General features: G+C 35.1%; 5 protein-coding genes and 1 long non-coding RNA gene across 7 annotated transcripts; 4 read left to right on the forward strand and 2 right to left on the reverse strand.

The window, feature by feature from the left end:
* The first annotated feature begins 691 nt into the window (after positions 1 to 691).
* Positions 692 to 2,831, forward strand: LOC139873040 (cytochrome b561 and DOMON domain-containing protein At5g35735-like). Its single transcript, XM_071860974.1, has 3 exons — positions 692 to 1,366; positions 2,083 to 2,337; positions 2,440 to 2,831. Exons 1-3 carry the CDS (start codon positions 755 to 757, stop codon positions 2,728 to 2,730), a joined length of 1,158 nt encoding a protein of 385 aa, XP_071717075.1. The 5' UTR covers positions 692 to 754; the 3' UTR covers positions 2,731 to 2,831.
* Positions 2,832 to 3,048: 217 nt separating this feature from the next.
* Positions 3,049 to 5,767, reverse strand: LOC139871218 (putative MO25-like protein At5g47540). Its single transcript, XM_071858954.1, has 11 exons — positions 5,648 to 5,767; positions 5,120 to 5,281; positions 4,825 to 4,943; positions 4,538 to 4,612; positions 4,324 to 4,417; positions 4,052 to 4,111; positions 3,910 to 3,975; positions 3,569 to 3,667; positions 3,430 to 3,474; positions 3,227 to 3,329; positions 3,049 to 3,155 (listed from the first exon to the last, which is right to left on the reverse strand). Exons 1-11 carry the CDS (start codon positions 5,765 to 5,767, stop codon positions 3,049 to 3,051), a joined length of 1,050 nt encoding a protein of 349 aa, XP_071715055.1.
* Positions 5,768 to 8,772: 3,005 nt separating this feature from the next.
* LOC139871898 (threonine--tRNA ligase, chloroplastic/mitochondrial 2) lies at positions 8,773 to 13,041 on the forward strand. The gene is made up of 8 exons (XM_071859651.1): positions 8,773 to 9,094; positions 9,598 to 9,744; positions 9,869 to 10,016; positions 10,109 to 10,362; positions 10,634 to 11,011; positions 11,459 to 11,767; positions 12,267 to 12,467; positions 12,554 to 13,041. The coding sequence occupies exons 1-8, from the start codon at positions 8,786 to 8,788 to the stop codon at positions 12,812 to 12,814; spliced, it is 2,007 nt and encodes a 668-aa protein (XP_071715752.1). The 5' UTR covers positions 8,773 to 8,785; the 3' UTR covers positions 12,815 to 13,041.
* A 16,431-nt stretch (positions 13,042 to 29,472) lies between these two features.
* Positions 29,473 to 30,036, forward strand: LOC139873336 (uncharacterized). The gene has a single exon (XM_071861260.1). The coding sequence runs from the start codon at positions 29,626 to 29,628 to the stop codon at positions 29,911 to 29,913; it is 288 nt and encodes a 95-aa protein (XP_071717361.1). The 5' UTR covers positions 29,473 to 29,625; the 3' UTR covers positions 29,914 to 30,036.
* A 3,440-nt stretch (positions 30,037 to 33,476) lies between these two features.
* LOC139869946 (fasciclin-like arabinogalactan protein 7) lies at positions 33,477 to 34,245 on the forward strand. The gene is given in 4 exon segments (XM_071857794.1): positions 33,477 to 33,564; positions 33,567 to 33,810; positions 33,812 to 33,883; positions 33,885 to 34,245. Coding segments are annotated over 4 exon segments (765 nt in total).
* Positions 34,246 to 35,173: 928 nt separating this feature from the next.
* On the reverse strand, positions 35,174 to 36,349 carry LOC139872687 (uncharacterized). 2 transcript variants are annotated; one of them, XR_011767134.1, is made up of 4 exons: positions 36,190 to 36,349; positions 36,008 to 36,114; positions 35,797 to 35,908; positions 35,174 to 35,541 (listed from the first exon to the last, which is right to left on the reverse strand). It is a non-coding gene; the product is annotated as an uncharacterized lncRNA (long non-coding RNA). The 2 variants fall into 2 exon arrangements; XR_011767133.1 differs by having other exon boundaries at positions 36,008 to 36,349.
* Between the last annotated feature and the right edge of the window lie 35,740 nt (positions 36,350 to 72,089).

The raw sequence follows: 72,089 nt of genomic DNA on the forward strand, positions 1-72,089 counted from the left end.
TCTATAAGTTTCAAAACCGAATAAACCGAACCGAATAAACCGAAAAATTGAAAACCAAACCGATGAACACCCCTACATTGGTGTACCTGTATCTAGGGACTCCTTTTTATTCGTGAATAATTTTTAATAAGGTGCGCGGGCATGTCTTATTTTAAAATATATATATATTAAAAAAAGTATACATCAATACTTTACTTTTCAAAATAATACTACGTAAAAAGTTAATTACAACAACGGGGAAGTTATATTAGAGATGCAACTACAGAAGATGAATACGTGGGTGATTTAATCTCCCGGTTGATCCTTGATGTAAAAAAAAAAAAAATTGAGATGGGAGAGGTTCTCGTGCATTAGCATTAGTTAGTCATTGACTCATTGTAAGTATGGCTCGGCGGGCACGCGTATTCCTCGGCCTACTCTTACTATTTTTATATGTTTACACCTTTTTCAACTTTAAGATAAAGCAATACATTTAAGTCATCATTTTCACACATGTATGTGTTACAGCAATCATAATTTTTCCTTGTTTTCTTATGTATTTCTTCATATCTTCAGTTGAATGTTGAATCTATTAAATTTTCTATTAAGAACTAGTCAACTTAACCCATTTTATGATCTATCTCTATACTTTATATATACACTCCTTACAACTTCATTCACACATATAAAGTAAACTTAACCCCATATATCTCTTAAAGACTTGATTTTTATACATTCTATCAACTGATCTTTAACGCCCATTAAAATCTTTCAAATGGGTAAACTATTTCACCCAATCTTTTGCATTCTGATCTCATGTTTGACTATATCCTATGCTCAAGATTGCAACACTAACAAATTCTCAAACAACAATGTCTACACATCATGTGTCACATTACCGGTTTTAAACTCACAACTTCATTGGACCCACCACCCAACCAATACCACCGTTGACGTGGCATACCGACAAACCGGAGTTTCAAACTCCCAATGGGTGGCTTGGGCACTCAATGTTGATGGTTCAGGTATGGTTGGAGCACAATCTCTTGTTGCTTTAATAAGCTCAAACGGGTCGGTTCGAGCTTACACGTCATCAGTTACGGGTTACGGGACCGGTTTGCAACCAACCGGGCTGAGTTTTGATGTGCCAAAGATTAGAGCAGAGATGGTTAATGGTGTTGTGGTTATTTATGCAACTTTGGTGTTGCCTAGTGGGAAAACTAGTTTTAATCAGGTGTGGCAGGTGGGTCCGGTTTCTGATGGAGCTCCGGGGATTCATAAAATGGGTCCTGATAATAAGAATTCAGTTGGGAATGTGGATTTTGCTACTGGTGAAGCTACTGCTGACGGTGGCAACGTTGGTGGTTCATTGAGACGCCGGAAAAATGTAAGTAGTGGTTGCATCATGTTTAATATTTTATTTTAAGATTTTTAAATATTAAAGGAATCTGGGATTAATTACTTAGATCCATGATCGCACATGCTGAAACCAATAAACAAATAAGCTGTTTTTTCGGAGTAACTTCTTGGCTCTTATTTCAAAAGGTCCAATAATGTATATGCTAGTTGCTACTATGCTAAGACCTTTTGAGGCCATTATATATAGATAACATAATATAATACATATGGTTAATGACTTAATGGTTAATAATTAGTACAACTACAAGTCACTAATTATAATAATACAAAAAAAGATGAATATTTTTCATAGAAAAAAGGTCTATTTAGGCTCTTTCCTTCCACCGCATAGCCGCGGTCGAACAGGACCCTAGCTTTATTGCGCGCCAAAAATCTTGAGAAATTCCTCGATGGGTACACGAAAGTGACGAAGTTGCTTTGACTATAGTTATGCTGATTAAGTGATTAGTATGATAATAAGTGAGTCCGATATTCTCAAAGGAAGCTTGTTATGTCAAAAACTGTTTCTTGTTAATACTTGTGAGCCTTTCAGCTCAAGCATAGTCAAGGTTGACTCGACTCAGTTCGTTTGTGACACACTAATGAAATGATGACAAAGGAAGATTTTGAACTAAACAAACAGGATTGTACCTGTGGATTGGTATTTGAATATGAATGATAGCTAACTTATTACAATAATTGCAGACTCACGGAGTCTTAAATGCTGTGAGTTGGGGAGTACTGATGCCAATGGGAGCCATGGCTGCAAGATATCTAAAGCTGTTCAAGGCAGCTGACCCAGCCTGGTTCTATATCCACGTTACTTGTCAAGCTTCTGCCTATGTTGTCGGTGTAGCCGGATGGGCCACTGGACTAAAGCTCGGTAGTGACTCTGTTGGTATCAGATACAATACTCACCGCAACATTGGGATTGCACTATTTGCCCTAGGAACCATTCAGGTATATACACAAATCACCATGTTCATATATCAAATATCAAATGCTAATCACAATAAAAATGGAATATCGAATTCATATATATTTGTTTTGTTTTTTAAATAGGCGTTTGCTCTGCTCCTGAGGCCAAAGCCGGACAACAAATACAGATTCTACTGGAACATTTACCATCATGGCATCGGATACACTGTGATTGTTCTAAGCGTCATTAATGTATTCAAAGGGATTGATATTTTGGACCCTGAGAAGAAGTGGAAGAAGGCCTACATTGGCATACTAATGTTCCTGGCGGTTAATGCGGTTATGTTGGAAGCTTATACATGGATTATCGTTTTGAAGAGAAAGAAGGAAGAGAAAAGGGCACATGTAGGCAATGGCTACAACCTGTCATCATAAATTGACACCTATGGCTAGATAGTAATCTTATGTTGAGTTATATTCTTTGTTTTACATGACTCGTTGGGAGATGATGTGTATCTTGGATATGAGTTGTAAATCTTTTGATAGTATATAATAATTATACTCCGTATATGTGTATTCACATTTGATGACACCGCGTAATCTGTATGCAAGAACAATGATAACTCTAGGCAAATGTGCAAAACATTGCATCTAAATGAAATCTAACAAGAAACTAATATGCCTTCATATCATGGTAAATACAAATATATAGGCATTTCTAGTTGGTGCAAAAACAAAAAAAAAAAAAATGGTTTAGAGCAATGATGAGCCGTTCAAAGTTGAGGATGGTTGACCTTTTAGCTCAAGGGTGGCAATTTCCTTCACCACTTCAGCTTTGTCGGATTCAAATTGCTCATCGGCTGCACAAGAGTATGGTTTTTAAGAATCATGTTACAATATAAAAAAACTGCAAATGGTTAAAGTTTTAAACCTTTTTCTAAATTGAAGTCACTAAAAAACCGAATGAGCTTGCTTCTATTGGCAACTAGCACATTCACAATCTCTGGAGGCTTTTTCTTGTTAGCCGGAAAAAGCTATTTCAAAGGAAAAAAAGATAACTTAGACCACAAATTCATATAAATAGCCAGATATAGTAGAGTTATACAATAATACTATAAAATTCCATCATTTTACCTTGAACACATGGAAAGCTTCTACCTGTATGGACTTGTGTGAATCCTAAAGAAACAAATAACAACAAAAGTTAAACAGACATTGAGCAACCTGTACAAACATTAAGTTACTACAATACAAATATAAATATATAAAATACCCTAAGAAGATTCATGAGGATTCTCATGTTTTCCACTGAGCACACATATCGAACCATGACAGATGTATTTGAACGATCCAGTAACATTGTTCCCAGTAGCTGAAATGTTTTGAAGATTTTCATCCGTATGAACAATTAACATTAAAGAAGAGAGATGTGTATTTCACTTGCAAATGCAACAAAAACGCACACATGTTCAATCATGGAGCTATTGTAAATCAAATCAAGAAAATGATTCAAAAATCAATAATGAAAACATAATCTTCTACTAGGCACTGGAATGTATATACCAATGGCAAGTTTAATGATGCAAATAAACAGATTGTGTAACAATACTAGACCTTGACTGCATTCCTTCGAGTAATGTAATTGGGAGATTCCATTAATGAATTGTACTCTTTGAAGAACTGCACTCAAGAAATAAAGTTTAAATTTTTAGAGCATAACTAATATAAAGAGGATCATATAAGCCACAACACTTACCCAGTCATAATTTTTAGAAAGGAATTCAGCAACAGTTGATTTGTGACGAGTTAATAGCTCCTGAAACAAATATAAAAAAGAACCCCTCACTATATTATCTATTACTAGCACTAATGCAAAGATAATATACACGGATTCGTATAAATAAATGCATTAACGTCCTACAGTTTGGTGATTTCACGGGTATACACTTTTATATTGATAATAAAATCATTGGTTAGGGCTGCAAATTTTGAAGAAGTTAATGTAGGGAAGGGGGTCATGATACATACTCTAAACGTATCTGTTGCATCTGATGAAATGTCATAACTTGGGTCTTGTATGTACCGGAAGAACGTTTTAATGTAATCTGACTCGAGAATATATCTGTGAAGCAAAGAAGAAAAGTCAGCTTACAATTCATGGCAGACATATTTTTATTTAAAATTTATAACATTATATAGCAAGATGACAAATAAAAACCTACACCCTGACAGTGACGCTTACTTTGCAGCAACTTGATGCCGGATACAATCTCTTAAAATTGCCCCATACGATAGAGCAAGTTCTGAGTCATCACAGCTGAAAGTTAAACATATTTAGCTAAAACTCACTAGAAGCAACATGTGTAGTCAACTCAAACATACTAAAAAACTGTACAACTAACCAAAATTATTAAAAATGAAAAGAAAGAAAAGTTTCATCAAATGAAAATGCAGAAAACGAAGGACGTAGAATTCACAATAGACACAGTTTGACACCAAATATCTAAATATATGTAGCAGAGAGCTCACCCAGGTAAAAGCTTTGCGAGAATGTCAATATTGGACTCCAAATACTCAGAAGCAATACACCGTCCATTCACTCGTTGCCTCTGCAAGTTCGAAATCACATGCGTAACATCTTGACGTGTCTGCAAGATACCAAACTCGTTGCCTTTACACCATTGAAATTATAACTAAAATAAGCAATAAATCGATCCATAAGCCAGCCTTACACAAACAGGGCAAAAGTAACATAATCAACTACACTAATACACCCAATCCCCTTATTCCCACAATTATAAGCATAATAATTCATACGACATACCCCAGGGTCCAAATTAGGAAGCGAAGCTATCAACACACGAAACGTGTCTTCCTTATAAAACTCCAGTGTCAACTTTACACAAGCCTCTTCAGTCGGCTCTCGTGTGTCACCACCGTAAAGTACTGTCCTCATTTCAAGTATCACCTTTCTTAGCTCACATATCTGCACCATTAGTACAAATATTATACTTATAGTCATACTACCAACCTATACGTATATAGAGACATAGATATGTTATTAACGAAAGCAAGTAACCGGCCCTTTTTACCTATAAAATTCAATGATAAACAGTAAACAAAATCTCATCTAGTGAATACTGAGTGGAAACATTATTCAATGTAATATTCAACAATGAATATACAGGCACGAATCATCACTTTCGAAACATATATAGCCCTAGATTAAGTATCATACATATGTAACCTTAATATTGACATTTGTTTATATACATATCTATATACTGTATAAAATATATAAACATAATCTCAACTTATTAAAAACAAAATAATTAAATAGGATAAATTAAACCTTTTCCTGGCGTTTGGTTTTACGCTCGGCATGATTAGGGGAAGTGTACGGCAGAAGGTGGCGGAGGTGTTGAACGAGTTCTACAGGTGTACGAGGCTTTGATTTAAAAAGCCCCTTCATTGGTGTGGAGAAACAAGGCACCGCCTGAGTCGCCATTTTAGCAGACGAAAAATTATATTTTAGAGAAATTAGGGTTTTGGAATCGGAATATAAAACAGGGATTGGAGGGAAGAATGATGTTGTCGATCGAATATATAACCTCTGATTAACGATTAGTGAACAATTGATGGACTATAATCGTCGATAATTGAAGTAAAACTAAGAAGAGAAGGGGTTGATTTTAGGGTTTCGGGGGTATATTGAATATGAAGGAATTTGTAATTGTAATTGTAATTGTAATAAAATGGAATTGTATTGTATTGTATTTGTATTGGTATAGGAAAGGGAGTTTGATAATGGGACTAACTGCCGATAATTCTCCAGATATAGCGGGAATGACACGTCAGATACCTTATACGAATATGAAAAATACATAATTATGAGAATAGTCCTTGTGATTTGATTAGATCGCCAGTTGAGTCCCTAAAGTTGATGACCGTTAAAAAATCTCGATAAATCGTATGCCAAACACACAACAAGAGTAAAACCGTCATTCTATATATTCTCTTCACTTTTTCTCCTTCTTTGTTTATGCTTAATAAAGAGCATAGCAGAAACATGAACCTAAATCAAACTCAAATCAAAATTCAAAAAATAAAATCACAATCTTATTACACAGATATTATACATAAGTTGTAAACAAAGAATGTAACTTTCAATTATCTTTATATAAGTCGAACATTGAAAAAAATGTTTTAACATCTTGAAAAAAAGTTAACAAAGTTAAGCACCAAAAGAATAATTACTGGCATTCAATACTACACTTTGACATTTTTAGAGTTTACTAGGTTTGCATTTGGGAGCACTTATTAGTGGTTTGAGATTCATCAAAAGCCTAACTAATTCTTGAAATCGTCACCACATCAGTTACAAGAAGTTGTACGAGACACATCACAACAAGTAACAAATAGTTTTACTTGGTCGAGTATTAACTTCTAATACAAATCATCGTCACAAACATCACCATCATTGTCATCATTGTCTTTTACGGAATTACCCTTCGACATAATGAGTTTTCCAGCTACCTAAAAAAATACATTAAATCTCGTCCCAAATCTGGAAAATCGTTAACAAAATTCGCCTCAAAAGCTCCATGAATCCTGCCACAGCCGATGTGATTTCAAGCCCTTAAATTGATTTTAATAAAATCAAGTTTGCGTCATATGAACTTATTGAATAAATTACGAACATATAATTGTTTGAAAAAGGATTCCTAGGTGACGAACAAGCGATTGTTTTACAGTCGGATGAACTATATAATGATTTATAAGAGTTATCATTAAGTGCATAAAGATTTTGCAGTCAGCTATCGTTACGCTTATAATACTTGTACAATCAGGTAATAGCCAGTATAAAGTTAATAACTAACTATCGAGTACAAGTGTTTTAAGAGTGTCAATAATAGTCTTTATGGTTGACGTTAATAAAATTTTATTTTTAAATAAGAAATGCATGTTAAATTATTAATTTTACATTATTTTTATAAGTTTTCTCTATTTCGCACTCAAATAGTAAGATGTTTGTAGTTACTCCGTATGTCGTTATTCTCAAATATACTTACCGATTAACATGGAAAAAACTATCCATTTACCTTTTCGAATCATAGTTACAAGTACAAATACAAATACAAATATGTTAGTTTTATTTTGAATATACGAGTAATAGAATACTCCGTAGAATGGAAAGAGATTAAAAAGGAATTGAAAAAAAAAAAGATAGTATTTCCTAAGATCACGAGGTGTCCATGTTCATGTTCCGATGTCCATTTCAAAGTTCAAAATGAATCTTGAAATTGATTAAAGTGGGGTGTTGTTTGGTGTTCATTTCAAGGTCGAATATGATGTTGACTAATAAAAAATAAAATACATTTTTTTTTTAAAAGAAGAAAATTATTAAACTCGCCATCGGACCAAACTTTGGACCAACAACGGCGGAGTCGACATCAAGCGATGATGGGCCGGTATCCATTTCAAGCGACGGGCGGTGGTGGACGATGAAATTAACGAGGGACACCCTCAAGGGAGGCCTGGAGTAGTAACGACAAAGCATAATAGGCTCAAAAACAACAATAAATGCCCCATAAATAAAAAGAAATCAAACTTTACTAGCATTCTAGCAAAGTCGAAAGACTTATTTTTAAATAGTTTATAATATTCGTTAGGGACCAATAGCTTTTTTTTCACCTCGTTCATGGTCTTAAATTTTCGGAACCGACCATGGGCACCATACCTTTTGGAGGAAGGAATTTCATAGTGTAGTTTTCATTTTGATATTTTCACTCAATCAAATTGAAATAACCACACTTTCTTATCTTTCATTGCTCTCTATTTATTTCAGATTTTTATATCGGTAACATGCATAATTATATTGTACATAGATATTGACATCAATTTTTGATGACAATTATCTAAATACACAATAATTCTATGCACGTTAATAACGATGTCAAATGCTATAGTTAACAAATCCTTTTGCAACAAACCTAAAAAATAAAGCCTTACATCGTTATTTTTAACTTTTTATTCTTCTTAAAAATTTCATCAAATGGTGTGTTTAAATGAAACTACCTGTAGTTGTAGTTGGAGCTTATGGACTAGAGCTGGAGTTGAAGTTTATTTTTAAAGCTGATGGCTGAAGCTTATTATTTTTTATAAGTGTTTGATAAACTAGTTGGAGCTTATTTTTCAATTCATAAGCTCTACTTTTTTTTCATAAACTACTAGAAGTAGCTTATTTTTTAAAAGCTTATAATTTTCATAAGCTCTATTTTTTTATCTACCAAACAAAACTTATGACTTAAAACTTATTAAAATTATAAGTTCACACAAGCTCAGCTTTAACAAAATGTGCCCAAACACACCAATGTAAAGCAAGTTTACCCATCAGGAGTTTTACAGTGTTCATACATGAACAAACCAGGGCCACAAAATCTTTAAAGTTGAAGATCAACAAACCGTAGAAATTGAAGCCAACACCACCATGTTTGTCCTACACAAAATGGCTTCAGTATCTCACCCTCTTTTCACTTCATCTCTCCGATTACCTACAAACCCGTCTTTGTTATTCAATCCTATCCCTAAACAGTTATACCACGCAAAGTTTCAATCTTTTTATCTTATCAACAAACCCCATCACCGTTTCTCATCGTCTCCGGCCGCCGTTGCCACCGACCCAGGTACTGCCGTTTCCGCCGCGATTGACAATAATGCTTCCGATGAGATTCCGGTGGGGAAAGTTGTGCTTCCTACAAATGAATCGTCCCAAACACTCCTCAGAATCCGGCATACTGTAATTTTACAATCACTTTGTTTCTATTTGTTATTTTGATATCAGAGATGCATTTTGACTTTTGCATGTTTGACTCAGTGATGAAATCGATGAATTGATACGAGCTTTGTTAGTGTTAAAATGAAATTATGGTTATAGAATTAGACATTGTTTAAGAATGATTAGCAATTGAATAATTTTGGTTTTAATTGGTGATAAATTTGCATTATGCCCATGTTGAAATACTTGGAGTCTGACTTACAAAAGTCAAACACTCAAAAGATTAGAAAATAGGGACTAAAGAGTTGAGTAAGGGTGCGTTTGATAAAACTGAATGATTTAGCGTTGAATGGTTCCTAATCCGAATGTTTCAAGTTTTCTGAATGAAGATTGTGATTCGGAATACTAAAGTGTTTGTATCTATTTGTGTTATATATTTATATATTTAATATTTATTATTTATTATACTAATACGAAATCGATGGTTATTTGGGTTGAGCGATTTACTATTATTGGATATACAGTGTGCTCATGTGATGGCTATGGCAGTTCAAAAAGTATTCCCGGATGCTAAAGTGACGATTGGTCCATGGATTGAACATGGATTTTACTACGATTTTGATGTAGAGCCTTTAACGGATAAGGACCTTAAGAAGATTAAAAAGGAGATGGTAAGTTGTTCAAAGTTTTAAACTTTATAATGTTATAATGCCGTTTTTTGTTGTAAAATCCGGAAGTTATTAATAGGTTGTAGTTTTGGGGTACGTAATTCATTATCTAATCATATGTATGTAGGATCGTATTATTGGTCGAAACTTGCCTTTAGTTAGAGAAGAAGTGACACGAGATGAAGCTCAAAAAAGAATAACCGCCATTAACGAACCTTACAAATTGGAGCTATTAGATAGTATTAAGCAAGAGCCTATCACCATATATCATATCGGTAATACTCAGTTTACCTTATTCGACATTCGAAAGTTTGACACGTCTGTTTCGGGTGGTCGATCTTATAACTGTTGTACTTGACTATTTTAGGTAACGAGTGGTGGGATCTCTGTGCGGGTCCTCATGTTGAAACTACCGGAAATATTAATAGGAAAGCGGTGCAACTTGAATCGGTTGCGGGTGCGTATTGGAGAGGAGATGTAACTAAACCGATGCTTCAAAGAATTTATGGAACCGCATGGGAGAGCGAAGAACAACTGAAAGCGTATTTACACTTTAAAGAAGAGGCTAAACGTCGTGATCACAGGCGCCTTGGCCAAGATCTTGATCTTTTTTCTATACAGGTAGTTAATGTTAATGCTACACACAAAATGCGGTTAATTTGAGTGTTTACTGATCACGAATGGGGAAAATGAGTGGGTCGGGCAATTGGGGTAACGGGTCAAAAGTGAGTTCAACCAAGCAGTTAAATCTGAGTATAAAAAGTAATAAAATCTGATCCCTTTCCATACAAATGGGTCAGAGTTAGGTCAAAATTTTATCACTTTAGCTAATTTTCAACATTTGACCCGTTTCCATACAAATGGGTTGAGATGTATACGTTCAAATCTACAGGATGATGCCGGTGGTGGGCTAGTGTTCTGGCATCCTAAAGGTGCTGTAGTAAGGCATATAATTGAAGATTTGTGGAAAAAGATTCACACGCAACGCGGTTACGATCTATTGTATACTCCACATGTCGCAAAAGCGGATCTTTGGAGTATAAGTGGTCATTTGGACTTTTACAAGGAGAATATGTATGACCAAATGAAGATCGAGGATGAACTTTATCAGCTTCGTCCCATGAACTGTCCTTATCACATTTTAATTTACAAACGAAAGCCTCACTCTTATCGGGATTTTCCTATCCGGGTTGCGGAGTTAGGAACGGTTTATAGATACGAATTATCGGGTAGTTTGCACGGGCTTTTCCGTGTTAGAGGCTTCACGCAGGTAAATCTTTTATCTGCTATATAGCATGTATATTCAGGGTGTGCTTTGAAAGTGATTATGCTTATATGTGTATAATCTCTCAGCCATCACTAGATAGCCCCGTGGTTGAGGCCCTGAGTTCTTTGTAAGAGGTCTCAGGTTCGAATCCCGTCTGGGACGAATATTTAGTGATGGCCAGGGAAGGGTTGGAAACATCCAGAGAGGTATCCTAATGGGTTGCGTATATCAGAGTATGGGGTCGGATTAAACGCCCTCCCGGGTAGTCCGAACAGGGAAAAGCTTCTACCTTTATGTGATATTAAAGACAACTTTATTTAGTAAAAATGAGAGATTATAGATAATTTGATCCAGGTCTCTTGAATTGTGTTAAAAGGGATATGCTTTATGTCATGATGTTGTAGTTTACATGATTTATGAATATTGTGTGTTTATATTGTTGATTCATAGGATGATGCACATATTTTTTGCTTAGAGGATCAAATTAAAGATGAAATTAAGGGTGTGTTGGATCTTACCGAGCAAATGTTGCACCAATTTGGATTCGACAAGTATGAAGTCAACCTTTCGACTAAGCCTGAGAAAGCGGTAGGTGACGATGATATATGGGTCAAAGCAACGGGTGCACTAAAGGATGCCTTGAACGATAAAGGATGGGCTTATGAAGTTGATGAAGGTGGTGGTGCCTTTTATGGCCCGAAGATCGATTTAAAGATTGAAGACGCCCTTGGTAGGAAGTGGCAATGCTCCACTATCCAGGTATGTCGATAAAAAAATTCGGGTTGATTTGGGTTATGCTTAATTTATAATAGTTTAAATGCTAATGTTAAAAGATCTAAGGTCTGTGTAAACGGGTCAAAACGGGTTGGAAGTCATTGAAAGTGTATTCATACGCATAAACCTTTTGAATCACGTTATTATAAGAAGTTGAATTCTTATTATATATCGGTGATGATCACTACACCACCAAAATTTTCCATACACCACTAAGTATGCATTATAATGGTGTACTGTACAACCCTTTTAAAGCAGTTTTAGTGGTGTATGGATAGATTTTGGTGGTGATATTTTTATAATGATATACGGTAGTTTTTATCATATTTACTGCCCTTTTAAAATCCAAATAAATGGATATAGAAGTCTTTACGAATAAGACTAACATGAACCAACTTGTTTTGACCTGAACCTGTTTCAGTTCATTGCCAAATCTGCCTTGTCAAATTTGGTTTTAACCGAAAAATGTTGTTTGTTTGTGTAGGTTGACTTCAACTTACCACAACGTTTTGACATCACGTATATCGATTCAAATTCGGAGAGGAAGAGGCCGATTATGATTCACCGAGCAGTTCTCGGATCTTTAGAGCGGTTTTTCGGAGTACTTATAGAGCATTACGCTGGAGATTTTCCTCTATGGCTCTCTCCAATTCAAGCTCGAATTTTACCTGTAACTGACACACAGGTAAAAACATCTGTTTTAAACTATTCGTTAAATGTCTATAATACGCTCATGATTGTAACAATGAGATAATTAATACTCTTGTGTAGCTTGAATACTGCAATGATCTTACTGAGAAGATGAAAGCTAGCGGTATACGAGCCGAGCTGTGCACCGGTGAACGTCTGCCGAAACTTATTAGAAATGCAGAGAAACAAAAGATACCGTTGATGGCTGTTGTGGGACCCAAGGAGGTCGAAACACAGAGTGTTACAGTTAGATCCAGGTTCGGCGGGGAACTGGGAACCATGAACGTTGATGATTTTATCGGGAAGATCAAAGATGCTGTTGACAACCGAACGTTTGTTTGACGAATTGTATACAAAGATTGAAGTTCGTTGGTTCAGTTGTAATTTTTGGTAGTAATACACAAGGTACAGTTAATACACACAACTCAGTAACACAATTATTGCTCAAGTCACATTTTTACAAGATTTTATTACTCGTAGTTTATTTAGTCGTGTTGTAACCCGCGCTTAATCTTCGATTTTACAGTAAGCGTGCGAATTTAATTTTAATTAAGTATTATTGTGCTAACATTATTGTTTATGGTTATATTTATTAAGCTATGTTGACTTTTGAAGACAAAAAGACCAATAATACCAACTATTCGTGGTGCATTACCATATTTTCTCGATTAGTGTTTCAATTTTGTTTACATATATTTGTGGGTGATGATATGTACATAACTCATTTTTGTTATTTACACAACTATCATGTTTTACAGTGTTGTACAGTATAACACTGTAAAGCAAGATGGTTGTGTACATAACAAAAATGAGTTGTGTACATATCACTCCCCTATATTTGTTGGTTTGTATACCAATTAGCAACAATCATTATCATACAACCTATGAGAATCTACGTACGATGACATGTGACCCACGTGTAAGGCACCATTCAAATATTCTTTTTTACTCGTACTTATATAGTGATCATCACAAATATTGCTTGAGCCTAAAGGAAACGACTTGATCAAATTTAAATACATGAAGATTATTATGAAAAATGATTCAAATAACTTTGTGTATGGTGTGTATAGTATGGGATAAAAGTATAAAGTCTCAAGTTGTTTACTTTTGTTCTTTTTACATGTATTATGGGATATATTAAGTGCTAAAAGAATGGACCACTTTGACCAATGTACTTGGGCACTTAGCCATTCTACTTTCCTAACCTTTTTGTCTTTTGAGCCAATAAACTTCATTATTGAGGGTTAACAAACACTCATCATGTGTAGCTATGGGTTAGCCGTAATCATCAATCATATATCGAAACATTTTTCATCTCTTTAAATGGAAAGTGTCGCGTTGTTAAGATGCCAACCTCATGGTTATTGATAAAACTTGACAAATAAAGCTTCCGATTTATACCTAGTTTATTAGTCCTTGTAGTATTAAATCGACATAAAAACATTTTTTCGTTCGTCATTCTTAGTAACACAACCAGGAGACCTCAAAGGTGTTGGTTTATTTTGGCTAGTAGAAGATATGTTTATCCCACATTGGTGGGAGGAAGATGTGAGGGGTGAGTGACTTGGTTATATAAGAGGGGCTAAGTCTTCATTCCAAATCGCACCAATCAATACACTCTAAGTATTTGATTATTTCTTTCTTTCTTACCCTTGTTTGAGAGTTGTATTAGTTAAATATTTTGGAGAGTGTAGTTGGCTTAAGAGAGTCGTCTATATCATTGTAACAATTTGTGATATAGTGTATTTCTCTCTTTGGGGGCCGGTGGTTTTTCTCCTGTTTTGGAGTTTCCACGTTAAATCTTGTGTTGTGTATTGTTCTTATTTCTTTACTATTATTGTTGGGCTGGGTGGTGGGAATTAGTGAGGCCGTAATTTCCCAACAACTGGTATCAGAGCGTCAGGTTTGACGAGGGTCTCGGTTATAGGAGTCGGAGTATGCTCTGTGGTTGCCACGGAAGTGGATCGTCCACATCAGAAACGAGTTCTATTGATCGTATAGGGTATCTGGTTAGACAATATTTTTTCTGATTCGTAGTAATAGTTGGATTTGTTAGTGGCCTAGTTGTGGATTTCCGATTTAAAGGGTCCTGGCTACCTGCTACATCTTTTGGCTATTCGAAACGTGAGCAAAATCAGAGAAAGTGTTGTCTATAGGATACGGATACGATGTCGAAATTCAGTCCAATGAGGTTTGATGTAGAGAAATTTGATGGGATGATCAATTTTGGCTTATGGCAGGTTCAAGTCAAGGATGTGTTGATTCAGTCCGGTTTACACAAGGCTTTGAAGGGTAAACCCACCCTTGTTCCTGGCAGTGATTCTAGCAGTAAGTTCGATGAAGAAGAATGGGATGATATGGATTTGAGGGCAGCAAGTGCGATTCGTTTGTGTCTTGCAAAGAACGTGCTTGCAAATGTGCACGGGTTATCAACGGCAAAGGAGCTTTGGGTTAAACTAGAGCAGTTGTTGTAGCGACCCCGACAAATCGTCAAATGACGGCGTCATCTACGTATGGTCCCATTACATGGTCGTAAGTCTTTATAACAAAGTTTGACCGAAAAGTATGTCGCATTCATTTCATAAATAAGGGTGTTTCAAAGTTTACAAAAGTAGTTTCCATAACAAGTACATAACAATGTTTAAAGTTTGTATGAAACACGTGCGACACGATTAAAAGTAGTCAAAAAGACGCTCCACGTATGCAAGTATACTCGACATCCAATGCAAGTATCAAAAAGTATGAGCGGAAGCATATATCACCTAAGTTCAAGGACCTGAGAAAAACATAGAGAATCTGTCAACGAAAACGTTGGTGAAATCATAGGTTTAAATAAGTAATTGAGTAATAGTAAGTTGAACCACAAGATTTGCAACATCGATAAAGCCATAGTACATTCTAAAAGTTAATATTCACGAGCACTCAATTATCAAAGCTTAACATTCCGTCCGTTGAACCCCGTAATAATAGTGTTAGAACATACACTGTTTCCCGAAAATATATTTCACCCGTAGACGGTAGCGAACCGTCCGAAGTGAGGGTTTGTCAAACCCATATGGCCATATAACATAAGTTCTCGCTTACACCATCTGATGTAACTAATGATAATCGAATTGAGGATTTGTGTTCAAACTCGTATGTAGAATGTTTGTTTTCCCTGTACTTGTGTTCACGTAGTTTAAAAGAACGTTTATGTTTTCTCATCCCAAAAGTAAGTTCAAAAAGAGTAAAAGTGGGACTATGATCTCACCTTGTATGCACGAACAAAAAGTACTTCGACAAGTAACGTGTGCAAAGAACAATGCTAGTCTTGACCTAAACAATTAGGTTGTATCAATATCGATAGTCACGAAAGGTCAAAGATGTTCAATTAGTCCTATGGCTCGTTACGACTCGATTAATATATCATGTGAATCAATTTGTCAAGTTTCATGCACGATACAAGTAGTTAAGCATGTTAGAACGATTGTATAATCGTTTGGTTAAGTTTGACTAAAAGTCAAACTTGGTCAAAGTCAAAGTCAATGGGGTCGGGTCGGGTGTCCGACAATTTTCTCATGATGAGAAGTCATATACGAGCATAATAGTCAAGTTTCATGTTAATCAGAGTTACGGTTAAGCGGGAAACATTTTGGGAGCGTTTAAAGACAAGAAAGTTGGCCTGGGCCATTTGCGCGGTGCGCAATGGGTTGCGCGGCGCGCACCCATGTGCAATACCAGGTCAGAACTCGACCAAGGGAACCATTTATTTGGTTTTTCTGATTTGCGCGGTGCGCAGGTGAACGCGCGGCGCGCATAACCTGGGGAATTGCTGATTGCAGAAAATAACTTAAGTAACGAACCAAAACTCATTTTATCATATTTCATGCACCGAAAACACTTAAAACGCATATCATATATCATGAGAAAGGTAATTTGACAAGGAGAATAACTAAACGCATTTACTCAATCAAAACCAAACAACTTATATCAAAATCACCATTAATGCTCATCATTTATTACTCCAAGTTCATAAATGCCATATTATGATTCGGTAAATTAATGCACATGTGTAATAAACCGTTTTGAAGATAATCAAGCATACAACACAACTAGACACTAACAATTAACATTGATAAGCATTTAATGCATCAAATATTCAATTTACTTTTATCAAACCCTAACCCAAAATCATAAAATCAACAATCTTGCTTATGAAACTAATCCATGTCAACCTACATACCAATTTGAAGCTAGTGATGTTAGGAACACAATTAAAACATGAACTTTCATCATCAACCAACATATGTACACCTAAAACTCAAGATTAAACAAGCATTCTTTCAATATGAGCTAGTTACGCCAAAATAGCAAGAACAAGTATACAAAACACATAATCATACTAGACTTGAGCCATAGACACTAATTAACAACCTTTTTAACTCAAAAACTCAAGAACACATAAAATTAGTGATTTTAGAAAGTTACCCAAATTTGATGAAGCCGGTATGGAATCGAAGAGGAGATCACGAGGAGTTCAAATATGTAATTTGTTTGGCCCGAAGCTTGATCGATTGAATATGGATGATGAATTGCTTTTTGATGAATTAGAGAAAAATATGAAAGTGTTGAAAGAAAAGAAAAAAAGAAAATGAGGAAAGAGGTGGAAGATGGTTGACTAGTCAAGTGCTAGTCACCATTTTGGCATGTTGGCAAAACAAGTCCCTCTACTTCCAATCGGGTGCGTTAAATTACCTAAACAAGATAATTTAAAACGCGTATTAACGGGAGATGTTATAAACATATAACGGAGTTTAAAATAGGTAAACGGAAAAGTTGACGGAAAAAGGCGGAATGTTACATTACCTACACCTTAAAAGAAATTTCGTCCCGAAATTTAGGTAGGCGTAGTGGTCGTTGTTTCTTCCTCGGAATCTGACGTTTCCGGAACCGGGAATAGATGAGGGTGTTTCTTTCGCATTTGATCTTCTCTTTCCCACATAAACTCGGGTCCCCTTTTGGCGTTCCAACGGACCTTAACAATCGGGATCCGGCTTTGTTTCAATTCCTTCTCGACGTAGTCCACAATTTCAACCGGTTCCTCCACAAAATGGAGTTTGTCATTAATAGTAAGTTCCTCGAGAGGGACGACGATATCGGGCTCGGCAAGACATTTCTTCAAGTTAGATACATGAAAAGTAGGATGGACGGAGCTTAGTTGAGGCGGAAGGTCCAAACGATACGCAACGGTTCCAACACGCTCTAAGATTTCGAAAGGACCAACATACCGTGGATTTAGTTTCCCACGTTTCCCAAAACGGATGACACCTTTCCAAGGCGCGACTTTTAACATGACGCGGTCACCGACTTGAAATTCGAGGTCTTTGCGTCTTTTGTCGGTATAGCATTTTTGACGACTCCGGGCCGTCCGAAGCTTATCTCGGATTTGAAGAATCTTCTCGGTTGTTTCGTGAATGAGTTCGGGCCCGGAAATTTGCACGTCACCCACTTCGGCCCAACAAAGAGGAGAGCGACATTTTCGGCCATATAACGCTTCAAAAGGTGCGGCCTGGATACTCGCATGATAACTATTGTTGTAAGAGAATTCGGCGAGAGGTAAGTGCTTGTCCCAAGCTTTTCCGAAATCAACAACACAAGCTCGTAGCATGTCCTCCAAGGTTTGTATCGTACGTTCACTTTGCCCATCGGTTTGAGGATGATATGCGGTGCTCATATCTAAACGCGTTCCCAACACTTCTTGTAAAGTACGCCAAAATCTAGAAACGAAACAGCCATCTCGGTCGGAGATTATCGATATAGGTACACCGTGTCGGGCTACAATCTCTTTAATGTAAAGTCGTGCAAGTTTCTCCATTTTGTCGGTTTCTTTCATGGCGAGAAAGTGCGCGGATTTAGTGAGGCGGTCAACAATGACCCAAATAGTATCATAACCGCCCGACGTTTTCGGTAGTTTGGTGATAAAATCCATCGTGATCCTTTCCCACTTCCATTGTGGGATCTCGGGTTGTTGAAGTAACCCGGACGGTCTTTGGTGTTCGGCTTTGACTTTAGCGCAAGTCAAACATTTGGCGACGTATCTAGCAACTTCCTTTTTGATGTTCGGCCACCAATATTGTTCCTTAAGGTCATGGTACATCTTATTGGCGCTGGGATGAATCGAGTATCGTGATTTGTGGGCTTCGTCTAGGATGAGGTTTCGTAAATCGCCATATCTAGGCACCCAAATTTTTCCGGCGTAATATCGAAGTCCGGTCTCCTTAACTTCGAATCGGGAGACGAGAATGTTTAAAAGTTCGCGTGCGATGTTGTTGTCCTTAAGAGCTTCATCTTGGGCTACCCGAATTTGGCTATTAAGGTTGGTGTGGATGGTGATGTTTAATGCTCGGACGCGAAGAGGCACCGCTCTTTCCTTTCGACTTAAGGCATCGGCCACTACATTAGCCTTTCCGGGGTGGTAACAAAGTTCACAATTGTAATCGTTCAAGGTCTCAATCCACCTTCGTTGTCTCATGTTTAGTTGCTTTTGATCGAAGATATGTTGGAGACTTTTGTGATTGGTAAAAATAGTACTCTTGGTACCAAGAAGATGATGTCTCCATAGCTTAAGTGCAAAGATGACGGCACCGAGTTCAAGATCATGTGTCGTGTAGTTTCGTTCGTGAACCTTGAGTTGTCGAGAGGCATAAGAAATGACTTTCTTTCGTTGCATTAGTACACACCCATAACCGTTTTTCGAGGCATCACAATATACAACAAAATCATCATTGCCTTCGGGAAGTGACAAGATAGTAGCGGTGGTTAGTTTAGTTTTCAAGATTTGGAAAGCGGTTTCTTGTTCGGATGTCCAAACGAATTTTCGTTCCTTGTGAGTTAACGTGGTTAAAGGACGAGCGATTAGGGAGAAATCCTTGATGAATTTACGATAGTATCCGGCGAGACCCAAGAATTGACGAATTTGAGTAGGAGTAGTAGGAGTCTCCCATTTACTAATGGCTTCGATTTTTGCGGGATCGACTTTAATGCCTTGATCACTTACAACGTGACCGAGGAATTGAACTTCCTTCAACCAAAATTCACACTTGGAGAACTTGGCATAGAGTTGTTCTTTCCTCAAGAGTTCAAGCACGAGTCGGAGATGTTCTTTGTGTTCCTCTTCGCTTTTAGAATAGACCAAAATATCGTCAATGAACACGATAACGAATTTGTCGAGGTAAGGTTTGCAAACGCGGTTCATGAGATCCATGAACACCGCCGGTGCGTTAGTGAGACCGAAAGGCATGACAAGGAATTCATAACTACCATAACGAGTCCGGAAAGCGGTTTTGGAGACATCTTCCCCTTTAACCCTTAGTTGATGATAACCCGAACGGAGATCGATTTTTGAGTATACACGAGAACCTTGTAGTTGATCAAAGAGGTCATCAATGCGAGGAAGAGGATATCGGTTCTTAACCGTCAATTTGTTTAGTTCACGATAATCAATGCACATTCGTAGGGATCCGTCTTTCTTCTTGACGAACAAAATCGGAGCGCCCCATGGTGAATGGCTAGGTTGAATGAAACCACGGTCAAGTAACTCTTGGATTTGACTTTGTAATTCTTGTAATTCGGATGGAGCGAGTCTATACGGTGCACGCGCTACGGGTGCAGCTCCTGGAATAAGATCGATTTGAAATTCAACCGGTCGATGAGGTGGAAGACCCGGTAATTCGTCGGGAAATACATCGGAAAAGTCACTAACAATTGGCACATCTTCGATGCGCTTTTCGTCGGCCTCGACTTTCTTAACGTGAGCAAGAATCGCGAAACAACCCTTGCGAAGTAGCTTTCGAACTTTAAGGCACGAAACGAGATTGAGTCCGGTGCAATTTTTGTCGCCATAGACAATCAATGGTTCACCATTCTCGATAGGAATTCGGATTGCGTGAAGATCGCAAAGAATGTGAGATTTATTTTTGACCATCCAATTCATACCGATTATTACATCAAAACTCCCTAGTTCCATGGGTATCAAGTCAATTTCAAATTCATTACCCAAAATGTTTAAAGTACACCCCCGGTAATATGTGTCGGCACTTAAGAGTTTTCCGTCGGCCACTTCGATGGAATAAGTAGTATCTAAGGGGTGTGGTGGAGTGCAAAGAGTAGGAGCCAAAGTCTTAGACACAAAACATTTATCGGCACCCGAATCGAATAAGCAAGTAACATAAGTGTTGTTGAGAAGAAACGTACCCGTGACTAGTTCATTGTCATCTCGGGCTTCCTCGGTGTTGATGTTAAAGGCTCGGCCTCGGTTGTTGGGGTTGGCTTTCTTTTTCGGGCATTCGTTCTTATAATGGCCCGTTTGGCCACATTCGTAACAAGTGACCGTTTTTGGAGGATTGGGCCCCTTTCGAGCAACGGGGGCGGCGCTTGTGCAATTGTTGGCCCTATGACCAACACCTTGGCAACGGTGACAAACTAGCTTGTTACATTCGCCGTGATGATGCTTGTGGCATTTGTTGCAAAAAGGTAAGTTTCCGACATAACCCTTCTTGCCGTCGTTGTTGAAAGGCTTTTTGGTGAAGGTGTTGTAGTAGTTGGTTGATGGAGTGGTTTCCCATTTCCTTTTGTTGCCACCCGACTTGTCCTCGGCCTTAGGAGCCGGCACTACGATTTCGTCAACCGTTTCAATTAGTTGGCGAGCCATGTTCATAGCGGCTTGATGAGTAGTGGGTTTTGATGACATCACCCCTTGTTTGATGCTTTTTGGAAGACCGAGCATGTAGAGCTCAATCCTTTGAGATTCGGGGTTAACAAGATTAGGACACATCAAGGATAGTTCGGCGAAGCGTTGATTATAAGCTTTAAGATCGTTTCCGACCGCTTTCAAAGCTCTTAGTTCTTCCTCAAGCTTTCGGGTTTCTTCGCGCGGAAAATATTCAACAATCACCTTTTCCCTTAGATCGGCCCAAGAGAGGGCATGAGCTTCATCGGTACCCACTGATTGAACATAGGTGTTCCACCATGTTAGAGCAATTCCGGAGAAAGTGTGGGTGGAGTATTTGACCTTGTCTTGATCCCGACAACCGCTTATGCTAAAGACGGCCTCGGTTTGTTCAAACCAACGAGTAAGCACAACCGGTCCCCCGGTTCCATCATAAGTGTGAGGTTTGCACCCCATGAAAGCTTTGTAGGAGCACCCTTCGCTAGAGTTACCGGCTCCTTGGTTGTTGTTGTTGTTATTATTGTTGTTGTTGGACGAGTGACCGGCCATGGCCGCATCCACGGCGGTGGCTATCATGCGTTGCAAAGCTTGTTCGGGAGTTTCGGGAGGGGCACGTCGACGAGCCATTGTTCCTTCAAAACACAAGAATACCGTTGGTTAGTATTCTAAATAATACTAACCGTGATATGGAATAAAGATAAAGAGAAAATTATCCTTGACTCGCCTTAAATTCTTTATGTCATAATGTCGGTATGTTCATATGAGTCACCGTAATATAAATTTCCGGGAATTATATTACCCTAATTCATATGTGCATTCGACATTACATCATATAGTCAAGGTGGCGTGTCAATTAAATTATATGACGCAAGATTTAGATAGAATAAGAGTAGATACGAGTAGAAGAGTTAGAGTATAAATGCACAATTTGTCAAGTAATTCCTATGTCAAGTCTATATGCCGGTTGTAGTCTAGACTCACCAATGTACCCTATGACTCGGGGTTGACACCAATGAACTCTAAATCCCTACAACCAAGGCTCTGATACCACTTGTAGCGACCCCGACAAATCGTCAAATGACGGCGTCATCTACGTATGGTCCCATTACATGGTCGTAAGTCTTTATAACAAAGTTTGACCGAAAAGTATGTCGCATTCATTTCATAAATAAGGGTGTTTCAAAGTTTACAAAAGTAGTTTCCATAACAAGTACATAACAATGTTTAAAGTTTGTATGAAACACGTGCGACACGATTAAAAGTAGTCAAAAAGACGCTCCACGTATGCAAGTATACTCGACATCCAATGCAAGTATCAAAAAGTATGAGCGGAAGCATATATCACCTAAGTTCAAGGACCTGAGAAAAACATAGAGAATCTGTCAACGAAAACGTTGGTGAAATCATAGGTTTAAATAAGTAATTGAGTAATAGTAATTTGAACCACAAGATTTGCAACATCGATAAAGCCATAGTACATTCTAAAAGTTAATATTCACGAGCACTCAATTATCAAAGCTTAACATTCCGTCCGTTGAACCCCGTAATAATAGTGTTAGAACATACACTGTTTTCCGAAAATATATTTCACCCGTAGACGGTAGCGAACCGTCCGAAGTGAGGGTTTGTCAAACCCATATGGCCATATAACATAAGTTCTCGCTTACACCATCTGATGTAACTAATGATAATCGAATTGAGGATTTGTGTTCAAACTCGTATGTAGAATGTTTGTTTTCCCTGTACTTGTGTTCACGTAGTTTAAAAGAACGTTTATGTTTTCTCATCCCAAAAGTAAGTTCAAAAAGAGTAAAAGTGGGACTATGATCTCACCTTGTATGCACGAACAAAAAGTACTTCGACAAGTAACGTGTGCAAAGAACAATGCTAGTCTTGACCTAAACAATTAGGTTGTATCAATATCGATAGTCACGAAAGGTCAAAGATGTTCAATTAGTCCTATGGCTCGTTACGACTCGATTAATATATCATGTGAATCAATTTGTCAAGTTTCATGCACGATACAAGTAGTTAAGCATGTTAGAACGATTGTATAATCGTTTGGTTAAGTTTGACTAAAAGTCAAACTTGGTCAAAGTCAAAGTCAACGGGGTCGGGTCGGGTGTCCGACAATTTTCTCATGATGAGAAGTCATATACGAGCATAATAGTCAAGTTTCATGTTAATCAGAGTTACGGTTAAGCGGGAAACATTTTGGGAGCGTTTAAAGACAAGAAAGTTGGCCTGGGCCATTTGCGCGGTGCGCAATGGGTTGCGCGGCGCGCACCCATGTGCAATACCAGGTCAGAACTCTACCAAGGGAACCATTTATTTGGTTTTTCTGATTTGCGCGGTGCGCAGGTGAACGCGCGGCGCGCATAACCTGGGGAATTGCTGATTGCAGAAAATAACTTAAGTAACGAACCAAAACTCATTTTATCATATTTCATGCACCGAAAACACTTAAAACGCATATCATATATCATGAGAAAGGTAATTTGACAAGGAGAATAACTAAACGCATTTACTCAATCAAAACCAAACAACTTATATCAAAATCACCATTAATGCTCATCATTTATTACTCCAAGTTCATAAATGCCATATTATGATTCGGTAAATTAATGCACATGTGTAATACGCCGTTTTGAAGATAATCAAGCATACAACACAACTAGACACTAACAATTAACATTGCTAAGCATTTAATGCATCAAATATTCAATTTACTTTTATCAAACCCTAACCCAAAATCATAAAATCAACAATCTTGCTTATGAAACTAATCCATGTCAACCTACATACCAATTTGAAGCTAGTGATGTTAGGAACACAATTAAAACATGAACTTTCATCATCAACCAACATATGTACACCTAAAACTCAAGATTAAACAAGCATTCTTTCAATATGAGCTAGTTACGCCAAAATAGCAAGAACAAGTATACAAAACACATAATCATACTAGACTTGAGCCATAGACACTAATTAACAACCTTTTTAACTCAAAAACTCAAGAACACATAAAATTAGTGATTTTAGAAAGTTACCCAAATTTGATGAAGCCGGTATGGAATCGAAGAGGAGATCACGAGGAGTTCAAATATGTAATTTGTTTGGCCCGAAGCTTGATCGATTGAATATGGATGATGAATTGCTTTTTGATGAATTAGAGAAAAATATGAAAGTGTTGAAAGAAAAGAAAAAAAGAAAATGAGGAAAGAGGTGGAAGATGGTTGACTAGTCAAGTGCTAGTCACCATTTTGGCATGTTGGCAAAACAAGTCCCTCTACTTCCAATCGGGTGCGTTAAATTACCTAAACAAGATAATTTAAAATGCGTATTAACGGGAGATGTTATAAACATATAACGGAGTTTAAAATAGGTAAACGGAAAAGTTGACGGAAAAAGGCAGAATGTTACAGTTGTACCAGGGCAAGGGCATCTCAAATCGGTTGTGTCTTAAAGAACAATTTCATACTCTGCGTATGGATGAGGGTTCAAAGATTTCAGATCATCTAAGTATTCTTAACGGTATTGTTTCAGAACTGGAGGCTATTGGAGTTAAAACGGATGATGAAGATAAAGCTTTGAGGTTGATATTATCTTTATCATCGTCTTATGAACACATGAAACCTATTTTGATGTATGGGAAGAAAACTCTGAAGTTTGAAGACGTTACTAGCAAGCTCCTATCCGAGGAGAAAAGACTGGAAGGTAACAGGGTCTCGTCATCAGGAGATACGATAGTGTTGTGTTCGGATAGGCAGAAGAGAAACTCTAGAAAGAATCTGACATGCTGAAAGTGCGGGAAGACTGGACATGTAAGGGTTAATTGTCCCGGTGGAGCTAATCCGGCAAATGGCTCCAAAGACGCTAACATTGTCTCCGTTGTTACGGAGAGTGACGAATTCCTCTGAAGTCACGTCATCCTCATGGTGTGTCCGCGCCACCGTGGAAAGGGATGTTCGTTAGCGGTTCCACAATTACACATGGGCATTGGTTTGGCGTTGATGCAGGTTGTGTGGTGGAAACTGATGTTGTAGCTGATGGGACTTTCGGGAAAGCCAAACAGGGAAGTTGCACCATAAAGTTTCAGCTGGTTGTTCAACAACATGTGCCGAGGTGAAATGCTTGGAATGTGATATTCTAAGTGCTATACTCTTAATGGTGGAGTATGATAATTCTTGTTAAGAGTTATGATTGTCTGTGATGACAATGATTGTCGGTTTAGACAATGTTCGATGAAGATGCAAGTTTTGTCTCTTGGGAGATAATGTCAACGGCATAAAGATGAGGATCTTGAAGTTGTCGTCGAGGAAGCGTCTACATCGGTTATCCTTGCAATGTGGAAGCATGGTTATCTTCTTCTATCCAAAAGGTGGAGATTTGTTGGTTTATTTTGGCCCCCTAGTAGAAGATATGTTTATCCCACATTGGTGGGAGGAAGATGTGAGAGGTGAGTGACTTGGTTATATAAGAGGGGCTAAGTCTTCATTCCAAATCGCACCAATCAATACACTCTAAGTATTTGATTATTTCTTTCTTTCTTACCCTTGTTTGAGAGTTGTATTAGTTAAATATTTTGGAGAGTGTAGTTGGCTTAAGAGAGTCGTCTATATCATTGTAACAATTTGTGATATAGTGTATTTCTCTCTTTGGGGGCCGGTGGTTTTTCTCCTGTTTTGGAGTTTCCACGTTAAATCTTGTGTTGTGTATTGTTCTTATTTCTTTACTATTATTGTTGGTCTGGGTGGTGGGAATTAGTGAGGCCGTAATTTCCCAACAAAAGGTACCATTACGAATCATTAGAACAAGCAGTTGGCGTAAAGCAACTTCTAATACAATGATTTCATAGAGCTTTAAAGAAAGGAGATTAAATCATAAATAAGCAAGCATCCATTAATTACCAACCTTATAAAAGTTAGACAAATTATATGTGATTACATAAAGAACTACTTGGCACATAAGGTACCATTCAAATTCCTATGAATGGAAATAAAAGATCAGTAATGGTATCTAGTCATGGGATGAAGAGCATCCTAAAATTGTTAGTGGAGGAAGCAATGATAATACTAATAGTCTCAAGTATAGATTTTTTTTTTTTTTTTTTTTTTTTTTTTAACAGCTGTTATGATCACTCAGGGAGACTTAACCACCAACGCGTTCATCTTCTACACAATTATACCCGTCACCCAACTGCGTATCCAGAAAGAAACCCGTACCAATCCTATACGGGGCATGGACGATAACCCCCCCCCCCCAACACACACACACGCGCGATGTGAGAAAGGTGTCATAGGTGAAATTTCATGGCACGGATGAAATTGTGGATTCATATAACGGGATTCGAACTCCTGACCTCCCCTAAAGAAGGCAGGTCACCAACCGCTGAACCATATCACAACTTCAGTTAAGTATAGTACAATCAAAAATATCTTGATCATAATCATGAAAGGTATTAAGTACAAGTGGTACTTGTTTGGCTCCTATTTGAACAAAATCCTTCCTTTGACTTGTTGACTAAGTTGTTGTTGACTCCTTATGGTGCCACTTTTATCACTAACTCTCTTTTCTTAAGATAATATTATTATTCTACTTATAAAGAGATAAGATCATGATGCATTGTCCCATTAAATGCTATCAAGACTCATGTCTCAAAATGAGTTATCTTTCCTCTAGTTACAAGATAAGTGTTTGACTATCTATTTGTAACAACAAACCATCAAAGTTTTAGAGAACAAAACCAATGTCCTTTACAAGTTGAAACTATAAAAGTTTAGAAAATTTCTAATAATCATCTAAATGTAACAAAATAGGTGTTTTATACTTGTATGTGCGGAAAAACTAACAATGCCTACACAATTCCAAATCTAGCATAAAATATTCTATATGATTTTTATTCATAAATGGAATTTGAAAAGCAATAAGGCTTTCTAGAAAAGGGATAAAGATGGGTTCTGATGATGAGCTGGCCAAATAAATACAAACCTAATACACCAATGAGTTTTAATGGTTTAGATTGTATTGGACTATTAGTGACTACACCAATATCAGTTACCAGACCACGAAAGATGGGCAAATAAAATAACTTTCATGATCAGGTGACTAGCTTCATTTTGTTTAAAGCACATGCCAAAAAATTTTATTATATTTTTTTTTTCCGAAAAAATGAATACTATATCATTTTTTTAAAGAAAAACGCCCTCAACAAATAATACAAATGAACATGTGGAAACGAGAAAGCTCACACATAGTCAGTAAACATCAAAGCTAAAAATGTCTATAAACGAGCCTCAACACCCCGAAAAAAAAAAAAAATAACTTACAAACAACTAACCAATTATAAATCAATACATACACAACAATACAATGAACTAAATCAACTGAAGAAAACATAAGGGACCGTTATAATCAACCTCGAGGAACCGCCCTTTTCAACTTTAATTCCATTAACTGTCCTTTTTAAAGAGTTCTTTCCGGACCGATTCTCAATCTTGTAAGATAACACACAAGCAGAGTTGTTACCCGCCACGTTTTTTCACGGTCGTCCGTGTCATCATAACATCAAATGCCGCGAAAGAATTTTGGTAATGTGTCTTCATAACCGTTTCATCATAGTAGATCTATGCATCTATGTATAAAGATAAATGAAAGGATTTTGGTAATGTGTGACTTATGACATATGTTAAGTTGTATTTATTAAATCAAGGTTTCCTTGAGTATATTACTACATACGGAGTATCATTTGAGTTAAATAATCATTAATTCAATCTGATATTAATATTTTTGTACATGTATTAACTATAGATTATAGTATTCAAAGGAAATTACGAGTTCATTAAATGCACTTTAATTTATGTTGGCATAGTTAATATAAAATGAATATAAAAAAAGCGTATGTTCCAAGGTCATTCAACTGATATGCTTTTACGAGACAATATCAATAGCAAGATAAGGTCACACATGAAGATATGGTAAAAATGTGAAGAATTTGCAAATCCTCTTAAAATGTGCACCTTTAAAGGAAACAAGAATCAAAATATAAATGAAGGGCAACAATTTCTGTGGTAGTGGTAACATGGGTCTGCCACATTTTTAAGAAAAGTATTGATTCTATATGGAGATATTTATCCAATCTGTATTATTTTATTGATTAATAAAACAAAACATGTTTTTGACACAATTATACAAATTCTGGTTTTTTATAGTTAAATATATCCAAACACCGAAACTATATGGATAAGTGAGAAATCAAGATGGTTTTTTATTATTCAACCTGTACTTCATAAGAATCAAGATCTTTCTGCTTATATTTCAGAAAATGTTAGTTTTTTTAATAATATTTATATTTATATTTATGTCAATGTGTTAATCAATCAAAGTTTATAAGAGACCCCACTAAATGTTAAATCAAATTATCATAAATTAATTGTTCACTTTCATATCTGAAAATTAATAATGTAATAAAAAAAATTTATGCCCTACTTTATTTATGTAGGATAAAAATAATAGATAAAAGTAAGGGTTAACGCCGGAAAGCTAACAAAAAGATATAAATAACAAACTTTTTCTTAAACTGTATATTTTTTATCTGGAGACAATAGATGTGGAACGGATGAAGTATTAATATTGATTCCAATAAGCTAAATTTCGTAAAAAAAAAAAAAAAAATTGAAGTTTTAATGAGAGTTCCCTTGACGGTAACTTTTTGGAGGGAGCTTTTCTCGGGGAAACTTAAAGCAAGTCCAAGTTTTAGTATAAATTATTGTTGTATGTTGAGAAAAATGGAGGTAGTTAAGAGAAAAATAGAAAGTCTACGAGAGTTACCGTTAAGTGATTTTGGTGATTCAATAATGATGGAAACGGATTCCGTTAATTTGTTATTGTTATCAACTGATGTGAAAAGTATTGAGAGATCTCTGATAATATATAAGTGTATTGTAAGGAGCGTTCATTTTTGTAATATTGTTAGTATATAGTGAAATTTAAGTGACAGGTCCCGTATTTTTTCATTTTTGTAATATTGTTAGTATATAGTGAAATTTAAGTGGCAGGTCCCGTGTTTTTACTTCCTTCGAGAAGTTTTTTTTTTTACGTAAAACGTTGTGTGTGTTACTTTTATGTCCGATTGATTTATTATTGACTTATAGATGTTGTTGTCTAGTTCTTAATGTAATCGAATCAAAACTAGTATGTGGGTGGGGTAGATCCCAACACTAAATACCCTACAAAAGAAAAACCACAGTGAGTCCAAAAAAAGGACATCCATAAACATCTGTGTGATAGGTACTACCACTAACTACACCACTATCAACATACCATTGTAGAAAGAAGACCTTTTTAAACCCTCGCTCTTTTATCTTCATTCCTTTATAACCCCAAAGAATTCGCGTATACTTTCCTTTATTCATCAAAGAAAACGCTCCCCATCCTAGTTGCGATGAGGCGTATACTTGCAGTGATGAGGCAGAACATCGAAAATATGAGCAAGAGTCCTAAAGTGGCTGATGAAAACATGTTTGAAGAAGGTCATCACGCACGACATGGGCGCAACAATGGTCTTTCTATCATACATAGCATAGTTAAAGCTCCACTTTCGCTTGTATCGTGCTTATCGTTTCATCATAACGCCGCAGACGGCGTTTGGGTTTCGGGTGAACTCACACGAATATCAGAGGTGAATCATCATATAGTTAATGACAGCATGCGCTATGCTATCTTGATGTGAAGTTGTTAAGTTGTGAGGATCACTTTATTTAGTACTACTAAGAGATATATATTTAGCCGATATATACTTCATGTTGGTATATTTATATTCTTGTATAATTTATATTGCTATCCACAAATTCATGTAATATAGATATCTATATAGTGATAAATGCATGATAGTCGGGCTTGCCTTTTTTTGCTACTCTTGTTTTCACTTTTTTTTAACGGCGATATCGACATTGAATTATCTCATTGGTCAAGAAACCCAATTCACGACGATGTTGGCAATAACATCGAAGGTTGGGAACCCAGAGACTTTTTTAAATCGTATTGATGTTGACAGTACATCAAAGGTTAGAAACTCTCTGCTTGAAGTGATAATCGAACCTGAGTTGGTAGTACCCCAAGTTGGATCCCTCGCCCATACCACTCAAGCCAAGCTTCAGTGGTTTTGTTTTTTCATTTTTTATAACCAAAACATTTGTTGATGATTTTGAAGCTATCATTTGATTTCATAAGTGATCAAAGGGGGCTAATTTGGATGAATGAAGTAATATGCAACTTCTTTACTTTGACATTATGTTAAGAGAGCAAGTGGAATAAATTTGCTTGAAATTCAAGGGACCAATGAGAGCGCGACAATTACTTGTTCTCACTTGTACTCAAAATTACTCCATCACATGTGATTGACTTTCTTAACTCTTATCCCTTAACCCTAAACACTAAACCTTAAATCCTAAACCCTAAACCACCTAAACCCTAAACCTTAAACTAACCCTAAACCCTAAACCAACCCTAAACCCTATATCATGGATTTAGGGTTTAGCAATTAGGGTTTAGAAATTGAGGTTTAGAAATTGGTGTTTAGGGTTTAAAAATTACGGTTTAGAAATTAGGGTTTGGATTGAATTTTTTAACACGAACGGTTTAGAGTTTTGAGTTTATTAAATCCAAAACACTAAACCATAAATTCTAAAGCAGATTAAATTGAAAGAAAAAAAAATTGAAAAAAAAAAAAAAAAAGTTGATTTTTTTTTTTGATAATATATATATATTTTTTTTTCAATCACATGTAATTGTCGTGCCACATAACGCGCTCTGATTGGTCTCTTGAATTTCAAGCAAATTGTTGGATGCGAGGTACAACTCAAGAGATCAAACATAATTAGATCTTGATTTCGAAGTAGCAGGAAACAGAACGAGGTTGCATTTAGTAATGGAAATAAAAAATGCTAAGTGATAGTCCAATCTTTCATTTCAACATCAACATCAACATCAACATATACATAAAAGAAAAAGTGTAAGTAATAGTATCAAGCAAAGTTAAAGGTAAACAGAAAATGAAAATGAAAGAAAGCAACTTACCTTACTGCAACAATTGAGATAGTAAAGATTATTAATAGATTGATATTTTCGCATTTAGTGTTATTTAGCCGATTTTTATTATTTTGGTGTATACATAAAATAGTCTGTTTTGTGAGGACTCTCTAAAATTTGGATGTTTTTGGTGCTCTTTGTTGAGTGTGAAGATAGAACGAAAGAAGAAGAAAAACAGTTGTTGTGCTGATCTCGCGGATCGCGAGGATAGGCTTGCCGATCGCGAGCCTTGTGTTTTGGTTGGTTCGAAATTCGTCACTATTCTCTCGTTTGAGAAAAGGATCTCGCGCCTGGGTGAAGGCCGAGGTGTGGCTTGCAAAACGCGAGCATGTTCGTGGACTAAGACTCTGAGTTTATTTGGGAGAGAAAGGAAATGAAGTGAAATGAAAATTTTGGTGTTTCTGAGTTTAATTTTGAAGAGAAAGAAAATGAAGTGAAGAGATTATTCAGTGTAATTTTCTCTCTAAAGCTTCCTTCCAAATTGAAAGGATCCTCTCTCTCATCTTTCATTTCTTTCTCAAACATTCTCTAGAACAGAGCCTAAACCAATTGCAATATAAGATATAACCACGGTTAATTCTTGTGTTATTTAGGTTTCTTGTTTGTGCGTTGTGTTTATTCGTTTGTTGTCAGGTGAGTTTTTTTTTATAATCACTTAATCAGCGATTAGCAAGGTCTTGTTTGGATCCACAAAATCCTAACACTCTTTTCAGTTGTGTTTCTCGTATGTTTAAAACGAATGCTCTCCTTAAATGTGGTTTCATATCTGATATTCTAAACAGTCCATAAAAATCAAAAAAACGACACACACTAGCTGCAATAATCCCAATCGTGCGAAAGTATCATCAGTGTATAACGAGTGTCAGCGTAAAGTGAAATGTGAAAGAAAAATTAGCTATTGGTGTGATGTTTGATTAGACAGATAACTCCATATCCATGTCTTTAAGGTTAGGCTTTTTTACCTCATTGGCCATCGAGTGCTTACGTCGAAGCAAAGTTAAAACTAATGCAATCATTGTTGCGCCTTTTTTGGTGATCTCGTGTTCGGTAGAACTTAGACTGTAGAAAAAAGAAGCAATAATTCTCAGTAAAGGAAAACAAGAGGCAATTAAAGTACCTTTAAAAGGCCAAACATGATATCAACACCATGAAAAAGCAATCCTCTAAGTGCTAATCTTTGTTCTTTCCATTTCTTCTCTTTTTAATCATGTGATCTCGACAACGATATAATTAATTATTGACTGTACGGACTGAGCCTCGTTAAAGGGTGGGACCCATGTCTCCATGACGGAAAGCTGATATAGAAACTGATATGTAATGTATGATTCATTATATTCAGAGTTGTGTCCTTATAATATTGAATCTCTCATATTAGACTCCTCTATGTTATGGAATAATCATTTTTGGTAGAATAGAATATACAGTATATTGTTTGTGGACATTTGCATCACCAAGATTTTAAACGTGGATTTATGGATCAACGCTAGTTGATTTGATTTCAGTAAATTAAGGTCTGGAGCCAAAGTTTACCAAATTATCTGACTCCGATTCACAAATGAAGGGACATGTACCTAATTACTTGAATCAAATCAACGAGACCTGGTACCGGATGAATTGCGCATTATGCGCACTCTCTGGTCATACTCCATTTCTGAACTATTTGGCATAGTCAGGAATCGAACCCTGGTGTTGTGCTTCATTGGACAACTCGGTGGCCACTCAGGCAAAGCCTGCGTGGCAGCGTGGTTAAATGGCCCATTATGTAAATATTCATTAATATCAACTTTTCTTATTACATTGCCTTCTGACTCTTTGTATAATTCAATTTGGTTGTACTGTTTTTGCATAACCAAGTTTTTCTTTTTCTGGATGAAAAGATCTAGCTTTGCATATTTATCTTAGCTTTATGAACCGAGTTGTATATTTGTAGCTACTATCTGTATTTGTAAAAATAATTTAACTGTTTAAGCAGTGTTTTACTAATCAACCCATGCAATGCATATAAACTTGAAGTCAATAAGCCTTTCATTTGACTTTAAAAGTCAAACATGGAGACCAAATGTGTGAGATCTAGTAGACTAGTACCACTACCTAATTTTGACATTTTAAAAAATCTTTTTGATGTATATATTCGCATGATCCAACTCTTCAAATGGGTTTTGTAGGATTTATAGTTAATATATAAATCCCAATTAAATCTTGACCATGAAATTCATTAAGATACTGTTATGTTTAACCACACTCCTATTCACATATTCTCAATCAGTAGTACCCAAATCACCACCAACCATTTTAACCCAACTCCTGCACCAGCTCCAGCACCGGACTACGTGAACCTAACCGAGCTCCTATCATTCGCGGGCCCATTCTCAACGTTCTCTAAATACCTCGAATCAACCAAAGTCATCGAAACATTAAAAAACCAAGCCAACAACACTGAAGAAGGCCTTACTTTACTTGAAGCCAAAGACACAGCATTTGCCAACTTAAAAAAACCATCACTCTCAAACCTTACAACAAACCAATTAAAACAACTTTGCCTTTCACGCGATACCGCATTATCACTCACTATCAGATTTCCAAAACGTGAGTGGGTCCGGACCGATTGACACATGCTGGCGGATCGTACACTTTGAACTTTAGTGATGTGACTGGGACCGTGCACATTGGATCCGGATGGACCAATACATTAGTGAATAGCAGTGTGCATTCTACTGATCCTGTTGCTATTTACCAAGTGAACAGAGTCTTGCTTCCTGAAGCAATTTTTGGAAATGATATTCCACCTCCGGCACCGGCGCCACCGCCGGTACCGGATGTTGCGCCGGTAGCTGATGCTCCGGCTGCAGAAGGTGGGAAAGGTAAGGCAGCAAAGGTATTGTCGCCGTCGGGATCAAACAAGTTTGTTGGATTGAGTGTTTGGAGGTGTTTGATGATGGTGATTGTTTCTGTTGGATTTGTGGTGGTTTTGTAGGATACAAAGATTCGGATGTTTGACCACCGAAGCTTGTCTTGAGTGGTATGCGGGTGGGATTCAATTTAGGGTACTGTCAACCCAGGTTCGATTCTCACTCCAAGCACGGAGTTTCCAACCTTTTATGGTACTGCCAGTGCGATTTGGGAAGGTCTCTGGGGGTTTTCCCAACCTTCGATGGTACTGCCAAGATCGTCGCGAATTGAGTTTTCTTTTAACGCGTGTGGGTGACAATGAGAGCATTCGACGTTGATATCGCCGGTCCAGAAAAAAGATTCGGATGTTTGAATGATGCAATGGAGGATTATATAGTTTAGGAAGAAAAAGAAAAAAAACTATTTTGTTGATATCTTTAGTAAAGTATTTCATTGCTTGATGTTGAAATACGTATGAGAAATTGAGGTATTTTTGTTGTATAATTTGTTATACTACATGTATTCTTGTTTAGTTTTGAAGAATTTGGCTAAGGGGTACAATTCCTGTCACCTTTTTTAGACTGGTTATAACCGTGGCGGTGATGTCAAAGGCAAGTTATGTACTTTTTGGTGATGTGGCAAGGTTAAAAGATGAAGTTAAATAAAGAGGAGTGTCAAATTTGAAGGTTAAATTTGTGAATGGGTGATGTAGTAAAATATTATTGGTAGATGGGTATAAAATTTATTAATTAATAATATATAAAAAAATGTGGCAAAATTTGATTGGCAGAAAAAAATTTGACACAACTTTTGGATCCGTCACATTTTTGACTGACGCCCGGGGCGTCAAATTTTGACGCCGCGTTAGGGGCGTCAAACAAGTTGCCATGTGGGATTACGGAGTAAAATTGACGCTGGGTTAAAACCAGCCTTAGTAATAACTAGAATTGAAATGGCTCGCGCGTTGCTGCGAGTACATTTTGAATGACTAATTTTGAAGTTGATTACTCGTGGTTACAAAAGATCCCAAGACATTAGTAACACATTTTTACATACAATATTCAACTGAGCAATAATTTCACTACATAAACTCATTGACTTTCTAATCATTATTCCTAAATTTTATTATTATACAGTAGACCAAGGTAGCAAGTCAAATCTTTTGACAACCACATGAACTTCCTAAAAACACAGTAAAAATAATTTAGTACCTTAGTCGTTTGCGTCCTTTGTAATCTGCAGTTCCTTTTAAAGTTCATCCACTTTAGCGAGAACCTACAATTATACTTATCAGCACCCTCTTTTATTTTTTCTGCTGCTTTCTCTTTACATTCTACTTTCATGAGGCTCTTAATCAAATCCATGTTCAAATCTATATTTCCTGCAAAGAAAACTCAGTAATTAGAACTGCCACATAAATCAATCAAGTACTGTAAACTTATTCTACAAAATTCATATAGACAGAAAATTAAACAGCCTTTTTACCACCAAACACATTTTAAGACGGCCATGTGTATTAGTACATCACAAAAACATTGTTATATTCAGACTGCTTTGATGTAATTTTATAAATACTTTGCCTAAGCTAAACCACAAAAATTTCAAGACATGAAATCCTTTTGGTATTTCCAATTACCTGAACCATATTTGGACAATAATAAGAACATGTATTGTCTTTCATATTGGTTAATGGCAAAATATAATGAATTTCAGAGAATTAGAAAGAGCAGGTCTATCAGCAAGTTCAGCTGCAAGAAAAACAGAAAACAACAACATTTATATATTTTATAGCTAATTCACTTGGGACATTTGACCTTTAAGCAGTTCAATAAAGAGTAGAATTTGACCTCCTTATTCTTTGACTCGGTTAAACAGGATTCCAAAAATCTATGATAATTTTTATAGCCACATATAAGAGCCGGACCTCTTGGACCCACCTATGCTTTTGAACGACCTATTAACATATTATAAGATAAAGTTAGACGAAGTAGATAACGAAAGATATAATGAGGGAGCATGAAACACCTACCTTTAACGCACTTTTAGTAACCATTGGATGTGAGATCGCAGTGTGTTCCGAATTTACGAATTATACAACAACATGAGTAGTTAAAACAGGATGATGAAATGTGAAATCAGACTCAAAAGAACATACCTTTGGCATTTGGATGTACTCCGAACGACAATAGTTAATCAGCATGTAGTTAAAACAGGGGGAAGCAAATTTTTTTTTTTTTCGTTTTTTTTAATCAGCATGTACTCCGAACGTTTTTTTTAATCAGACTCAAAAGAACATACCTTTGGCATTTGGATGTACTCCGAACGACAATAGTTAATCAGCATGTAGTTAAAACAGGGGGAAGCAAATTTTTTTTTTTTTCGTTTTTTTTAAAAAAAAAATTTTCCGGCATCAAGATCACACGAAAATATGAACATTTAGAAGAGACACTTCGTGATGAATGTTATTATTTAGGCGGGAAAACGATCGACAAAAATAACATTCAAGATAATATTGTTCGTGAAGAATATGAACGTTTTTTTTTCATGTTTTGTGAAATAAAATTTAGCCCGATTTAGAGTTTAGGGTTTAGGGTTTGGTGTTTTGGGTTTATTCCATAAACCCAAAACACCAAACCCTAAACCCTAAACCGTTCGTGTTAAAAACTCAATCTAAATCCTAAATCTAAACCCTAAATCTAAACCCTAAATTTCTAAACCCTAATATCTAAACCCTATAAACCCAAATATCTAAACCCCAATAGCTAAAACTCAAAATACGCTCGAAAAACACGATAATTGTTATATATTACTTCTTCGAGCATTTTCCCGCCAAAATAAAAAACATTTATCACAAAGTGTCTCTACTAAATGTTCATATTTTCATCCCATCTATAATGTTCGTGAACAAAGTTTTTTCAAAAAACGAAAAGAAAAAAAAAAGTTTTTGCTTCCCCCGCTTCCCCCCGAATGGTTACTTCCCTCTTGATCCTACCACTATATATATATATATATATATATATATTAGAAGCTTAATTTTTAGACAAAGTTTTAAGTAGGTTCAGATATGGGATCAGCCATCAGGGATTCAAAAGAAAAGCTGATTCAACATCCACCATGGCGGCAAACACATGGTTGCATCGATAATATGCCGTCAGTGTGTTGCCTCGCCAAGAAACGGGTCTGATATAATGGAAAAGTGATCGTCATCGCCTTTATCATAAGAAAGCTTCTTAAAAGAAATTAAATATACAATTTTATATGTCTGCGTGTATGAGGGAAAAAAAAATTTCAATGTTCGAGAAATACCATCATCTATATACTACATTGGATAGACGTCTAATTCCAGTTAAGCGTGAAAGTAAGCATTTGAAACTAATAATCCACATTTTAGGTTTCAAACAACCATCATATCATAAACCCATCAGATATTAGCGAACAGTCGAACACGAAAAGTTTGACAAAAAATTAAGTAGGCTCAGACCTGGAAGAAGTTTCAAATTCACCCATGGCTGCAAACAAACACGGTTGCAAACGTTATATGCCTTCCTGTTGTTGCCTTGCCAAAAAGCGCGACAAACCTTAAATAATACCGATTATCGCAGCCTTAGTTTACTGTTGACACAGCCACAATCGCACCACCAAAGGCCTGATTCAAAAAAAAAAAAAAAAAACTTAATAGATAAAAACAGGTAGTAATCAGGTTTAATGGGTCAGGTTTAACAACACGGTTTTAACAGAGAATACCGCCATTCTCAACCAATCAGAGTTCCTAAACCAATCCAAAATCAAATAACACAGAGCCGAATAAAATTCAACGTTTACCCGAGTAATATAGAAAACAGTAATCATGCCTTTCTATATAACTTCGGTTAATTTTACAACGTAAGGAGTCAGTGTACGCAATATATGTAGAATAGAATGGAACAGATTTAACTGAGGTAAACCCATGAGGCTACAATTTAAAGCGACTTCCGGAGTGAACAAAACGACCAAATTTCCCATGGCTTTTAGTGTGTAAGGTATAGTAATTGAAGTTGTAAAATGAAAACATGATCCACTGTGAGCAGCAGATGCCTGCCTTCCCAACTAACTAATATATAGAGTATATTAATCACCATCACCGACAATACCAAAAACAACAGTTTATACTTTATTCATCAAATAAATGAAACAAATAAAGTAACATACTAATTGGAGAGAACAAATCGTTTACCAAATATTGGTTAGGCTCAGATATGAAATTAAGGGCAAACTAAGTTCGAAAACCCACCATGGCTGCAAACATAAACGGTTGCATCAATTAAATGCCTTCCGGATGTTGCCTCGCCAAAAAATGGGGTTCATAAATATCACTTAAACAACATCAATCATCACAGCCACCGTCGACACAACCATAACCGCCATAGACACCTTCACTATCATAAAATCAAGCAGGGAACATAAACACACGATAACTTCAGGTAACAAATGAAAAAAAATAAGATCGATATGAAGCATCATGAAAGTTTGGATATTAACCATCATCACTAACCATACCAAAGACAACAGTAATACTTCATTCACCAAATAAATGAAGCAAATAAGCAAACAAACAAACAAATTGAAGGGAATGAATCGTTACCAAACTCACTGTTAAAGGAAGATGATGAACACCGTCGCTACCGACAGCCACCAACCAAGAAAAAATAACCGGCGAACTTGGGACCGGCGGCCTAATTTTTTTCCCGGTCAATCGTAGCCACAAATTACGGGTCACACCCAATTTGGTACAACCCTAGAACGACGGATTAAAAAGTTCTTCCAACCAACAAATAATCTAAATGGCGGTGAAACCCTAATTTTTTCACTTCAATCGCGACGACGATTTAGGGTTTCGATTCCAATTTAGTGCCAACCTGAAACAAGAGGATGAAACCATCATCCATCAAGCATGTATGTTGAAGTAATTTAATTGGAATCCACCAAATTAGAGAAGGCGGAGTTAGATAATAATAGGGTAGAACATAGTTGGAGAGTAACCGAAAGCAAGAGATTGAGAGAAAGAGGCGGTGGGGTTTTTTTTATAGGGGAAGGGTAATGTCGTGTTTGTGGTGTTTGGGAAGGAAACGACCAAAATCCCCTGGTTGTTAGTGTATAAAAAAATAAAATAAAAATAAATAAATAAATAAATATAAAATAATAATAATAATAATAATAATAATAATAATAATAATAATAATAAGCATCGACATAATATTGTCCGGGATTCCCTTGTTGATGTTTGTTATCGATCTGGGATTTCAGCGAGAAAGGAGGTTGACATTGGGTTGTCTGGAGGGAACGACAGGGCCCTCAGACCTGCAGATGTGTTGCTTTATTCCTGGGATTGTGGTCGCGATGTTTGTGTTGACTTGACAGGGTCTTCTCCTTTGACACAGTCTGGGCTTTCTGACTTTGTCCCTGGACGTGCTGTGATTGATGCGGCTCGTCGGAAGCGGGTCAAGTATGAATCTAGTTGTCTGGCGATTGGTTATGGTTTCATTCCTTTCTCATTTTCTTCCCTTGGAGAATTAGAGAAGGAGGCTGTTTCTTTGCTAAAGCGGGTTCAGAAGAGTTCGATTGCGCAAGATATTGGTGCCGGTGCTGCTGCTCATATTTTTACTAGGATAGGTTTTGCTATTGCTAGAGGTGTGGGGGCCCAGATTGTCTCTAGGCTTCCCACTAATTTTTTTGTAAAAAAAAAAAGTGGTTAAAAATAAAGGTTCTTAATGGAGTCGGTTGATAGTATTGCAGATGTTTCAACTAAGTGAAGTACGGAGTATTGGTATGTTTTTTCTTTTAGTTTCTCATTATTTGATTTGATGGTCTAAGTTTCAGCAGTAACCACTTTGAAGCTTCTGTTGCTATAATAATAATAATAATAATAATAATAATAATAATAATAATAATAATAATGGTAATACATTCAAACAAAAATATTGTAAACAAGGTATACCCGGAGTTGTCAAGTACGGGTTTGCCAAATCAATTAAAACCGGACTTCTTAGTCCGGGTTTTGCTTACGTGGACTGAAAATACATAAAATTTCATATTCTTTTGTTTTGATTTATATTAACGATGGAGACAGCGGTGACGATGGAGACGGTGGTTGGTGGCGATCATGGCGATGTAACCCTATGGAATGATGAAAGATGAAGAGAATGAATGGAAGGATCGAAAGATTTGGGTGTATAAACTTTAAGGTGCGAAAAGACGAAAATGCACTTTAGGCAATTAACAATTGGTGTGAATAGTGTTTTCACGAGTTTAAATGATATAATAATAATATAATGTTTTTTTTCTTACGGCCAAAGAATGATTATATTAAATAAAAGCGATCCATAGCAAGGTGCTAAGGGATGATTACAAAGGCATAGAGAGCCATGAGTTCCAATTAGAAATTAAATGACCTCTATTTTTAATCCAACGAAAAGTAATTAATCCAAAAAAAAAAAAAAAACTACTTTTGCTACAAAATAAATCTGAAAAAACGAGGCCGTTCCTAAAGCGCTAAAGAGCCCATAAAGACTTCACCATAACCGCAATAAATAGTATAGTACTACAGTTCGGAGGATCGAAAGCGATATGTTAAATACATCTTGGTATCTTGGGCAAGATTGTATAAAGTGAATGTAACATAAAGTTATAAACAACAAGGAGTTAACGTATTGGTAGTGACTTGCCTTTCTATATGGGAAGTCAGGGGTTTGACTCTTACCCGCTACAAAATTTTATTTGTTGTTACCCGCCCATTTCATGGACCTCGAAGGTTGCAGCCGTTGTGCGTTCGGGCCTCGCCCGAGGGGGTTTTACCACACGCAATACATGTATGAATTTGTCGTGGGGGTTCCTCTTGAGTGGCGATAGGGTTGTAATGACTCGTACCAAGAACATGATCGGGTGGGTGAGTGTCGAAAAAGATACATATACACTCTCTGAAAGTTAAATTGTGAAAATGACTTTAATATAAAAAAATTACTTATTGACATGGGAGTTCCTCTTGAATGGCTGTACCATTGTAATGATTCGTACCAAAGAAATAATCGGATTGGTGAGTGACGTTCGACCCTCGTCAATCACTCCTAACCTTCGTTCAAAAAAAAAGGGGAAATTGCACGAAAAGGTAACCTAAGTTATTCAATTTGACAATCAAGGTAATCCCCAATTTGACTAAGCCAAAAAAGGATTGCAATTTAATTTTTGCTCACAATAAGAATTGTGTGTTGAATTTTTTTTTAAAATTGAAGTAATATCCGACGAACACAAAATCTAAAATCACGAATTACTTTTAATTGAGACTTGGAACGGATTCCTAGAACTTCAATTATCATTTTTTGTGAAGCAAGTAGATCTAAAACATCATGAAAAACAATGAATCGACTTGTTCATCTCGACTTGTTCATCTCGATTCGAAATACTGCGATCATGAGGTTGTAACAACAGAAATTTGAAAAGCTATCAATGAAACTCAAGTTGCAGTTAGGGATGGCAATGGATGCGAAAAAATCCGAGATCCGCGGATACCCGTACACGTGATGGGCGGATAAATTTAAAAAAGTTTACCCGTGGACCCTGTTTGGATAAAATTTTATACCCGCTGGCGGGTCATGGGCGGGTGATGGATGTATCACATCCGTCGCGAGTAATATCCGACCCGAGAATCTGATACACCCGCTTGAAAACTCCGCGGATATACCCGTCAAATATGCAGTAAATCAACAAGCGGGTAGTTAAGTACTTTACTCAAAATTTATTATGTTTACGTTCTCAATACAATTAATAATAATTACTCCGTATATACCTTGAGATATTAAACATTTTAATTAATAGTCGTCTTTTATAACTACACCCATTTTCTTAGAAAAGTAATAGGTATATTTGTTAAATAAAGATATTAGAAAATATCAGATAGCATTGGAGATTGCCAAACGCCCAAACATGCTGGTGAAATAACAAAAAGGTTATTATTGTAGCAATTACAAATCTCTATATATACTCTTATTTCTCTCTTCAGATTTTAAAATGATTCCAAATTTTCTGCTTACATTCTAATGTAAACGAACATTCAACAAGAAAAAAACAAAGTTAACACACAATAATTTAACATTAAATAATGTCGAGAAATAACCCATCGCAAACTAAAGAAGTGTAATAATTGTTTTTTAATTAGTTTCATATATTTCATGACAAGATCCGTGGGTAAATCCGTGACCCGTGGATAACACTACAAGAAAATGATGAATTAGAGACGACACATTTAGGGACGACATCACGTCGTCCCCAAAAGAAAGGAAAATGACAAAAAATGTCCCAGCTTTTTCTGAGACGTTTGACCAGTTTTTTTGGGACGACATTTAGGGACGACATGTCGTCCCCAAAGAAATTATCTTTTTTTATTTATTTTATTTGGTCAAAAACTGACTCCAAAAAGCGAAAAAAATCCCGCCAAATGTTTAGGGACGACATGTCGTCCCTAAAAGTCGTCCCAAGAAAAAAATTATTATTTAATTGTTTTTTGGTGCAGAAATATTTGGCTCCAAGAGTGAGAAAATTTCGCGCCGTTTTTTTGGGGACGACATGTCGTCCCGAAAACTTTTATTGGGGACGACACTGAACTAGCGTTCCAAACGCATTTCTCTCTATTTAATTTTCAAAGATGAAGAAATGTATTTTAATTTCCGTCAACTAAACTGTTAAGTTTAGTTAAGTTTGGTATTATTAGTATCGTTTTTATGTTGTATAGTTTGTGTTATTGTCATTTTCTAGTTTTCAAGTATTAATTGTATCGTTTTATAAGCTATGTTGAATGAAATTGTTATTTTATTTTTTCAGTTTACTATAGTTAACAATGGACAAACGACAAACATTCAATCGCATATTATACAAGTATTGTGAATTAAAACACTCTAAACAACAAACACTAAATAAAGGTCATACAATGTTACTTAATTAAACACACACTTCAACGAAAATTATCAAATGTAATGATGAAATGTAATGATGGAATGTAATGGTGGAATGTAATGATGAAATGTAATGATAGAATGTGACGTTGATATGTGACAGTGGAATGTGGTGGTGCTATGTGACGGTGGATGTGGTGGTTATATGTGACGGTGGAATGTGGTGGTGATATGTGATGGTAGAATGTAACGTTTGTAGCGACCCGACAAAATCGTCATTGACGGCGCCGTCTACTTAGGTCCCGTTACGTGGTCATAAGTCTTTAAAACAACGTTTGACCAAGAGTATGCTTTAGGGATTGTTGTATTTATCATTCTCCCGTGTCTTTATATTGCTATACGCATTGATATACATGGTTTATAATATATGTGTTGTTGTCAGGCTTTATATTTTCCCTTATATTTAGAAGCTCCATGCTTTCGTTTTTCCTTCCCGACTTCAAGTCAAGCGAATAATGGTCCAGAATTCGTAGCTATGGAGTTTTGGATGAACATAGTTAGTGTTCCGAGAAGGTAATTGTAATGGCACGATCTTGATTTGTCAAATTACCAGAATATCTGGAAAAGACCGAATCATCAAGAAAAGTATTTTCTTGATATATTTAGAGATTAAATAGAATGAAAGAGTTATGTAACATGGTTCATGATGAGGGTGTTATATGTGAACCTTTATCAAGTTCCATTAGAAACTCAGCATGACTTACTGTAATATAATCACGTTGATCAAGTGTCATTATATTATATTAACTCATGCTTCAGTTCCCAACACTACTTCAAAAACATCCATTTTTCAAAATTTTCAGAAACTAGAAACTAAAATAGTTTCTTTTATGATGTAACACATATAGTGCGAAGAGATGAATGATTTTCGATAAGAATAGGTATGAAGATATCTCCAGAAATATCGAGGATATTTATAATAAAAGATACGATGATATCTTAGAATTTCTAATATCAGAGGATGATGAAGAATATTGTCCGCAAGGGTTTAGATTCGGAAGCAAGGTATTCGTTAATGGCTTCGGCAAATACTTAATCATTTAGATTCTTTGAAGGCAGGTTCAGTCTGTAGCAAAGTCAATTTTTACTGTAGCAATTCACTTTAGCAAAGTCAATTTCACTGTAGCAAATAGTGATTTTCGAAAACACCGTAGCATTTTGGGTACTGTAGCAATTTGAAAATGTTACTATCGTTTACTAAATAACTTGAAATTATATATATGTATATATCTTTTTAATATACTAAATCAGTTTTTAAATACACATTGGAAGTTATTTATAAATAAATTTTAATAATAAATATTTCAACTTATCATATATATTCAAATAGATATTTAAACCAATAAGTTTAATGTACGGTATCAAATAATTAATACATTGTTACCTTTTCAAGTTATAGTATATATGTATCTATTTACATATAATTGTTCGAGAATCGTCGAAAACAAACGAAGGGTATTTAAATATATAAAAGTAGTTCAAGATTTTGAGATTCAACTTCATAGGCTTTGCTTATCGTGTCGGAAATGTTAAAGATTAAGTTTAAATTTGGTCAGAAATTTTCGGGTCATCACAGTACCTACCCGTTAAAGAAATTTTGTCCCGAAATTTGAGTGAGGTCGTCATGGCTAACAATAAAAATGTTTTCATGACGAATATGAGTTGATAAATAGAATTTTTTTTATCACCGTTGAATAATATGGATAAAACAATCCAATTACTCGAAGCGTATAAGAGAAGTTATCGTAATAGAGTGAAATGAAGAATAGAGATGCGTCTTATCTTTTGACGTAGTAACGATTGATTTCCGGAATCTAAGGAATAGAAAATCTTCATAATCTAAATAAGATTTGATTCTTCGGAATTTAAGGAAATTAGGATTTCCTTTGATTAAATGCGTAATCTGCCTCTATTGCTATGTCTGATATTTCGCTATAAATTGACCTCTTCCGTTTCATTTATTTTCACCACTCCTATAATCTTCTTTCTTCCCCAATTAATACATTCAAAAGATTGTGAAAATGCTCAATCCAGTTCTGGTTCTTGACCTAATATTGACGTTTGCCACAATCATCCTTCTTTTCCAGCTCCTACCAGAAGAATCTGTTTATTTCTATTATGCTTTAGGGATTGTTGTATTTATCATTCTCCCGTGTCTTTATATTGCTATACGCATTGATATACATGGTTTATAATATATGTGTTGTTGTCAGGCTTTATATTTTCCCTTATATTTAGGAGCTCCATGCTTTCGTTTTTCCTTCCCGACTTCAAGTCAAGCGAATAATGGTCCAGAATTCGTAGCTATGGAGTTTTGGATGAACATAGTTAGTGTTCGGAGAAGGTAATTGTAATGGCACGATCTTGATTTGTCAAATTACCAGAATATCTGGAAAAGACCGAATCATCAAGAAAAGTATTTTCTTGATATATTTAGAGATTAAATAGAATGAAAGAGTTATGTAACATGGTTCATGATGAGGGTGTTATATGTGAACCTTTATCAAGTTCCATTAGAAACTCAGCATGACTTACTGTAATATAATCACGTTGATCAAGTGTCATTATATTATATTAACTCATGCTTCAGTTCCCAACACTACTTCAAAAACATCCATTTTTCAAAATTTTCAGAAATTAGAAACTAAAATAGTTTCTTTTATGATGTAACACAGATAGTGCGAAGAGATGAATGATTTTCGATAAGAATAGGTATGAAGATATCTCCAGAAATATCGAGGATATTTATAATAAAAGATACGATGATATCTTAGAATTTCTAATATCAGAGGATGATGAAGAATATTGTCCGCAAGGGTTTAGATTCGGAAGCAAGGTATTCGTTAATGGCTTCGGCAAATACTTAATCATTTAGATTCTTTGAAGGCAGGTTCAGTCTGTAGCAAAGTCAATTTTTACTGTAGCAATTCACTTTAGCAAAGTCAATTTCACTGTAGCAAATAGTGATTTTCGAAAACACCGTAGCATTTTGGGTACTGTAGCAATTTGAAAATGTTACTATCGTTTACTAAATAACTTGAAATTATATATATGTATATATCTTTTTAATATACTAAATCAGTTTTTAAATACACATTGGAAGTTATTTATAAATAAATTTTAATAATAAATATTTCAACTTATCATATATATTCAAATAGATATTTAAACCAATAAGTTTAATGTACGGTATCAAATAATTAATACATTGTTACCTTTTCAAGTTATAGTATATATGTATCTATTTACATATAATTGTTCGAGAATCGTCAAAAACAAACGAAGGGTATTTAAATATATAAAAGTAGTTCAAGATTTTGAGATTCAACTTCATAGGCTTTGCTTATCGTGTCGGAAATGTTAAAGATTAAGTTTAAATTTGGTCAGAAATTTCCGGGTCATCACAACTTAGTTAAAAAGTAACGTTTGTGTTTTCTCATCCCAAATGTAAGTTCAAAAGAGTAAAAGTGGGACTATGATCTCACCTTGAGTGCACGTATGTAAAAGTACTTCAACAAGTACACGTGTGCAAGAACGAATGCTAGTCTTGACCTAAACAAATAGGTTTGCATCAATATCGGTAAACACGATCGGTCAAAGTGTTCAATTAGTCCTATGGCTCGTTACGACTCGATTACTATAGCATGTGAGTCAAATTGTCACGTTTCATGCAAGATACAAGTATAAAAGTAATGGTGGAATGTGACGTTGATATGTGACGGTGGAATATGTAACGACCCTGGATTTTCCAACACTATTTATTAATAATTAATATTATTAATACTTGTGATTAAACAAATGTATGTTATTACATTTACATGTTGCCATGACTAAACGTACTTGACTTTAATTGCCCGAAACTTCTTTGTGACGCCCGAGACTTACACGAATAATATTTTCAAGTATTATTTACATTCATGATTAAGTTTATTAATCATTTTAATTAACTATGGTGATTAGTTAGTTACTTGGGCTTTAATTGGATTTAATTGTTACTTACATGAAACTTGGGCTTTTATTAGTATTAATGGACATGTTAGCCCACTCTACAACCTGATTGGATTAACTAGCCCATATTTACACATGTAAGCACCACCTTAGAACTTAACTAGTCAGTAAATACTTGTAGGAATCTAGTTATCATCTTATCCCCATGCAAGCCTCCTTAGTAACCAACTTTTGTGACTTTTGCATGCTAGTAACCATTGAACACTCCCTCCCCTCCTCCTTTTTCTGCTGCAGTCGTGGCCTCCCATGGGAGAGAAGAGGATTCAAATCTTTTTTTTTTACATTACTTGTTCACTTGGTTATTCTCTCATTTTCTCACACACACTTAACTTGCATTTTCTCTCAAACTTTCCTCTCATCTTTTGCTCTCTACTTTGTAAGTATCATGAGTTTTCTTCTTCCTTTTCTTGACATAAAGCCGAAACCAAGAACATATAATCATCATCATCATTTGTTCTTTGTTTGTTGTTTACTTGTTCTTTGTTGTTACTTTGTTAATTGTCTTTGTTAGTTGTTACATACTTGTACAAGAATCAATCTTTCTAGTTAGATTCTTCATAATATCTTGTATTTTCAAGAACACAAGAACATAAACTTACTAGTTTATGATTCTACATTTATTGTTTCAAAAGATTTAAGGTTCATGTGTTGTAAAGCATACTTGTAATTCATGTTAGTAAACTTTAAAGTTTACTTTCTTAAAGATCAAACTTTAGTTTGAATCTTTAAAGTATGCAACCCATGAACTTATTAACTTGTTTAAATTAGTTTGTTATTTCATTTACTTGCACTTTAATTTCATGTTTGTTAGTTTAAATGGTCAAGTACTACAAGTTAGTCTTGATCTCATACTTTCGTGAACTAGAGTTAACTTTAAAAGTTCAAGAACATGTTAGTAAGCTTTCTTAAATTATAACTTTGTATACTTATGTTAGATCTAGACTTTTGAGTCTTGGATCTTCAAGATCTAACTAAGAACTATGTTCTACAACTTAAGATCTTGATTTCATAAGTTCACTTTCAAGTTTGTAACTTATTATTAGTTTTAAAGTTCATGTATGTGTTAGATCTAAGACTTTGATGTAACCTTGGTTCATCAAAACACTTGCAACACTTAAGTGAGTTGTGCTTCATGTCTTAGACTTGCACTTGGGTTATGATGGTCAAACCATGGTGAAAATTATGCAAACACATCAACGAGTTGTACACTTGAAGCTACATGCATCAAGGATGAGAACCGTGATAAGCATCGAACACCAAGAACCACCAGAACCTACTGACCTGTCTGTTTTCTGTATCCTGGGTCTGATCAGTAAGACCTGGGCTATTGTGATTATGATTTTCAAATAGCTCTGTTCTAGTAGATAACTTTTCATATACGACTCGTCTTAATCCGAATTACGTTTTAGGATTTATGGCCCTCCGATCGTCACTATGTCCTTTTAACGTTGTGCAGAAATTTCTGACCTACTCGCACTTAGACCGTCGCCATGGTCAAAGAAGACGAGTTTGCTTCTGTAAATTTTACCACACTTAAAGGACTCATATACGGAGCCATGGCCACTGGTCTCACCTTAATTCAGTAAGGGTAGAGGCCGTGGTGACTGATCGAAGTCAGATTTTGTTTTAAACTACTTTCATGAATGAAATTTACTTTACGCCTTTTGTTTGATGATGACCCTTAAGACCTTATTTACATACTTTTAAACCTTTTCGGACGATTTACTGACTTAGTACTATTTGACTTAGGTTGAGGACCCATTTGGACAACCTTCATTACTTGCTTACTTTCCGAGTCATACTTTACCGCTACTTTATCATTGTGAGTTATAGCATTCCCTTTTTACTTTAACTTATTTTGGGAACTGAGAATACATGCGGATTTTATGTTTTACATACTAGGCACAAGTACTTAAACTTATATATGTGTGGGTTATACAACGGCATAAACATTCCCTTTAGCTCGGTAACGTTTAATCATTGGTTTTTGAACCGTGAACGCGAATCTTAGATATGGATCCATAGGGTTTGACATCTCCACTCGGGCTAGTAGCGCTAGCATTTAACGAGTGTTTAATACTTCGTAGACATACGCACTTGCCAAGTGTACTTTCAGGGGGTATAAACATTAAGTTAGTTACCAAGTGCCCACGGTTAAACATATACTTTATCATACTGTTTTGAAACTCTCTTTGTAGCACTGAAATCTCGTGGCCTACCTTACATACTGTTATACTTAAACTATAGCTCACCAAACTTTGTGTTGACATTTTTAAGCATGTTTTTCTCAGGTGCTTAAGGATTATTTGCTTCCGCTGTCGTGCTAGTCTTGCCGTAGACACCCGCTGCTCTAGTGTTATCACTGCATGAACTGTTTATCTTGCATTCAAACTTTAATACATTTGAAACTATGTTTTGTAACGACCTAAGGGTCACATACATTTATTCATGCTTGCTATTCGTAGAAGCATACTGTTGGTGTAAAACATTTGATGTCGGTTATGACGTTACCTTTTTATCGTGAATGCAACTTCTTTTATTACAGCATGTAGTACTTAACCTTGTAATGATCCTGTTGTTGATGATTCGTACACGATGGTTTTGTACGGGGCAATACATTTGGTATCAGAGCATTGGTTGTAGGGAATTAGGATGCATTAGTGAGTCTAAGACCGACCCGAGTAGGATTCACTAATAGGACTAATCTACAACTTGCTAGTTTACTTGTTTTCGCTGAACTTACTGCATGCTGCTGCTTACTTTTACTGCTATATGTCATACGCTACTACCTGATTTCACTACCGTATGATATTACTTGCTTTCGATTGCATGCTACTTCCGTACGATTCGTTATTATTGCCATGCTACTTACTGTTATACATGATTTAAACTGTTGGCCTAATACGTGCTTGCTTTGTGACTTACTGACATGGAAAATTTATTTTTCCTTGTTCAGATGTCGGATGTTCCACCTGCTATCGTTTTGGGCAGTTTAGACTCGTCAGCCACCCCACCTGCTGCTGCTGCCGACACACCGATCCCGCTACGCACCAGTGACCCCGGCGCTTCGTCTTCCGGAGCTAGTAGTAGTGCGCCGACACCAGTGGCTACTATTGGTGAACACGTGGACCCTACGGAGATTCCAGCTCCGTCTGCTCCCGGACCCTCGGAGCCACAGCCTCGCATCGGTGGTGTTGTGATTCCCGCGGAGTTCGGGGAAGGGCCATTCCGTAACCATATGCGCATGCCGTGCCGACGCGCTCCTAATGGACGTTTAGTGCCGATTCCGCTAGGCAGATACAGATAGATGATGGCCACCCACGGACGGCCAGTTCAGCCACCCGTACAGCCACCACATGATTCGGACGACCCGTCCTCCACTGATGCTTCATCCGACGACACCTCCTCAGACGACTCCAGTGATGATGAGGACCCTGCTGATATACCTATTCAGCCACCCTCCACCCTGCCGAAGAAGCGGTATCGCTTCGACGGTACCATCATTCCGGGGATCAACGGAGGACGAGCCTTCACTGACGTGTTTGGTCGGCGTCGTAGGGTTACTGCTCGTAAGCGGCTCGTGCCGTACCCTGCCGACCCACAAGTGCGTAAGACACCCCGTTACGTACTGACTATTTCTGGAGCCGGAACGTCTGCACCTCGTTTCGTGAGGTCTGCACCACCCGCACCAACCGCACCACCAGCACCACCTGTGATAACCCGGAAAATTTCGACTTATTTAAACCAATTCTCTATATGATTTAATATTTTCGACATGATAAGCAATGAATTTTGACAAGTTTTAAAACTTTTGAAAATGATTTTTTTTATATAACGGTTGACCACCCTGTTTGTCCAACGATTCACGAACGTCATAACATGTATTATATACATAGTTTAATAAATATAAGAGTTTTCGATATATACGGAATCATGCGAATAATATTTACATACGAAATGATTAAAAATTTACTATTAAACGATGCTATTTCAAATTAAAAATTTTACGTATTAAGTCATTTTATTTTTATGATATAATTTTTGTATTTTTTTTAAGAAATGAAGTTAAATTAATAATGTACAATTTATAAAGCACAACGTACAACGTGTAGCTTAAATAGTTGAATTTAAATTAATTCATTTACTATTCACATGAAAACGACATTATAGAAATTATTAATTATGAGTTACATAGAATACCCCTGAAATATTTAATAAATACGACTTTTTAAAATTTTAAATTCTTATATAAACATGTCGACAGCGTAGGACAAAAGGGATTGTGAGCTGGCAATGGGGCTCATGCGATCGCATGAGATCCCCCACACATTCTCATGTGATCGCATGAGGTGTGTGGACAGGCCAACTCCTATAAAGTTCGAACGTTTTGCATTTTTCTGATTCATTTTCATCTATCTCTCTCGTACCTATATGTATATTTATATTTAAATTATTATTATTATTATTATTATTATTATTATTATTATTATTATTATTATTATTATTATTATTATTATTATTATTATTATTATTATTATTATTATTATTATTTTTGTTATTGTTATTATTATTATTAAGATTAATATTATTATTATTAATCTTATTATTATTATTAGTATTATACATAAAATACTACGACGAGGTTATGAGCGTGTCACTTTCAAAATGGTTTTCAAGCGGGATAGGGCTAAGGAAATTATGGGTTATTGCCAAGGAGGTTATGGGTAATGTTCGGGGGTATATTTGTGAATCAAACCTAGTGTTTATCATCTCCGTTACATCTACGTACTTTCCTACCATATTGAATCTCAATACTGATACGTACTTTCAAAATTGTATCCATGTCTAGTGCTCGAGTATATATATTTATATATGCTTGTATGCAAAATTTCGTCGTTAAACAGTTTATAATGAATCACTAATTAAATACATATATTACTGGTAAAAGGTATATGATATACATATTTTTGGAAAGCTGGCGAAAAATCAATAACTTTTCATTTAGATATCGAATAGTTTCGATGAACGGATTAAAAGATATGATCAACTGAATTATGATTGACGTTAATTGAAATTGCTTTTGAATCTGCAATTAAGATTTAAACAACTTGTTTACGAGATTGATAAAGTGAACTTTTAAATATTACCAACCGAGTAAATGAATCCTTATATAAGGCACGTCTCGTTTTGTTAAACTATTGTCAAAATTGACTTTTTGAAACGACTTTGGATAACTATTATATGTCGATCTTGAGCATTAGGATTGTGATACACTATGACCTGACCTAGCTTGATAGACATTTATTGACCAACATATATTCTCTAGGTTGAGATATACGGTTAATTTTGCATTCCGGGTTTCGGTCACATTTTGGTGAACGACTTTATATGCTGCTAAGGTGAGTTTCATTTGCTCCATTTTTAATTGCTTTTGCAATATATATTTTTGGGCTGAGAATACATGCACTTTATTTTAAACGCAAAGGACACAAGTACATACTAAATTCTACACCGAGTTTGAACTGAAAATCCCTTAGCTTTGGTAACTAGTAACTGCCGGTTATAAGAACTGGTGGGCGCGAGTAGTTATATATGGATCCATACGGCTTGACATCCCCGTCTGTTCCAGGTATAGAAACCCTAGCCTGAATTATTAAACAGACGTATGCTATTTGAGTTTAGTACACGTTGGTTTGCGTGTATTGTACATGTTGGTTGCATGTATGTTAAAACAGGGGTACTTATTATAACGTTAAAGCTTAGTTACCAGGGTGCTCAATCTTGTAGAATCTTTTGATAAAAATTTTGGATGAAACAACTGAAATCTTGTGATCCACTTTTATATACAGATTATGCTAAACACTAAAACTATGAACTCACCAACCTTTGTGTTGACACTTGTTAGCATGTTTATTCTCAGGTTTCCTAGAAGTCTTCCGCTGTTTGCTTATATGTTAGACAAGCTATGTGCATGGAGTCGTACATGGCATATTTTTCAAGGAAACGTTGCATTCACCAAATCATTACCATGTATCTTATTTTGACTGCATTGTCAACGGAAGTACTATTGTAAACTATTATTTACAGTGATTGTCTATATGTAGAAATCATCAGATGTCGAAAACCTTTGATTTAAATATTCATTTATGGTGTGCCTTTTCAAAAGAATGCAATGTTTACAAAACGTATCATATAGAGGTCAAATACCTCGCAATGAAATCGATGAATGACGTGTTCGTCCATATGGATTTGGAGCGATCGTCACACCACCAGCACCACCTGCACCACCGGCACCACCTGCACCACCTGCCCCACCATCTCCCTCTAACGAGGAACTGAGGAGGGAGGTGGGAATCCTTCAAGCTCGGGTTACTGAGCTCGAGGAGCAGTTGGCTCAGGTTTTAGACATCCTACACACGCCTTCACCGTATGATCTTTTGTATTAGATTTCATGATGTAATCTAGTTGTAGTTTCATATTTCACTTATGTATTGTACGAATCTATCATGATGTATGAAACTTATTATTAATGAATGGAAACTTTGTGATGTTACTTTTTGCACAAGTGTTCTATTTACGTTGTTGTATGGTGTTTTGCGGTACTTGTATCAACTTGCATTACTTAATTAACATGTGTTGTGCGGTTTACATGTTGGTTGTTATATACTATATTATTATATATTGAATGCTGGATTTTGACTTGAGTCAAAATGTTTGTATAGAACACCATGGCTAACGGTCGATCCACACCTACTGCTGCTCAAATTGAAGAGATGATCCAAGAACGTGTAGCCGCAGCCTTTGCGGAAATGCAACCCCAAGCTCCACCGCCACCGCCACCACCACCGGTTATTCAGCCCATTCGCAATGGGTGTACTTACAAGGAATTCCAGAGCTATAAACCACATAACTTCAGTGGAACCGAGGGACCGGTTGGTCTCACCAGATGGTTCAAGAAACTTGAATCAGTATTCCGAGTTAGTAACTGTTCGGAGGACAACAAAACTAAATTTGCTTCTTGCACGCTATCTGACGGCGCGCTCACGTGGTGGAACACAATGGCACAGGAACAAGGCATTGATGAGGCATATGTTATGCCATGGGAAGCATTTAAGTGTGCCATGATTGAGGAGTATTATCCGAGAACCGAAATCCAAAAGATGGAAATGGAATTCATGCAGTTAAAGGCCGTTGGGAACGACCTTGATGGTTACAACAGGAGATTTTTGGAACTAGCCCTGATGTGTTCGACAATGGTCACCCCGGAATTCAAGCGAATGGAGAGATACTTCTGGGGACTCCCTAAGAGCATTAAGGGAAACGTCACCTCATCCAAACCACCAAATGTTCCCGAAACGATGCGCATGGCGCGTACTTTAATGAATCAAATAACTATCGTTGAACCGGAGAAAACTAAGACTAAAGCAGGTACTAGTGAGAAGCGCAAATGGGATAACCACAACAACAACAACAACAACAACAGGGGAAGGAACTATGATCACAACCCGGCGAAACGACATGAGGGTTTCAGAGGAAACAACAACGGTGGAAACCCTAATCCGAACACCAACACGAACCCGAACTACAAAGGAACCCTACCACAATGCAAGAGGTGCTACAAGCACCATACTGGATATTGTAATGTTGTTTGTGAGAAGTGCCAACGGACTGGGCATGTTGGAAAAGACTGCAAGGTCACCACTTTGAATGGGAAGCCGAACCCCACAGGGCCAAGGAAGTGTTACGAATGCGGGCAGACAGGCCATTTCAGAAATGTGTGTCCAAATAAGCGAAAAGATGGCGGACCACCGCGCGCTAGAGCTTTCAATGTTAATGCAAGGGACGCACGCAAAAACCCCGAATTGGTGACAGGTATATTCAAAATCAACAATCTTTTAGCTTCTGTCTTGTTTGATACTGGTGCGGATAGAAGTTATGTATGTAGACATTTTTGCGATAAGATTAATTGGTCATTAGTCCCGTTAAAAGAGAGTATGCTTGTCGAGGTCGCCAATGGAAAACTTGAGAAAGTTGACCATATCAGTCGTGGAGCTATTATCAACATAGCTGGTGCAGATTTCGAAATTGATTTGATACCCATCAAATTGGGAAGTTTTGACGTGATCGTCGGTATGGATTGGTTGAGCAAGATAAGGGCCGATATTATCTGTGGAGATAAAGCACTTCGCATACCGCAAGGAGATGGCGAACCACTGGTTATCTATGGAGAGAGATGTACCTCGAAGTTGAACCTCATTAGTTGCGTGAAAGTGCAAAAGATTATGAAGAAGGGACGTTTTGCTGTCCTAGCACATGTGAAAGCAGTAGAAACTGAGGTGAAGAGTGTGAACGACGTTCGAATTGTGAATGAATTTTCTGATGTCTTCCCAGAGGAATTGCCTGGATTACCGCCGCCAAGAGCAGTAGAGTTTCAAATCGATTTAGTGCCAGGAGCTGCACCTGTAGCTCGCACACCTTATAGACTCGCACCTTCCGAGATGCAAGAATTACAGAGTCAACTACAAGAACTACTAGACCGAGGGTTTATCCAACCAAGTTTCTCGCCTTGAGGCGCACCTGTGTTGTTTGTGAAGAAGAAGGATGGATCCTTCTGTATGTGTATCGACTACCGTGAACTCAACAAATTGACTATCAAGAATCGGTATCCTCTTCCACGAATTGACGATCTCTTTGATCAACTACAAGGATCGAGCGTTTACTCAAAGATCGATTTGCGATCCGGTTATCACCAGTTGAGGGTGAAGGAAAGTGACGTGATGAAAATTGCATTCAGAACCCGTTATGGTCATTATGAGTTTCTCGTGATGCCATTCGGATTAACCAACGCACCTGCCGTGTTCATGGATCTTATGAATCGTGTCTGTAAGCCGTACCAGGATAAGTTTGTTATCATCTTCATAGATGATATCCTCATCTACTCTAAGAGCGAAGAAGAACATGAGCAACACCTCCGACTAGTACTTGAACTCTTGAGACAAGAGCAACTTTACGCCAAATTCTCCAAGTGTGAATTTTGGTTGAAGGAAGTACAATTTCTGGGTCATGTTGTGAGCGACCAGGGTATTAAAGTTGACCCCGCCAAGATTGAAGCTATCAGCAAGTGGGAGACCCCCACAACTCCAACTCATATTCGCCAATTCTTAGGTCTCGTCGGTTACTACCGAAGGTTCATTGAAGGATTTTCTCTGATTGCGCGTCCCTTGACCGTGCTGACTCACAAGGGCAAAAAGTTCATTTGGGAACCCGCACACGAATCAGCATTCCAAACTTTGAAGAAGAAGTTAACCACCGCACCTATCATATCACTTCCTGAGGGCAGTGGTGACTTTGTTGTTTATTGTGATGCATCGAAGAGTGGTTTTGGTTGTGTACTGATGCAAAGATCAAAAGTTATCACTTATGCCTCCCGCCAATTGAAGATTCATGAGCGGAACTACACTACTCATGATCTTGAACTTGGAGCCGTTGTCTTTGCGCTCAAATTGTGGAGACACTATCTTTATGGAACTAAGAGCACTATCTTTACCGATCATAAGAGTCTCCAGCACATCTTTGATCAGAAGCAACTGAATATGAGACAACGTCGATGGATCGAGAAGCTCAACGACTATGATTGTGAACTCCGTTATCATCCTGGCAAGGCCAATGTTATAGCTGACGCTTTGAGCCGATAGGAGAGGACGACACCTCTTCGTGTTAGGGCTCTGAACATCACCATCCATTCGAACCTCAACAGTCAGATCAGAGTAGCCCAAGATGAGGCTCTCAAGGAGGAGAATATATCTCACGAACATTTGAACATACTTGTCTCTCGATTCGAGGTTAGGGAGTCTGGACTCCGATTTTATGCCGGAAGAATTTGGGCACCTTATTATGGAGATCTACGGAACCTTATACTTGATGAAGCCCACAAGTCGAGATATTCGATTCACCCCGGAGCGGGAAAAATGTACCACGACCTTAAAGAACAGTATTGGTGGCCGAATCTTAAGAAGGACGTTGCAACTTATGTTGGAAAGTGTTTGAATTGTTCGAAAGTTAAGGCCGAACATCAGAGACCTTCTGGGTTACTTCAACAGCCGGAAATCCCGCAATGGAAGTGGGAAAGGATCACAATGGATTTCATTACTAAGCTGCCGAAGACGGTGGGCGGATACAATACTATTTGGGTTATTGTTGACCGCCTTACTAAATCTGCACACTTCCTAGCGATGAAGGAAATAGATACGATGGAGAGACTTGCTCATCTATACATCAAGGAGGTTGTATCTCGTCATGGTGTACCTTTATCGATCATCTCAGATCGCGATCCCCGTTTTGCATCTAGATTTTGGCGTTCTTTGCAAGAAGCCATGGGAACTCGTCTTGACCTGAGTACTGCTTATCACCCTCAGACTGACGGGCAAAGTGAACGAACGATTCAGACCTTGGAGGACATGTTACGTGCATGTGTCATTGACTTTGGAAAAGCCTAGGAAAGGCATTTGCCACTCGCCGAATTTTCTTACAACAACAGTTATCACTCGAGCATTAATGATGCACCTTTTGAAGCATTGTATGGCCGCAAGTGCCGATCTCCTATTTGTTGGGCCGAAGTAGGAGAAAAGAAAATCACCGGACCCGAGGTAATCCACGAAACCACGGAGAAGATTGCTCAGATTCAAGCTAGACTTAAGACTGCCCGTGATCGCCAAAAGAGCTATGCTGATCTTAAACGTAAAGACTTTGAATTCAACGTTGGTGATCGTGTAATGTTGAAGGTTGCACCTTGGAAAGGTGTGATTCGTTTTGGAAAATGTGGAAAGTTGAACCCACGATACATTGGTCCTTTTGAAATCTTGGAACGTGTTGGACCCGTTGCTTACTGTTTGGATCTACCAGCATAATTGAGCTCAGTTCATCCTACCTTCCACGTGTCAAACTTGAAGAAGTGTCTTGCTGCACCTGAACTTATCATACCACTTGAGGAACTTACAATTGATGACAAACTCCACTTTGTGGAAGAACCAGTTGAGATTATGGATCGTGAGATCAAAACTTTAAAACGCAACAAGATTCTGATCGTTCGAGTGCGATGGAATGCCAAACGAGGACCTGAGTTTACTTGGGAGCGAGAAGATCAAATGATGCGGAAGTATCCTCACCTTTTCCCGACTCCTCCATCTACTGAAAGGACCCGTTCATATACATTATAAACGATTCACAATAGTTGATTACATTGCGAGGTATTTGACCTCTATATGATACATTTTACAAACATTGCATTCATTTTTAAAAGACAAACTTTCTTTACATCGAAAATTGACAGGCATGCATACCATTTCATAATATCCACTATCCATATAAATTGATTTAATAATAATCTTTGATGAACTCAATGACTCGAATGCAACGTTCTTCGAAATATGCTATGAAAGACTCCAAGTAATATCTTTAAAATGAGCAAATGCACAGCGGAAGATTTCTTTAACACCTGAGAATAAACATGCTTTAAAGTGTCAACCAAAAGGTTGGTGAGTTCATTAGTTTATTATAATCATTTATTTCCATCATTTTAATAGACCACAAGAATTTCATTTTCAGTTCTCATAAATATACGTCCCATGCATAGAGACAAAAATAATCATTCATATGGTGAACACCTGGTAACTGACATTAACTAGATACATATAAGAATATCCCCTATCATTCCGGGATCCTCCTTCGGACATGATATAAATTTTGAAGTACTAAAGCATCCGGTACTTTGGATGGGGTTTGTTAGGCCCAATAGATCTATCTTTAGGATTCGCGTCAATTAGGGTGTCTGTTCCCTAATTCTTAGATTACCAGACTTTAATAAAAAGGGGCATATTCGATTTCGATAATTCAACCATAGAATGTAGTTTCAATTACTTGTGTCTATTTCGTCAAACATTTATAAAAGCGCATGTATTCTCAGTCCCAAAAATATAAAGGGTAAAAAGGCAAATGAAACTCACCATACTGTATTTCGTAGTAAAAATACATATAACATCATTGAACAAGTGCATGGTTGGCCTCGGATTCACGAACCTAAATTAATTATATATATTTATGTGTTGGTCAATATTTGTCTAACAAATTAGGTAAAGTCATAGTGTACCACAATCCTAATGCTCGAGACTAATATGCAAAAGTCAACAAAAGTAAATTTGACTCAAAATAATTTCCAAAAATCTATACATGATTAATATATAGTTTAAATATCGTCGTTTTATATTTTTAAATATTTTTTAAAAGATTTATTAGAGCAAATAATATAATTTATTTATTAATAAATAAAATTTTATATTAAATTTATATAATAAAATATACTTTTATATATATTAAGTAATAAAATTTATAGGGTTCATTTAATATCATAAAGATAATATGATAGGTATTATTAAAGTAAGTTATTGCACGTAGTAAAATATGTTTGTATCACATATTTATTTGATAAAATAATATCTATAATGATAGTAAGTAAAAGTTGTATTATTTTGTAATAATAATTATTATTATAAAAATATCAATATTTATAATCACTAAGATGACATTATGATAAAACGATAATTCTAATTATGATAACTTTAATATTTACGATAATTTTTAATATTATCTTTATAATAATAATTCTATTTAAAATAATAATAATAATAATATTTTATAGTAACAATGACATTTCTATTAAAATGATAATTTTTGTTAAAATGATAGTTTTAATACTAACGATACTTTTAATAATAATAGTAATGATAAAAATAATAAGAACGATAATTTTATCTAAATCAATATTTTATAATATTTTAATTTCATCATGATACTATTACTCATTATTTCCTAATCGTTTCGTTTAATAGCTTTTAATCATCTTTTATATTGTGTTCATAATAATGATAATAATAGTAATCAAAATAATTAGGTGTTACAAATATTTGTTTTAATTACACTAATATTAATAATGATAGCTACTATAACATTATTAACGATAATACTAATAATTATCTTAATGATAATATAGTAATAATAATAATAACAATAACAATAACTATTTTTAAATAATGATATATATATTAATAATGATAATGATAATAATAATAATAATACTAATAATACTAATAATAATAATAATAATAATAATAATAATAATAATAATAATAATAATAATAATTGGATAATAATAATAATACTAATTATAACTTTAACGATAATAACGATAGTAATAATAAAAAAAAATTACAATTTTTAATGATAAATCCCTTTTATTGATAAAGATAATAATAATCATAATAATAAGATAAAACTAGAACGACGATAAAAACGACGATAATAATAATCATTTTTAATAAAAATATCAAAAATTCAATTGATTATAACTTCTAATCGGTTCATCGAAACCATTCGATATCTAAAGGAAAAGTTCTTAATTTTTCGCTAGCTTTCCAAGGACATGCATATCTTATACCTTCTCTCAACCGCAAGTGTAACTAATTCAAGATTCAACCTAACCTGTCTAAGGGCAATATCAAAAGTACAAGCATGCATAATCCTAAATACTCGAGCACTAGTCAGGGATGCACTATTAGTATGTAAAAGTTAAATTATGAGTACTCATGTATCAATATTGAGATTCAATATTGCAGGAAAGGTACGTAGACGCAACGGAAATGATAAACACTATATTGACCTCACGAGCATACCCATGAACCATACTCAATCACCTCCATAGCTATAACCCATAATTTCCTTAATCCTATCCTACTCGAAAAACAATTTCGAAACCACTCGGACAGCACTCCGTCGTAATATTTTATGTATACTAATAATATCTTGAAATAATACGAAGTAAATATATATATGTAAATCGATTGAGAGAGTTTAGAGAAAAATATTTTCAAATTTCTATGAAATAATGAAACCTATTGAATTCTATTTATAATAGATTTTTGAATTATTAAAGTGAATTATTAAAGTATGAATTATTAAAGTGAATTATTAAAGTATGAATTATTAAAGTATGAATTATTAAAGTGAATTATTAAAGTATGAATTATTAAAGTAAAGTAAAGTAAAAATAAAGTAAAGGTAAAGTTTAAGTATAGTAAAAGTATAAAACTATGTACGTATAATACGCGTATAAATATATATAATATTAATTTAAATCGTTATATATATTTAATAAAATAAAATATAAATATCTTTATCTTTATCTTTATCATACTAATTAAGTAGTGAGTTGTCAAAAGTGGTTCTAGATATTTATAAAAGTTATATACATTTTAATAATAAAGTTCTTTTTAAACTAAAAACGTTTTTGTACGTTTGAAACTAAATAGATCAATCGAGTCTTTATGAGATTCAATCTTCCACTATCCTTTGTCTAGTTCTCAATGATTGACAATTTGTTCTTATTTATAAATCACTTTATCATTTTCCGAATATTCTTAAAATGGAAAGATTTCTCAAATCAACGTGGGCCTTTCAACAGAGACTTGTAATCATAATTCAATATATCTGATAATTCAATCATTTGATCTTATCTTCTAATTCCATTGATAAAAATTTTGAAACAGATACAATCATATAAAGTATTTAATCTAATATTTTATTTACGTTTCAAGTTATAATATATATACACATATACATATATAATCATATTCGTTTAATGGTTCGTGAATCATTAGAACTTGGTCGAGGTTGAATGAATGTATGAACATAGTTTAAAATTCTTGAAATTTAACTTAACAAATATTGATTATCGTGTCGGAAACATATAAAGATTAAAGTTTAAATTTGGTTGAAAATTTCCGGGTTCTCACAGTACCTACCCGTTAAAGAAATTTCGTCCCGAAATTTGAGTGGAAAGGTCGTGAATGATAATAAGTATGTTTTCATGATGCATACGGGCTGAAAATTAGAGTTTTATCATCAGCGAATAATTTGGATAAACAATCCATTTATATGAAGAGTACGAATGAAGCTAACATAGAAGAGTGAAATGAGTAAGTGTAGATTCATCTTATCATTTGACGTAGATATGATTGATTCCCAGATTTCAAGGGATTTGAAGAAAATCTTCTTAATAAGATTTGACTCTCCGGTAATCAAGGGAATTAGGATCCGCTTTAAATGCGATCGTCCATTTTAATTGTTCTGTCGGAGATTTTCTTATAAATTCACCTCCTTCGTTTCCTTACAACTCACACCTTATGTTGATGCATTTTATGCAAGTCCCTAGACATCTACCCACCATTGCAGGTACAATAGTTTACAGGCCACCATGATTGCTCGTTATTATCCTATCCGTGTTTGTATGTGATTACAGGAACTGCAGGAACGAGATTTGGATGTTTGACTATGTTAGACTTAGTCAGACGTACGAGTGAAGCCTCACTAGTACGGCTGACAGGCTCATACACACGGTTGATGCTGAGCTAAGTCACAATTACAACCTAAATGAGAAGACACGAGTGAGTGATCACCCGTACGGCTGATGAAGCCAACTCGTACGTGTGATGAATGAATCGTACAGGTGAGTCAACAGCAGGGGTATATAAAGTCTTATATTCTTCATTTTTAGGTTAAGCCTCTCATTTGTTACACGCACTCAGATCTGGTGAGCTCCTCCGATTCTCTTTCAGTCCAAATCACCCAGGTGGTGAATAATAGCTCTAGGTGTTGATCTAATCACACTTGATTTAGTTGTGGTTTGACTAAATTAATCAAAAAAAAAAAAAAAAAAAACTTAACCTATTCACTAGAGGGTTTGATTCACTTATTCCGCCATTGTGTGAGTTAAATCTGTTGATTTCTAAGTTCCTAGTCATGTTTCATCACCTTCTATTCTTTCCCCCTTAACTCATATTTTAAAGTATTCATCAATATGCTCCATCCAGTTCTGATTCTCGATATACTTCTAACTTTCATATCGGTCATTCTTTTTTTTTATCTACCGCCGGAAGAATCTATTTACTTCTACTATACTCTTGGGTTTATAGTGTTTCTAGTTCTCCCGTGTCTTTATATTGTTATATGCATCGATATATATGGTTTATAATTTCTGGTTTGTCGTTGGGCTTTATATGTTCCCTTATATTTCAAAGTCTCTGCTTCTGTCTTCTATAATCATTATCATTCACAGTTAATGCTCTCTTTTATTTGCTGCAATTTATACCCCAATTTCTATTTCGGAGTTTTGTCCTTTTGTTTCTTCTTCTTGCGATTAAGTACCGCTTGTAATGGTCCAGAATTCACAGATATGAATTTCGGAATGAACATTGTTAATGTTTTAAGAAGGAAATTGTGATGGCACGATCTTGACTTGTCAAATTACTAGAGTACCTTGGAAAAGGCCGAATCATCAAGAAATATTTTCTTGATATTTTAGAGGTTAAATAGAATACAAGAGTCGTATAACATGGCACATGATGATGTTATGATCTGTGAATCATCACGTTCCATTTAGAAACTCAGCATGACTTACTGTAATATAATCAATTGATCAAGTGTCATTATATTATACTAATTCATGCTTCAGTTCCTAACACTACTTCAAAATATTCCTATTTTAAACTTGAATGTTTCAGAATTTAGAAACTAAAATAGTTTCTTTTATGATGTAATACAGATAGCGCGAAGAGGTAAATGATTTCAAATAAGAAAAATTAAGAAAATATCTTCAAAAATATGGAGGATATTTATAATGAAAGGTATGATGATATTTTAGAATTTCTAATATCAGAGGATGATGAAGAATATTGTCCGCAGGGGTTTAGAGTCAGGAGCAAGGTATCCGTTAATGACTTCAGCAGGTACTGAATCATTTGGATCCTTTGAAGTCAGGTTCAGTCTTTGTAATTTGTCCACAGCCTCCTTCATACTTTGCTCAATCCATTTTCCAGTTCCAAAACTTCTCTTTTTCTGCGCTTTGCCAGCACACTTCATCATTATCATCCAGCTTTTACCGTTTCAAGTCGTTTATACTTTTTGCTGCTTCATCAGCATTTTTTTTTTTTGGAACCAATTCGTAGTTCGGAGTGTTTTTCATAAACTTCACATTCAAATTAAGTCCAGAAGATAGACGTTATATATACACATATAACTGTTGGCGTAGACATGCTGCGAGATTTCAAAATACTGATTGCTAATTCTCAATGATTCGTATGGCAATTCTCATTACAAGATGCGAATGAGTAAATGATGGGGTTTCAATGAATAATTATAATGACTTTTTTTGGAGAGGCTAAAGTCAAAGGGTAATGAAGTTGTTGGTACATCTGCTAATAATGTGGTGGAATGTAAAAGGTTCTCTGGTAACGATGGTGTATATCTCAAGGTTATAATAAGGTTAGTCTGACTGAAAAGCCGAAGTTGACTTGCTGGAGCTGTGACAAAACTGGCTACTTTGAATTGGAGTCGCAAAGTTATTTTTGCTAATAAATACCAAAGAATCTGACGCGGATACGTTGTTTAAACTTTTACTTTGGTTTCAAGAGTTTTTCGGGTACATAACTGTGGGTAACATGTGGTTGGATCATCATCTCAATTGCTCATCATTCGAAGTGTCTTCAGAAATTTTCGAAGGGTTTGAACACAGATTGTAATCGTTAACATACATTTGATGTTCTAACACAGTTTTGAAGTCAAAATATAGCTTGTGAAAGATGTAAGGATCTAAGAGTGATGATTTTGGTCATATCTCAAGTTGAATTTTGAGATTTCAAAATCAGAATATGTAATTAAATTATGAATGAGTATGGTTGTTTTGATTTCTATAAAAGAATGTATATTGTTGTGAAAGTAGAGAGTATAATGGATGATTTGCTGAATCAGATTCGAAGAATGTAACATATTAATTGTGAATTTATATATCTCTCGGGTATTACCTACCCGTTAAAAAAAAATTCACAATTAATATTTTGTACAAAAGAATTTTATTACAGTCTTTATGAAAATATATATATATGTATATTTTCTTCAGATGTAACATAGATTTAATGAGTTAATGTTAAATTAAACTCATTTGATTTACGGTTGAAACTAGAATTGAATAATCCCTAAAGGCTTTAAAAAGTACATAACTTTTACGCAGTATTTCTTTAATGACATTGAAATTATGAATCAATACTTCGTTATTTGTTGATGTATGATGTTCGTTTCGTGGAATTCTTGTGAATTTCGCAAAGTACGAATGATGTTATCTGAAAAGTTTCGGGTACATTGATGATGAAAGTGTAAAATCAAATATATACTTGATTTATTATGAATTGGAATTTGTTGAATTGCGACAGAGATTGTAGTTAACGCTGGTTAAGTTGCGGCCGAAGGACGTACATTATTGCATATTTGTAATATGAATTAACCGAGTAGTTAAGATTCACACACAATAGCTTAGCATGGAAAGATTTATTTCAATATATATATATATATATATATATATATATATATATATATACATATATATATATATATAATATACATATAATTTCTTCAGAAGGAATGAGTTAATTCTTCATAACTCGTTGATACAATATACACGTTATTGATTCGTAATGATGTCCACAGTGATTCTTGAACTGACGGAGTTTGTGATGTTATCTGTGTTGTTGATTCGGATGTTGACTGTACTGACGATGCTGGTAACGCTGACTGTACTGTTGATGCTGTTGGTAAAGCAAGTTTAGCTTGTTAATCACACACCATTTTTGTCAGGGTTTCTACTCTTCCTTCTATCATTTTGGTTCGCTTAACTGATTTATGGTTAGGGCTAGATTAGATAATCTCTAAGACTTTAGAGATTACATAATCGCCGCGGAATATTTCTCCAATGAAGTTATGAATTAATACTTCGTCAGTTATTGTTGTTGGTACTCCTTGGTATCTATGGTGCGTATGACGTTGATGCTCGTGGGACAGATTGTGAAGTTGAGGTTTACGACGTGGTTGTGGTTGGAGGTGGTAATGGTACTGTTGGCGTTGATGATGGCGGTACTGGTTATGCTGCTGATGCTGCTGCTGGTGTTTGTAATCTCTGCACCATATTCTCCAAAGCCACTACCCGAGCGCGAAGCTCGTTGACTTCTTCTATTACACCGGGGTGATTGTCGGTTCGGACGAGTGGATAAATAAAATCTAAAATTTGATGTAATATATAATCGTGACGAGATACTCTGGAAATGAGCGAGAAAATGGTGTTTCGGACAGGTTCGCCGGTAAGTGCTTCAGGTTCTTCGTCAAGAGGGCAATGTGGTGGATGGAAGGGATCACCTTCTTCTTGTCTCCAATGATTGAGGAGGCTACGAACCCATCCCCAATTCATCCAGAATAGGTGATGACTGATTGGTTGATCCATTCCGGTCACACTGCTTTCAGAGCTTGAGTGAGATTCCATTTCGGAATTCGAGTGACTTGAACTAACGACGAATTCCATTTCGTACGATTTGATAAAGGATTTTTCGATATAAAATGATTTTTCTGGCTATCGGGTGATATTCTATTTACATAGGATATCTATATATATAGATAAAAAGATTTCGTAGATTACGGAGGAATTTGTGGGATATGTCAGGCAAAGTTTAAAGTAATAGATACGATAAGATATGATTTAGCAGATACGCTAAGATATGAATTTTGTCTATACACTACTCATGCAATTAATGTAGCAAGACGTGTCTAGACTAATAATGATAAGTAGGTAAATTCATAAGGATGATAAGCAGATGATTTCCAACTAGAATGATAAGCAAAACTTTTGACATGCAGACACGGTCGAAGTCCAGACTCACTAATGCATCCTAACGACTTATAAGTTAGACCCATTAATGCAGACCTGGTTCGCTAAGACCACCGCTCTGATACCAACTGAAAGGACCCGTTCATATACATTATAAACGATTCACAATAGTTGATTACATTGCGAGGTATTTGACCTCTATATGATACATTTTACAAACATTGCATTCATTTTTAAAAGACAAACTTTCTTTACATCGAAAATTGACAGGCATGCATACCATTTCATAATATCCACTATCCAACTATAAATTGATTTAATAATAATCTTTGATGAACTCAATGACTCGAATGCAACGTTCTTCGAAATATGCTATGAAAGAGTCCAAGTAATATCTTTAAAATGAGCAAATGCACAGCGGAAGATTTCTTTAACACTTGAGAATAAACATGCTTTAAAGTGTCAACCAAAAGGTTGGTGAGTTCATTAGTTTATCATAATCATTTATTTTCATCATTTTAATAGACCACAAGAATTTCATTTTCAGTTCTCATAAATATACGTCCCATGCATAGAGACAAAAATAATCATTCATATGGTGAACACCTGGTAACCGACATTAACTAGATACATATAAGAATATCCCCTATCATTCCGGGATCCTCCTTCGGACATGATATAAATTTCGAAGTACTAAAGCATCCAGTACTTTGGATGGGGTTTGTTAGGCCCAATAGATCTATCTTTAGGATTCGCGTCAATTAGGGTGTCTGTTCCCTAATTATTAGATTACCAGACTTTAATAAAAAGGGGCATATTCGATTTCGATAATTCAACCATAGAATGTAGTTTCAATTACTTGTGTCTATTTCGTCAAACATTTATAAAAGCGCATGTATTCTCAGTCCTAAAAATATAAAGGGTAAAAAGGCAAATGAAACACACCATACTGTATTTCGTAGTAAAAATACATATAACATCATTGAACAAGTGCATGGTTGGCCTCGAATTCACGAACCTAAATTAATTATATATATTTATGTGTTGGTCAATATTTGTCTAACAAATTAGGTCAAGTCATAGTGTACCACAATCCTAATGCTCGAGACTAATATGCAAAAGTCAACAAAAGTAAATTTGACTCAAAATAATTTCCAAAAATCTATACATGATTAATATATAGTTTAAATATCGTCGTTTTATATTTTTAAATATTTTTTTAAAAGATTTATTAGAGTAAATAATATAATTTATTTATTAATAAATAAAATTTTATATTAAATTTATATAATAAAATATACTTTTATATATATTAAGTAATAAAATTTATAGGGTTCATTTAATATCATAAAGATAATATGATAGGTATTATTAAAGTAAGTTATTACACGTAGTAAAATATGTTTGTATCACATATTTATTTGATAAAATAATATCTATAATGATAGTAAGTAAAAGTTGTATTATTTTGTAATAATAATTATTATTATAAAAATATCAATATTTATAATCACTAAAATGACATTATGATAAAACGATAATTCTAATTATGATAACTTTAATATTTACGATAATTTTTAATATTATCTTTAAAATAATAATTCTATTTAAAATAATAATAATAATGATATTTTATAGTAACAATGACATTTCTATTAAAATGATAATTTTTGTTAAAATGATAGTTTTAATACTAACGATACTTTTAATAATAATAGTAATGATAAAAATAATAAGAACGATAATTTTATCTAAATCAATATTTTATAATATTTTAATTTCATCATGATACTCTTACTCATTATTTCCTAATCGTTTCGTTTAATAGCTTTTAATCGTCTTTTATATCATGTTCATAATAATGATAATAATAGTAATCAAAATAATTAGGTGTTACAAATATTTGTTTTAATTACACTAATATTAATAATGATAGTTACTATAACATTATTAACGATAATACTAATAATTATCTTAATGATAATATAGTAATAATAATAATAACAATAACAATAACCATTTTTAAATAATGATATATATATTAATAATGATAATAATAATAATATAATAATAATAATAATAATAATACTAATAATAATAATAATAATAATAATAATAATAATAATAATAATAATAATAATAATAATTGGATAATAATAATAATACTAATTATAACTTTAACGATAATAACGATAGTAATAATAAAAAAAATTACAATTTTTAATGATAAATCTCTTTTATTGATAAAGACAATAATAATCATAATAATAAGATAAAACTAGAACGACGATAAAAACGACGATAATAATAATCATTTTTAATAAAAATATCAAAAATTCAATTGATTATAACTTCTAATCCGTTCATCGAAACCATTCGATATCTAAAGGAAAAGTTCTTAATTTTTTGCTAGCTTTCCAAGGACATGCATATCTTATACCTTCTCTCAACCGCAAGTGTAACTAATTCAAGATTCAACCTAACCTGTCTAAGGGCAATATCAAAAGTACAAGCATGCATAATCCTAAATACTCGAGCACTAGTCAGGGATACACTATTAGTATGTAAAAGTTAAATTATGAGTACTCACGTATCAATATTGAGATTCAATATTGCAGGAAAGGTACGTAGACGCAACGGAAATGATAAACACTATATTGACCTCACGAGTATACCCATGAACCATACTCAATCACCTCCATAGCTATGACCATAATTTCCTTAATCCTATCCTACTCGAAAAACAATTTCGAAACCACTCGGACAGCACTCCGTCGTAATATTTTATGTATACTAATAATATCTTGAAATAATACGGAGTAAATATATATATGTAAATCGATTGAGAGAGTTTAGAGAAAAATATTTTCAAGTTTCTATGAAATAATGAAACCTATTGAATTCTATTTATAATAGATTTTTGAATTATTAAAGTGAATTATTAAAGTATGAATTATTAAAGTGAATTATTAAAGTATGAATTATTAAAGTGTCTTATTAAAGTATGAATTATTAAAGTGAATTATTAAAGTATGAATTATTAAAGTAAAGTAAAGTAAAAATAAAGTAAAGGTAAAGTTTAAGTATAGTAAAAGTATAAAACGATGTACGTAAAAGTTCAAGAATACAAGAACATAAACTTACTAGTTTATGATTCTACATTTATTGTTTCAAAATATTTAAGGTTCATGTGTTGTAAAGCATACTTGTAATTCATGTTAGTAAACTTTAAAGTTTACTTTCTTAAAGATCAAACTTTGGTTTGAATCTTTAAAGTATGCAACCCATGAACTTATTAACTTGTTTAAATTAGTTTGTTATTTCATTTACTTGCACTTTAATTTCATGTTTGTTAGTTTAAATGGTCAAGTACTATAAGTTAGTCTTGATCTCATACTTTCTTGAACTAGAGTTAACTTTAAAAGTTCAAGAACATGTTAGTAAGCTTTCTTAAATTATAACTTTGTACACTTATGTTAGATCTAGACTTTTGAGTCTTGGATCTTCAAGATCTAACTAAGAACTATGTTCTACAACTTAAGATCTTGATTTCATAAGTTCACTTTCAAGTTTGTAACTTATTATTAGTTTTAAAGTTCATGTATGTGTTAGATCTAAGACTTTGATGTAACCTTGGTTCATCAAAACACTTGCAACACTTAAGTGAGTTGTGCTTCATGTCTTAGTGATATTGCTTTAAACATACATATTATTCGACGCAATATCATTTATATTTCATAGGTTTTTACTGTTTACTAAGACATTCAAATGTATAAATCACGAGAAAACGACAAAAGATAATACGAGCTCGAAGTTTGAAGAAAAGATGATAAACGATGGATTTAAACCAAATATATGTCGAGATAACATTACCCGAATACAAGTTCAAGATGAGCAAAGAATAAAAGTTCAAATGAAAAGTTCCAAATCGATAAACGTCAACGCGGGATCAAAAGAGAATAAAACATAAAATAAAAACAAAGAAAACTGTCGGTTGTTCTTACGCGAATCGTGTGGCAACCTACGCGAAACGCGTAGTACTTAACTCTTACGCGGATCGTGTGGACTACTACGCGAAACGCGTAGTATCCAGTCCAGATCCAGATTCAACAGCAAATGAGACGGTTACTTTTCTGTTTTAATAGTCATTCTTTTTTCAAGTGGTACAGCAAGGATACACTTTTGACCTACTATCAACATGTTAAATACGGAGGACTAGTACACATATCAAGGAGAGAAGAATTACTGTACACATACAAAATTTATTACTCTAGTTACTTTGTATTTTGAAGTACTCTTTATAATTTAGTTCTGTACCAATTTAATTCTCAAGTCAAGATTAGGATAGTTTCAAATATTAAGGGTGTATTATTCGTGATTAAGGGTGTTATTGTACGCGTGAAAGGGTGTTGTTATTGTAATTTTCTACCGTTTGAAGTTAATGAAAGTGAAGAATTTTTAGTAAGTATATTCTGTTAAAATTATCGTTATTATTATATTTGCATATTTATATTTTTATGTTTACCTTAGTATAATGAGTAGCTAAATTTCCCTAGTGTTTGCTTAGATGTAGAGCCCCTAGTGAAATGGATTGTTAATCATTTGTAAAAAATTAAAATGTAACTTGAGTATTTTTAACATTGAGCCTAGTCAAAAGAACCATTATTGTGTAATTAGGTATTTAACCCTTATCACTTAATTTATTAGATTCTAATAACGAAAGTTATTTTTATTTACATAAATTAAGCTTCAACATTAAAAGTGATCTAGACGAATTTATAAATAAGTTATTAACACTAATTTATAAATAAACTTCGGTGGTTTGGGTAATATCAATAGTTATATAATAGTGAAATTGTAATAAGGGAAACCGTTATAATTTGGGTATTGGCGAAAGTCAAAACTAGATTAGGTCTCAATTTAAATACTTGGGGAATAGTAGCTATCTAAATAGAATCCGATGAAAATTAGATTTAATTTAGCTAGTCATAACCTTATATTTATTCGAAAGAAAAATATAAAGTTTATTATTAGAACATTTTAAATAGGGCTTAAACTCAAAAACAATCCATGGATCTAGAGGTGACACATTTAAGTAAACACTCCCATTTATATATTGTAAAATTATTATCACTATTATTATTTACGAAGCATTACAGCACTAAAATATAAAAATTTACATCA

Source organism: Rutidosis leptorrhynchoides, chromosome 10 (genome assembly GCF_046630445.1).
Source record: "Rutidosis leptorrhynchoides isolate AG116_Rl617_1_P2 chromosome 10, CSIRO_AGI_Rlap_v1, whole genome shotgun sequence".
Lineage (NCBI taxonomy): Eukaryota > Viridiplantae > Streptophyta > Magnoliopsida > Asterales > Asteraceae > Rutidosis > Rutidosis leptorrhynchoides.

Excerpts from the sequence above, each read along its gene's own strand:
- LOC139871898 (XM_071859651.1), top strand. The coding sequence starts at position 8,786 with ATGTTTGTCCTACACAAAATGGCTTCAGTATCTCACCCTCTTTTCACT. Across the intron at positions 9,745-9,868 it reads AGAAGATTAAAAAGGAGATG|GATCGTATTATTGGTCGAAA; the intron begins GTAAGTTGTTCA and ends ATATGTATGTAG. Across the intron at positions 10,363-10,633 it reads TTGATCTTTTTTCTATACAG|GATGATGCCGGTGGTGGGCT; the intron begins GTAGTTAATGTT and ends TCAAATCTACAG.
- LOC139873336 (XM_071861260.1), top strand. The coding sequence starts at position 29,626 with ATGAGGCGTATACTTGCAGTGATGAGGCAGAACATCGAAAATATGAGC.
- LOC139873040 (XM_071860974.1), top strand. The coding sequence starts at position 755 with ATGGGTAAACTATTTCACCCAATCTTTTGCATTCTGATCTCATGTTTG. Across the intron at positions 1,367-2,082 it reads CATTGAGACGCCGGAAAAAT|ACTCACGGAGTCTTAAATGC; the intron begins GTAAGTAGTGGT and ends CAATAATTGCAG. Across the intron at positions 2,338-2,439 it reads TTGCCCTAGGAACCATTCAG|GCGTTTGCTCTGCTCCTGAG; the intron begins GTATATACACAA and ends TTTTTTAAATAG.
- LOC139871218 (XM_071858954.1), bottom strand. The coding sequence starts at position 5,767 with ATGAAGGGGCTTTTTAAATCAAAGCCTCGTACACCTGTAGAACTCGTT. Across the intron at positions 5,282-5,647 it reads AAACCAAACGCCAGGAAAAG|ATATGTGAGCTAAGAAAGGT; the intron begins GTTTAATTTATC and ends CTAATGGTGCAG. Across the intron at positions 3,475-3,568 it reads TCCTCATGAATCTTCTTAGG|GATTCACACAAGTCCATACA; the intron begins GTATTTTATATA and ends TTGTTTCTTTAG.